The sequence below is a fragment of the Emydura macquarii genome, unplaced genomic scaffold (genome assembly GCF_026122565.2).
Source record: "Emydura macquarii macquarii isolate MOO-44397 ecotype Brisbane River unplaced genomic scaffold, CSIRO-AGI_Emac_v2 contig_3401, whole genome shotgun sequence".
NCBI classification, from domain to species: domain Eukaryota; kingdom Metazoa; phylum Chordata; order Testudines; family Chelidae; genus Emydura; species Emydura macquarii.
Window position 1 is genome coordinate 1 of NW_027133538.1, and position 65758 is coordinate 65758.

Sequence of the window (65758 nt, forward strand, 5' to 3'; positions counted from 1 at the left end):
ACCTCAGAGACTGAAAAGAGGGATGGAGACAATCCCCTGGGTGCTCTGTCTATGGGTTTAGAAAGGTCTCCCTCCAATCACCACTCACTACTCTCAAGGCACAAAGAATTCACTTACCAAGTACATGAAGACACACTTCAGGAACTGGGAGGAGCCATCCCAGACCATGCTGCGGAAGAGCTTCTTCAAATGAGCCCCAGGTGACATCTTCCTGTGGACTAGCTAGTTTCCTAAGTGCTAGAAATTAATTTTGGGCCCAGCTGCTTCTGTGTTAAGCTCTAGCACAGAGCCTCCTCTGTGTGAGGCATGGGTCTGTAACTTTCCAAATTCTAGGCTTGTAAGATGAGTACAGTATCAGATCTTGGCATGCCCCACATTTCATTGTCTCTCAAAACATGCACAGTTCAATGGGGAGGTGGGTATCTGGGACCCAAGACCACTTCTGAAGCAAAGAGGGCAGTACTGCAAGTGAAAAGGAAATGCAGCAGAAACCAGCCCACTTGATCCAAAAGCACCAGTTCATTACAACTGGGCTACAGGAGACTCTCTTGTGAATATTATAGGGCCCATGACACAGAGAGGAGCAGTTCTGACTTCACACAGCCAGCTCTTACAGTTTTTTCTTTCTCTGGCCATCTCCAAAACAGTACCCATAGTTTTGCGATAACTCAGAGTAGGCAGTTTACACAATCAAACTGGGTCTGAATAGAGATTTGGAATAGTTATCGCATTACAAGATCTAATTGTCACTGTTCACACATTCTCACCTCCTAATCAATGGTTGTGAATAGGCCTCATCTACTCTAACTGAATGGACTTTGCTAACACCTACCCTCCACACTGTTGTTCATTACCCTTGGATACACACACACACCCTATCTGATTTTTGTTTCTTGCATCTAATGAAGTGGGCTGCAGCTTATGCCTGCAGAAATTAAGTTTGTTAGTCTTTAAAGTGCTACAGGACTCTCCTTGTTTTTTCAGAGTAGGCAGTATGGCCGCAGGGGCCAGGGCAGCATGTTAGTAACACTACAGGCATTTAGGGAACACTCAGGTTTAATTAATGTCCTGTGCAGGATTATCCACAGCACCCAAGCCTTGCGGAGACTGAGTAATTAGCACACAGATCTCGTTTAATGACTTTCGCTCTCCCCTCTCGCGGTACGCTCGGTTCGTCCTCGCTTGGGCTGGGTTCGGCCCAATTAAAGATAGCTTCAAACTAAAGCCAGTGACACCGCCTGAGTCCTGCTGTGGCGTATGGGGGACAACATGCTTTGGTGTCTGCAGCGAACCACCGTGAAACGGGGGAGATAAAACGATCCACCAGCAAACACGGCAACGCGGGACGGGGGCTACTTGGCCCTCCACGCCGAGAAGAGCCCCCGCGGGCCGGCCAGCCATCCCCGGGACGACAAAGGCCGCCTCGCCTCCCGCTACCAAGCGTGCCCCCGAGGCAAGGGGTAGGGGCGGCTCAGGGGGCACCCCACTCCTAGGTAAACCCGAGCTCGGCGAGAGCGGGCCCCGGGCCCGTCCGCGGGGTACCGAGCGCGCTGACAGGCAGCCACACAGGTGCCTACGGAGGTAGACGGCGGCAACGCTGCCCAGTGCGAGGGGTCGGGACGTGGGGGCGCATTGCATGCTGGGAGGTGTTGAGTGACCGCCCTCTCGGGCCGGGGGGGGGGGGGCGTGGCGGCGCGCTGCGTGCGGGTAGTCGCCCCTCTGAGCGCGCGGCAGGCGTGGGGGCGTGCTGCACGCTGGGAGTCGCCGCTCTAGTGTCCCGAGCCGTTGGGGGCGGCGCACCGCATGCTGGGAGACAGGCTCTCTCTGCCCTGCCCTGCCGGTGTAACGCCGCATGAAGGCGGCAAACGGACACTTCCCGGGCGCTGCCCAGTTTCCCTTAGCCCTGGGGGCGGAGCTAGGTGGGGGTGGGGGGCGTTTAGTTTTGGCAGCCCTTTTTACCGCCAGCATTCGAACGTGTTCCATTCCCGCCCCCTTTTGTTTGACAGGCAGTTTCCTTCTGCCACCAGTCAAAATACGCATCTTTTTCTTCTGACAGGCCGATCATCCAGTCACAAAGGGGAAGAGGCGGAGCTCTCCCGCCCTCTTAAGTCGATGGACAGACCTCCGGCCAATAAAAACGGAGTGCCTGCGTCGTTTCTTCACGCCGTTAGCTAAACTGGCAGCCAACGTGTCCAATAGAAGCCTGTAGCGTGACGCCGCGTCGCCCAATAGGAAAAGGGGTTTCCTGAGCGAGGGTCGCGCGGCTGCCCAATGGGCTGTCAGGTGCTGGCGCGCGGGGAGCTTGCTTGCTTGGTTGGTTGGTTGAGTCGCTGCTGTGCTGTGCGGGACGGATCAGTGTCAGTCCATGGTGCCTCTTTAGAGGGGCGGTTGGTGCTTCGCCCTTTGCCCCTCGCGGCCGAAGGTGAGTGCCGGCCTCGCGGGGGCTCCCCCGGGCTGTGGGCTAGCCCCTCCCCTTCGCAGCGCCCGTCGCCGTACCGTGCCGTGCCGTGCCGGGCACCTGCGGGCGGAGCGCCCCGGGAAGCAGTTGCTGCAGGCCCTGCGGCTGGCGCTTCGGCCACGGTTGGCCGGCGGGGTGAGCGGGAGCCTGGGTGTCCGTGTGGGCGGGATTGGGAGCGCCGGTGGCGGGTGCTGCTGCCGCCGCACAAATACCCACCGCCCGTAGTCCTGCTGCGGGTGGGGGCCTACGGGTAGCGCGCCTCGGTCCGGCACCGCCCGCCCTGCTTCGCTACCAGGCTGTCGGTCTGCCCCCGGCGCCAGCCTTTGCTGCCTGCTAGCCTCGTGGGCGCTCCAGCGCTTGGCGCTTCTCCCGTGCGGCCCCTGGGGAAGAACTAAGTGGGCGGGGGGAGGAAGTTCCCTCCCCTCCCCTCTCTTCCCCTCCTTGGGGAGCAAAGGCTGGGGTGGTTCGGCTGTAGGTTCCGATCCTGCCTTTTCTGCAGGCTCCCCTGCCCTGGGGCACGTCATGTGATCGTGCTGCCTCAGTGTCTTTCTGTAGAAAGGTTATAATTAATAATAAGAACATTTCTCCCACCATTTGGTTGTATTGCCTGTTTAGACTGCAGGCTCTTGGGGCAGAGACTGTCGTAACAACATGTTTTATATGGTGTTTTGCACAACGGAGCCGCAATCTCAGCTGCAGCCTCTAAGCACTACTGCAGTATAAATAACCATAACATTATATTCCTTCAAATCCCTTCTTAAAACTCACCTCTACTCTGATGCCTGCAAAACAGTTGACTATGGCTGGGCAGTGGTTAGGCAGATACTGCTGATTATTATACCTTGTCCCTTCCCACATCTGCCTGATTTTTCTCTACACGTTGTCCCTTGTAACATATAAACTCTTTGGGGGCAGGGACTGTCTTTTAATGATGTGAGTACAATGTTTAATGCAATGGGGCCCTGGTGACTAATTGGGCCTCCGGACAGTATCACAATATGAATTAAAAAAAAAATAAAAACCCAACTTGAAAGAGAGCACTCAGCTTATCCATTCCCCATTTGGACTGTTTAGAACCCAGGGGTTACTCATTTTAGTAGCAATTGTTAGCTAGGTGTCCACTTTGAGGGAACAGCCAAGACTTTGTGGCACAACTATTGGTGTGAATATATTATGTGAAATGTAGGGCTTGTCTACGCACAGTTTTGTACTACTTTAACTATATCATTTTAAAGAATTATACAGGTAAAATGATACAGAATTGTGTAGACAACACCTTAGTCGCTCAGAGCTGAAGATGAGTGTAGAAACTAGTTTTGCTGTTGTATCAAATCAGATTTTTAAGGAAATTGTTGAGGTACCAATCTAACTTTGTTGAAGTATTTCGGTGCTAGGTGGTAGTTCTGATGGACATGTGATAAACAACTGAGGAGTGGTGCTCCATTACCCCTTTCTAAAGGTAGCTAAAATTACATGTCATGATCAGTGGAAAATATAGGGAATTTTCCCTAATAGTTATATTCCACGTGCCTGTTCTTATAAGCAGTTACTTAGCTACAATAAGTTTCTGTAATAATAGTGACTTTTGAAATGACCTAGAGTTAGCTCTGTCATACCTTACGTGTTTTCATTATACAGGCTCTTCACAACAGGTCGGTAAACTCTTAACTTTAATATGAAATTCATTTCTAGGTTGTTGATCCAATCTAGTCCTGTTTTGCACGAGACAGGAAAAGCCATGGAATTTGTATTTTAACACAATAGCTCTTCTCCCTTGGTCCAGCTGACTTCCTGTAACTCAAGAGGACTTAAAAATATTTTCAACACTGAATGACTTTTGGTTTCAAAGTCCTATTAAGGCAGCACAGAATAATATTCCCTCACCCACCTTGTGTGAGCCCTCCACAGGAGCTATGCAAACAAATCAGATGTATACTCCTTGTTCTATTGTATAAGTGAAATCGAGGTAAAGAGAAATGTTTATGATAATGGTATAATACTGTTTAGTGTGGCATAAGTGAACTCCATCTTGTTAGTTTCTTGAAGTGAGCTCTTTCCTGAAACTTGTACTATTGAATCTAAAAATATCTGGATAAATTCTCGTTGTGTGAGTGAGGAATGTATGTGCAGGGCATAAAAAGACACCAACCTAAACTGCTCTAACAACAGAAAGGGGAGTAAAGACACTAACTGCCATTCTAACCCTGAAGGCTGACCCTAAAGTACAGAAGGATCCACCCTGGGAACAAAGAAAGTATAGCAATAAAAGAATAGTCATTGTTTCAATTAGCTGGTAGTTAACAACTATACTGAACACAGAGGCAGCATAACACAACAAGGCCCATATACTTACATGAGAGCCAGCAAGTATAAAAGATGGGTAAAAACATGAAAACTTTGGGTTTCATTCTGCAATCACTTGTGTGTAGTGATAGTCCAGTTTGGCCAATGTACATGGCAGAGGGGCATTGCCATCTCTCGCTCAGGCAGTGGGTGGCAGACCCATCCTGGCTTACAGACAGCTCCCCAACCTGAAGCAAATACTCACCTATCCCTGCAACAAAACCCGTTGTCAGCTCTGCCCACACATCGTCTTTAATGACATCATCACTGGTCCTAACCACATCAATCACACTATAAGGGGCTCATTCACCTGCATATCCACTAATGTTATATATGCCATCATGTGCCAGCAATGCCCCTCTGCCATTTACATTGACCAAACTGGACTATCACTACGCACAAGGATAAATGGACACAAATCAGACATAAAAAATAACATCATCCATAAACCAGTGGGAGAACACTTTAATTCCCCAGGGCATTCTGTCTCTGACCTGAAAGTTGCTGTACTTCTCCAAAAAACCTCCAAAAACAGACTTCAAAAGAGAAACTACTGAGTTAGAAATGATCTGCAAACTTGACACATTCAAACTGGGTTTAAACAGAGACTTGGAGTGGCTATCTCACTACGGAAGATAAATTACTTTGCTCACCCATTCTCACCTCCTACTCAGTGGTCAGGTCTTAAGTACCGGACTCCACCTCGCCCATTGTTCTCAATGCACCTGGATATCTATAAGTTGCCTCTGTTACCTATTTTCTGTATTACTGCATCTGAAGAAGAGAGCTGAAGTCTCTCAAAAGCTTATGTCTACAAATATTAAATTTGTTAGTCTTTAAAGTTGTCACAGAACTCTCGTTGTTTTTAATATGACTGTAGGTAGTGCTAAATATGCTGCTTAGGTTTATACAACACTAGTGAACGTAAGGCAGTGTATGCACAATAGATGCTACAGCCAGGTAAGGTTCATAGTGAACTTGTTACCTTAAATGAATCTCATTCGTTACTAGAAAACTGTATTTAAAAAAAAACAAAAAAACTAGCCCAAAATGAACCTTCTGAGTCCTCTGCCTAGCGTGTGTGTGGTGCTCTATTAATATTTATTTATAGGCATTTCTGTGATGATTTTCACATTGAGATGCTCAGATACAAGATCCTTTGAGATCATAGGTTAAAGGTACTAAGTGCCATATATTATTTGTTAGTTAGTTAAGCACTGTAGACTGAAGTAGTTTTGGGGTTTTTTTGTGCGGGGTAATTTAAATACATAGCATATGCCAAAATCTCTACCCCAAGATACAAAAATAACCCCTAAATACATACTAGCTAGCAAAGATACCAGGAAGAACTCTCCAAATCACCCGCTCCCATCAAAAGGCTAATTTGAAGACACAGATCTTGCAATGTGTCCTTGAGGCTGAAAACTCAGGCTCTGTTGGGCCAGAGACTTCCAGACTGGAGGACTCTGAAAATGCTTTGTCTGGCTCTCAGCCAACTTGTATATAAATCCAAGGACTGATAAACTGCAATTCTTAAGTCATCTCTGCTGCCAGACTAAAGCACAGGGAGCAATGGTCCCCAATCTTAAAGGATCTTGCAATCAGCACGTGCCTTTATGCTGGCATGAGTCAAATGTGTCTGCACCAAGTGCAGGCTTTTGTGCAGGTGTTTGCACTAATCACACATCTTTTTCTCCATCCCATGCCTTTATCAGAAATGGCACAGGAAGAAATGGAAGTGGATCTCCAGGCAGCAGTTGATTATTCTGTGGAACACCAGGAGGCATTTCCCTCAGAGGCCTCTGGTTATGCTCTACTGTCACTGCCATCTAACTCTGCAGTGCCCAGTGAAGAGCCAGAAGGCATAGTGGTTCCTCCTGCTGATGAAGTCACTGTGGTCTCCAGTGCTGATGAAGAACTGACAGTTGTTGAACCTGACCCCCAGTTGCACACTAACCCTACCCTAGATGGGCTGCAAAGGCTGCATGGGGTATTGGAACTGTTTCGACTACAGGCTGCACAACAGATCACACGACAGCCACCAACTAGGAGAACTCGCCGGCGACAAAGAGCCAGTGGGTCCCAGAGGACAATCCGTACCAGGTAAAACTGAAATGGAGTCAGGTCTGAGTGCTTTCCCTCAACCTCATTATTTCAACCTATAAACTGTCTTGCTTCCTCTGTTACACCGCACTCTAGAAAGCCCAGTCCAGCCCACCAGCATGAGCCAGGCCAAATTCTGTGCATCCCAATTTTTAATAACCCTAGTAGATAGTACTGTGATCCTTCTCATCTGTTCTGTAATCTCTCTTCAGGGAATTGTGCTTTTTGGCAAAACTCTTCACTCGTTGCTTAGATACTATGGTTCTAAGTGTTCCAGGGATGTTTATGGACATAGCTTTGTATTTGTAAATCACAGTTTTCCACAGTATTCAGCAAACAAGAAGATTTTTGAGCCCGCACAAAAAAATTTGAAAAAGTTTAAAGCTTAATTTTATGCTGAGTGCTACCTGTACCCTAGCTTGAAGAGGGGACCCATCAGCAGAGACTTTCATGTTTAACTCTCTTTATGTTTTGGCTTTGCAGCTCCACTTTAAATATCCTGGGTTAAATCCTGGCCCTATTCAAGTCAATGGAAGTTTTGCCATTTATTTCAGATCTCACACCAAGTGACTAAACACAACTGTGCAGTTTGTCCATGGCTCTCCTGTAGATGTAATTGGGCTTCAGTATACATAGGTCATTGTATTACCTGCAAAAATATAGGGCACCGTGCCTACATCTACTGAGGGCTCACGGTGTCACCTGGTTAAGTTAGGTACCCACACTCTTTCCCTACTGAGGTCTCGGGGTGTAAGACACCTACCTTTATTCTTGGAGCTCACGGAGAAACCTGGTCAATTTAAGTACCTGCCCATACCCACTGGGCTCAGGGCTTTGGGGTCTGCAGGAGCTTTTCCTAGTGAAAGAGCCTTACACAGCTGTGCTCTAGGCATCTATTTATTAGCAACATACACAGGGTATATATGCCAAGTAAATCTGTTATGCTCACCACTCCTAATATACAGACAAACTTCACACGATGGCTAGTCAGGATGTGCTTGTCTGGGAGTGCTGGGGATGCCTCTGCATGTCACAGTAGTGCAAAGGAGCAAGAGTTCTGGCAGCTTGATGTTGAACTGCAGTCCAGAGATGGTTCCCAAAGAGCATTTTTTCATTTACATTATATAAGTAAAGCTAGCTACTTCCTTTAACTCTACTAAACCTATCACATTATTCAGTACCCCTAGGTAACAAAATTTAACCAATCACATATTGGCACCTGCATTTTCTCCTCCCTGCTCAAGTCCTTTTTTTAAAAAAAAAAAATATATTTATGCTCAAATTGTAACTTATTCATGAGCTTTGTTTGTGCTGGTGGTCAGCATAAATTCACTGGTCAAAACTTACCTAATTTACCATTTGCTGGGTCTTTCCTAAGTATCCTCCCTAAACGTTCCATCACCTGGGTGTGTCTATTTATCAACCCTTGGTGTTATAACTCTTGTTAGGGGCATTCCTGAGGTGGGGGTGCATTAGCAGCAGTGAAGCATTTTTTTATTTTTTTTTAAATTTTAGTCAAGACATCCCTGAGTTTCACCCAAGGCTAATCAAGGCTAGTTTAATATGAGAGTGAGTTAAGTTCCAGGCCTACAATTGAGCCCATTAAGCAGTCTTGCAAAATTCTACTTGCAGCTGAAGAACAATTGGCAAATAAAATAGCATAAGCTTTTTTCAATCAAATCTTTATTGTAAAGGTAGTTTGGTAGATATTTTTGCCATGGCATAATCTTGCAAAGCTGATTAAAGAAAATGTTTGGTTTTTTTTGTCATAGGCGTAAATTAGTTTTAGGTATGGAACTCTGATATAACCAAACAGTTTGAATCTAAATATTGTAACTGCATCTGGGGACCAGGTGATGAGTGCATTTGATAAATCAAAAAAAGCAAAGTCTAGTGGTAAGAAATCAGAAGATTGTTCTGCTGGTTAATAACTCATACACCGTAATTCCTGCCTTTAGAGTCACTTCATCCCTCAGTGTCTTGTTTTCCCCATGTGTAAAATGGGGAATCATATTGACCTCATCTGTAAATCCCTCTGAGATCTACTAATAAGAACCTCTAATAATATCATCCAGCTAAATACATGAACAGGGTCAAGTGAACCACATCTTGTTTTTCTCCTTTCCGTCCCTGCAAAATGTATTCTTTCTAAGTAGAGGCAGATCAGGTATCTGCAATTTCTAGACCTAAGCAGTGAAGAGTTGTTAATTCACTGCATTGCCTGGGGATTGGTCCTGTGCTGAGTGAGACATTTCTTGATCATTTTGGTTGTATCCCTTATGTCCACAAACAGAGGGTAGGGCTAATGGAATACAAATGAGGATTTAATTTTCTCCTGCATGTTTTTCCTGCAATAATTAATATGAAGAAACATTGTGTAGCTTTTACTCCTTGCTTTTCAGGCCCGGGGCACCACTGGATAGTTATTTCACGGTCAGCAGGACCCAAGGGGCAGTGGCAGCAGCAGTTCCACCACTGGAGACTTTGCATCTTCCAGTTGGCAACAGTGGTCACAGCTCAGATGAGACCTTGGAGTTAAGTGACTCTGACAGCAGCAATTCCACTGAGGAGGAGAATGTGGCAGTGGCAGCAGCCCCAGAAGCTGTCAGTTTGGGAGGTTTGTGCTGGTTTCACATCATGGGGAACTCTGAAATGCCAGAAATTCCTCTCTGCGTTTCCATTGTCAGTCAAGCTTTGCAACAGAGCTATCCAATGGTCTAAGATCAGTATGCTCACAGCTGATATGGATGGGGTGTTTCCATGACGTGCTCTAGCAAGCGTTTTCAGGAGCACCAGCAGTGGATGAATATTAACATAATTCCTGAACAAGATTTTTAAAAAACGTTTAGATACCCACTGATGCCTCCTGGAAATCTTCAAAATAACTAATTTAGAGATTATTCGATTTCCTACTTTCTGCAGTTCTCCTTCCTCTGCCAATCTTTATTATCCAGGACAGTCTCCAAAACAGAAGGACCTCATTGTAAATCAACTTAACCAATTTACAGTGGAGGATCTGGCCAGGGTTTTTTTTATTGCTGAGGAATTCATCTGTTCCAAGTGGTCATTCCTTGTTTCATGTAACTTCCCATCATGCTTAGCTGCTTAGGGGATAGTGGATCACTCAGATAACGGATCACTCAGTGTGTCTCAACCTTTTCAGGTTGGTGTTTCTTATTCAAAGTAAAAAATGTTCAGATCCCCTTAAGTTAATTTTAAAAGTAAGAGGAGAAAAAAGTATCAATGATAACAATGCTCAATCTATATAATTTGTGTGTGTTTCAAGAGATTGATGGAAAATACTTGATCTTGAAAGGTACAAGGATGTGGGCAGTGAGGGAAAGAGATGTTCTTAAATTTCATTACATTATAAAGCAAACACCATGTGGTTCCCCTGCTTAACACCAGTTGAGAAATACTGACTTAATGATTGGTAAACAGATCTATGGATCCTTTTGCATCTAAGTTATTTGTTTGAATACAGCCCAAAATAACAGTGACTGAAAATTGTTACTGACTTGCAGGATGTGAAATTAGCTAGTGATCTCAGTCCAGTTTGCTAGTGGTCAGGTATCCACCCCACATACTGGTTGTAGTTAAAATAAGTTATCTTATGTGTTGTGGAATGGAAGGGATCATACTCATTTTAGTGTGGTAGTCTTAGTCCAGATACAGTGGTTGTGCACGAGTATGCGTCAACCGACGGATTTTTTAGGCCAGCTGCATAAAAACATGGCCCAACACAGTTAAAAATTCAAATGTCAGCGTGCCTTTCTGGCTAGTACTAGCTAGTATGAGCAAATAGATCAGTATGTGATAAGATTCTATGGCATCTCAAATACACACACCTTTTGATCCTGTGACAAAATTGCCTTCCGTCAACCTTCTCCTGGGCACAATGGTTCAAGCTCTAAACTTCCCCTCACACTACCTGCGACTGTCTGATAGGCCTATGTGAAGACACTCTTATTCCCAGTATCTCAAAAAATAAATCTTAACAGCAATGGCTGCCTTTAAAAGCTCTGCTATACCATTGGGTACTGATGCCCTGCATTTTTATGGGAATGGAAGCAAGAGAGCTCCTCAACACTTACCGTGGAGAAGGTAAAGACCCTTGCAAGAAACTGTGGTGCAATTAGTTGTCTTCTAGGAGATTTTACAGGGTATCAGTCTTAACCCACCCATCTCATCATCAAGGGATAGCCACATAATTTCCCCCTTCTCCTCTCTTTTACTTTCTATTATTCTCCCTTACCAAGCCCTTCTATTTTTGCTGCCCTCTTATTTAATCTCCAGGTACCCACATAACATCCCTACCCTACCTCCAAATTCCAGAATGAACACTTAGGGTCAATAAGAGTAAGATCAATGGTTTGCTGTCAAATTGGGGAGTATATCTTGTGGGGTTCTGCAAGGGTCAGTCCCGAGTCTGGTACTAGTCAATATTTTCATTAATGACTTGGATAATGGAGTGGAGAGTATGTTTATAAAACTTTTGGGTGACATTACAAGCCCTTTGGAGGACAGGATTAGAATTCAAAATGACCTGGATAAATTAGAGGAAATAGTCTGAAATCAACAAGATTAAATTCAGTAAATACAAATGCAAAGTATTACACTTAGAAGTAAAAATTAAAATCCACAACTACAAAATGGGGAATAAATGACTGGGCGGTAATACTGCTGAAAAGGATATAGGGGCTATAGTGGATCACAGATTGAATGAGTCAACAATGTGTTGCAATAGTGAAAAAGGTTAATATCATTCTGGAGGGTAGGTAAGAGGCAGGAAGGTAATTATTCCACTCTACACAGGTGTGATGAGGCCTCAGCTGGAGTACTGTTTCCAGTTTTGGGTGTGTCACTTCAGGAAAGATATTGATAAATTGGAGAGAGTTCAGAAGAGAGCAACAAAAATGATGAAAGGTGTAGAAAACCTGGCCAGAAGGAAAAAGTTTAAAAACCTTAGCATGTTTAGACTTGAGAGAAGTCCATTGAAGGTAGGACAAGAAATAATGGGCTTATTCTGTAGCAAGGGGGAGATGTAGGTGTTAGGGATTAAGAAAAACTTTTTAACTCTAAGGATATTAAATTCTGGAATAGGCTTCCAGGGTTGGTTGTGGAATCACCATCATTGGAGGTTTAGAAACAGGTTGGACAAACACCTGTCATGGATGGTCTTGGTTTACTTGGTCCTGCATCAGCACAGAGGGCTGGTCAAGATGACCTCTCAATGTCCTTTCTAGTCTTACATTTCTATGATTCTATGAGGGTACTACAAAATCACTTTTCTGATTGTGCTAATGAGTTATCTTTTTGCTTCAGTACATGATATAATTTATACTTCTAGTATTTTGAGTAAAGTTTTTGTTTCCAGTCACATTAGTTACTGCACCAATGCTTGTTCTAGAATACTAAAAATGCAAAAGAAAATTCAGACCAGAAGCCAAGGAAGAGAGTTCTTGTACCAGTTCAAATCAATTATTCCTCTTTTTTTTTTTTTTTTTTCCTCCTCTCTGCTCTGAAGTTTCTGATCAGGTCCAACAAGAGCCCCCTCAAGCTTTGCTTTCCTCTGCAGAGCATGAAGATCATGACACTGAAGAAACTGAAGTCAAGCACAAACAGGTAAAGTGACCAACTGTCCTTGGACAGAGAATAAAGATGGCAAATGTTGCATTTGTCCAATCTTTGTTGTTTCAGAGAACTCCACTAAAGGAAGCGGGTGTGACAGTTTCCACTGCACCCTTGGATGAGGAAGAAGGGGACACTTGTGCCATCTGCTTTGAGCAATGGACTAATGCTGGGGCGCACCGGCTCTCCGCGCTGCGGTGTGGACACCTGTTTGGATACACTTGCATCGTAAGGTGGCTCAAGGGACAGGCCGGAAAGTGCCCTCAGGTAAAGTGCACCTTTGTGTATTGGGAGAGACTTGCTTTCAGGCAGCCTCTGGCCCAAACGTGGCTACAGTTAAGAGGGTTGTTATTCAAAAGGGTATGACTTCAGGGTTTTAAATACTTACCGCTTCAGCCTATCAAAAGTAAAAAAATCTCCACTGTTTTGGAGTGACTTTCACCAGGATCAGCTTGCACAGTTGATCTGAAGGAGAACTTAAATTCTTCACCTAATTCAGCATGATTTTGCTGAAATAGTAGAGTATTAGTGTTGCTCAGTGGGGGTAGCAACCTCATGTGGGGCAAAAGGCAGAGTTCAAATCCTGTTCCACAACTTGGTGTCATGACACTGCAGCACAGTACTGGAGGGGACTGCACAGTTAGAGGTGCCATTTGTCAGATAAGATGTTTAATGGCCATTAATGGAAGTCTCTGGCAGTATTTTAAATTAGTGGCTGCAAGCTCTGGTGTCCTGGCCAGGCATTTAAAAGAGGTTCTAATGTTCAAGACTGTGTGGAAGCCATGGCTAAATTCAGGATTGCTGCCGCATTTGTTGCTGTTGCTGCACTCTAATATCTGTCACTGCTTCAAAGGGAGAAAAGCGCTTTAGTCAACTGAATTGTAAGTAAAAACCACACCACCCTAGCTGTTGTTCCCTTTAGAAATGGGTCTGTCAAATAGGTCAAACATTATCAAATATTTGAGGCTATCAAATACCATAGATACATACGTAGCCATCAGCTTCTAAACCATGAATGTCTTGTTATTAGATGCTTGTAAATTAACAATTAAGGGATTCAGTTTGTTTCCTATTATTCACATATTCACTTTCACATATTATTCACTTTCAATCGCTCATTCTTTATACTGTCTCCCCGCCCACCTTATACGTCCCACTCAAACTTAATGTTCCCTCTTAAAATATGCACAAAGCTCAAAATAAAATACTAAGATTATAAATCGAGATAAATTATTTTGACCGTAGGCCATATTTTTCCAGTTTTTAAGATAGCAATATTAAATTTGGGCAGGATTAAGTGACTGGGATTTAGCCCTGGTCTACACTAGAAATTTACAACAGTATAACTACATCTCAGGGGTGTGTAAAACCCTCACCCCTGTGAGACATAGCTATACTGACCTAACCCTTGGGGTAGACATTGGTAGACAGATTCTTGCATCAATCTAGCTGCCACTTTTTGGCAAGGTGGATTACCTACACCACCTTTCCCGTCAGCATAGGTAGTATCTACACTGAAGCGCTAAGTGTTTTAAGTGTAGACGTAACATAAAGGTATGTCTGTGCTGCAGTTTAAAAAAAAAAAAAAGAAAAGAAAGCCATGATTGGCCCATGCCAGCTGTCTCGGGCTCGTGGGACTCAGGCTAAGGGGCTGTCTAATTGTCGTGCAGATATTCAGGTGTGGGCTGCAGCCTGAACTCTGGGACCCTTCCACCTGGCAAGGTCCTAAAATCCAGGCTCCACCCCAACCCTGAACATCTGTACTTCAGTTAAACAGCCTCTTAGCCTGAATCAGTTAGCATGGGTCAGCCATGGGTTTTTATTGCACTGTAGACATATCCTAAGTGAGTGAAGTTTATATGGCATTGGGAAACAGGCTGGATCATTTAACTGTTGATTTCTGGTCCTGCTAATGTTCTGGAGTTTTTAAAAGCTGTAACGTTTTTTGCAGGGGTAATGTTGTCTGAGTGTTAACTGCACTCCTCTAAAACAGTTTCACTCTTAACTCTGTGTTAAAACGACTTTTTAGATAAAGAAGAGCGTTCAATTTACAAGGCAAATTCAGCTGTCACTTCCTAGCCTTCTTACCTGAAGCTCCAAGGTTTCAGAAGCTCTCAAATGACAAAACCATCATATGGTTTTGCCTGACTTGCTTGCTTCTGAGTGGGATTCCTGCTGAAACAGTCTGGTGTTGTACACTGTCAAACAAAAGGATTAATTGTTCAAATTGGAAAGACCCAAAATCTGATCTGCCTTTTGCTTCTCATCCTTGTCAAATCTGCATAACTTCTTTCAGAACAAAATCCTCAGGGGGCATTCCTCATATCTGCACTTCTGTTCATGAATGTCTGTGATTTCTTATTCTTGCTATCACCTACTTCTCTTTCAAAGAAGGGGAGGGGAGATGTTCCAGGGACGGACCACAATAGTTGATATCCTGAGAGACAGGAAAAGTCTGATCAGTTACATCTTCCTGTTAAACATCCTAGTAATGCATTTTGTATATTTCTGTTATGATCTGTAAAGACTCCTGAGGTTGATTGGTGAGTGTCTTCTAGTGACATAGCTGCCTGAGAAGTGTCTGGGATGGGCTTGTCAGTCTAAAGAGGAGATGATCTAGCTCCAGGGTTTTTCTGTTTATTCCTGGTTGCTGGATTTTCAATTCTGTACTCTTTTAACAAATTTGCACAAAATTGCTGTATATGTGGCTTTGTATAAAAGGTGGTTTGAGTGCAAGTTATTGTTATAATTTCACATTCTAGATCTGCTAGTGGCAGCTGTGGGTGCTAGAGAAACAATCATAGGCATTTAATACTTTACACACACAATCTTTTGCCAGACATGGAAACAATGACCATGATGTGTCTATTTATACTACTAAACAATAGCTATGCCTGTATTTAAACGGCATGAAGTAGTGTAGGGTTCCCCAAAGGTAGCTTGATAGTGTCTGTCGGTGGTGCCTTTTATCTGATGCCTACAGTGAGCCTTGCAGTCCCGCGAACAGGGAGGTTATTAACCCTGTTTTACGATGAGAAAACTGAAGCGCAGAGGTGTTAAGTGACTTGCCCAATGCCACATAGCATGTACCGGATAGAATTGTGAATAGACTCAAGGAGTACCTGACTCCTGCTGCTCTAAAAGTAGAAGTGGGGACTGTGTGTTTGCATAAGCATTTGAATTGCTCACAGGATTTATCTTGGCAGTCCTGGGTGGTTGGTGGTTTTGAAACACAAGACTAAGGGCAGCAGAGGGATGTTTGCCTGAAAGGTGAACGCTACACTAGGAAATCCAATCTAAAATTTCAAAATAGCAATCCTGATTAAGGTTGTAATGACCACATGGATAGCCACGTTTGAAGGGGAATTACAAAATATTTAACATCTGGGTTTAAGAGAGTGGGAATATTTAATTTGGGCTTGAATTGAATGTTAATTTCCTAGGGATTAAGTGATCCTATTTTTTTATTTTAGTGCAATAAGAAGGCAAAGCGCTCGGATGTCGTGGTCCTGTATGCCCGTACATTGAAAGCCCTGGACACCAGTGAACAGGAGCGCATGAAAAGGTATGGAGCACACACCTCAGATGTGCCACCTTTGTCCCACATGCACGTGCTTAAGAAAGAAAACTGATTTCATGCAGCCTGATTCTTTCTTAGGCCTTTTTTCAGCTATGCTCTCTGAAACTGGCTACGCAGTGTCTTAATTCTGAGTGCCAGTATTATGGATGGCCTCAAATATGGAGATCATGCTGAATTCAGCACGTTATCTGGAATGAAGGATCACTATAAGAATTGAATTCTTGGGTTTTGTGCCCTTGCACGTGGCACTGAGAGCTGACTACAACAAGCTTATGTGGTATATGTTAAAACTCCACAGCTGAAGAATGTGCCAAGTCCTTGCAAACACAAAACAAAACCTAAAACAAGCTAACTGCTAATTCATCTTTACGTGAGAAATGAAGCATGTAGTCTGGAAATGCAGTGACTGTGAACACAAGACCTTAACTTTGCCATCTCTTCACATATGCATTAAAATGATCTCATCTCATTGCGTTTTTGACAATGTGATATAGAAACTGATATTTTATAGACAGTCTGACTACATCTAAGCTGAACATTTAGAATTCATTATAAGAAACCAAAAAAAGGACAAAATTAGCCAATGTAATTACTATGGCATAAGTTCATGTACAGTGTTAAATTTCTGTGGTATGCAACTACAAATACTGTAATAAAATCCAATAAAGATTAACAAAGGTTGCAGAATCCAAAGTCCTCCCTGAATCTCAGAACTGCTCAGCAAAACTTTTCAGCTTCTTTAGGTCGTTTCCCCCAATACATTGCGGCTGTTTCAACTCAGTGATTATTTAAAATACCACTACCATGGTAAAACTTCCAAGAGACCTCATTATTTACTAATATCTGTCCTGTGTTACCCTAATTATTAACCAAAAATCAGCGAGGAAGGAATTTTCAGCAGGGAAACAGATATTTAACAGGCATGCCATTGTCTGATGTTGTGTTTTGATCTCTGTGACGTTACAATTCATTGCTAACGCTGGATGTGATGCTGCAAAACAAGGTATTGGGGAGATTTTAAATAACACAAATGACAGACAGTCTTTCAGTGTGAGTTAGAATCCTAACTGCTATTTGTGTTTTTGAAAATCTCCCCCACAGGCTGTCCCTTTCTTGCTGCTGCCTTACCCCACTGACCATTCATGCCTCCTCTTCCCCCCCTATTTATACTGGAAGGAAGGCAGCAGTAAATAGCAATCCATCCAAGATATCTGAATTCTTCTCTGTTTCATTACACTCGGAAGTCAAGGGTAGAAAGACAGAAGTTAAGTAGAATACACGTCCTGAACTGTGCCCCTTGCATGTGTGCTGTCTTACGCTTGTGTTCATATCGGATTTCTCAAATTCAGTAAAGCTGTTCTTCAACCTTTAGATACTGTGTAACTCATAATATGATCATGAATTTAGATATTTGCTACAGATGTGTTTGTAATGGAAACATCCTTAATATCAGCCCTGATACTAAAATTAAACACAGTTGTATTTTGCTTTTTACACAACAAAAATGATGCGACAAAACTACAGGGATGCAGTTAAGTCCCACATAATTGTGTTTTAGTAAATGACACAAACATGCTAGGCCTATGTATGCTTGTACTGCGGCTCGGACTGGTTTCTAGCAGCTTCTGAAATAGAATACAGCACTACTGAGGGCTCCCAAACTATTTAAAGATTTAGTACTCTATTTCTACATACTGCTCCTCCTTTAACGTAAAGGACACTTAAAAGAAAAGTTCCAAATGTGTTACTGTTCAAACTACTCTCACTAAATATACAACATGTTACAGTTTAGTCTGAGAGATGGTTTATGATTTCTCTGGAGAATGTCTTAGGCATCACAACAGCTACTTTCTGCTGTGTAGTACTAGGGTCACTTGTAATAGAAAAAAAGACCTGAGGCTCATGGGTATTACTATAAGTCAATGTCTGGCTGTATTGAAGGCTTGGTATTTTCAATACCAGCTGAATTCTTACATAGAAAATGTACAGATTCTTTTTTTCCCTCCATATTTACTTTTTTATTTTGGGATTGGTGGAAAAGGCTCGTCTGTCTTTAGAAAAGCAATAGAACAGTCCTTATGAGCACTAGATAAAAGGTCACAGTTACAATTATGCATAATTGAGAGCATAACTAAGGCTTCGCTGCCATTCACCTCCAATAAATCATTAGGATGGCGTAGCAGATTAGAAGATGTTTACGCATGAACATCCTGGCTACCTGCTAACGGCCGGGAGGCAGGGCAAGGAAATAGTGTGTGTAAGACCGCTAAATGGGATTTACTGAAACTGTTAAGTTTACCTGATCGTGGCTGTGTTTTGACCTACACTGTTGTTAGAGCTGCAGCCCAAAGGAACATCCTAAATTGTCTCCAGTCATGATTATTTCCCCCCCCCCCCCCTTCAGCTCTTTAGAAAAGGAGCAGATGTTGCGGAGACAGGCGGAGTTGGAATCGGCACAGAGCCGTCTCCAGCTGCAGGTCTTAACAGATGAATGCAATAAACTTCGCAAGCAAGTTCAGGTAAGTTCGGCTGCTGCCTGTTGCTGATGGGCTCCATTACCCTCCTTTCCAGCCCTGGTCTTGTGGTGTGCCTTCCCTCCCCCAAGGGAATCTGCAGTGTTGAGAAATGGCATCTTATAGTATTAGAATGAACTGTTGAGTCCTCATAAAGTAAAACCTGAGCATCAGGGCTGCCATTGATATCACAGACACACATCCAGCACAGACACCTAGCTTCTAGTGCTCCTGAGATATTTGGTGGCCACTCCGGTGAGCTGCACAGCTCCAGGCTTTCCGGCTGCTGCTGTTACAGCTTTCCCGGGTCAGCTTTATTAGTGCTGTGTTATCACGCTGCCCCTGAGAGTTGATTAGATAGAGCTTTTACAGTTCAGAGACATTTTAAAAACAGACTTCATACAATCACAGTTAAACTGTTAATAGGGATCCATTAACTCCAGATGGTAAAAAACCTTGGAGAAATTGTGAGCTTGATAGTAAGCCTATATGTCCCTTTCTAACATCCTTCCTTACCTTTTTTTAATGTTTAGTCTGAGAGAGCTTGTATGTATTCCAAGAAGATAGATACAAGATAAAATATCTCATTAACACAAACACACAGCTTCCAGTTTCATCACTGTTCATAATTCATTAATGTTTAAGGTTTGCTGCAAGCATAATTCATCACTAATTATAATCAAGCATTTCATTCTAAATTTGCATGCTATTACTCAGTATAACACCAAAGTGAATGCTTAAGTTGAACATTTGACTTTTCTGACATAACTTCCTAGTATGCCTTTGGCAATGGTTTCTCATAAATCAAATTTATTTTGGACTGTATCCCATAGGTTCTTCCATCTTTGCTGAAACCAGGTCAGGAGTCAGTACTGTTTCTTCTGGTATCATCACAGATATGACCAGTTTATTACTTCAGGCTGCTTGCAGGTGGAAGAGCTGTTTAGAGACCTCACTGTCTCCTGGTACTTACAAATTGCAGAATTAGTGAGAACAAACTCTTGGCTGCAGAGCTGCCTGGTGATCTGTTCCTTTCCAGATTTAGTCTGAAGCTATATAACGTGATGATATCTTATCACTTGCAGCAACTGCTGTTGGTGAAAAAGATGTTCAGGTTTCCTGGAGAGAATGGGAAGGTTCGTTGATAATTCCAGTTGTTGTACTATCTGGTACCTTTCACCAGTGCTATATCCTTATTATTAGGCGTGACAGAATTTCATTTTTATTTTTATCATTTCAACTGATATCAATGTTCATTTTTAAGCATTGCTTTCAATTTGTATCTATTTAAATTTTCACATTTGTGGGAAATTGAGGGTCAAACAATACTTAATCTTTGAGAATTTTAAGACTTTAAGAATCAAAAAGTTGTTTTATAACCTTTGAAACACAAATTGTCAACAGCACATGTCAAAATATACAAAGTAAATATTCTTAAATCAAAATAAAGTTATCAAGCAGCGTTTTTCTTAGTTGGCTTATCCGTATATTTTGACTATCAATGGAAATATGGTTTATCGGTTTGTGTGTACAGTGAAATCAATGTTTACTAACACATTGGTTCTCAACCAGGGGTACACATACCCCTGGGGCTATGCAGAGGTCTTCCTGGGGGGACACCAACTCATCTAGATATTTGCTGAGTTTTACAACAGTTTACATAAAACGCACAAGCAAAGTCAGTACAAACTAAAATTTCATACGTACAATGACTTGTATATACTACTGTATATATTATCCACTGAAATGTTAAGTACAATATTTTTATTCCAATTGATTTATTTGATAAATTATATGGTAAAAATGAGAAGGTAAGCAATTTTTCAATAATAGCGTGCTGTGACACTTTTTTGCATTTTTATGTCTGATTTTGTAAGCAAGTAGTTTTTAAGGTGAAACTTGGGGGTATGCAAGACAAATCAGACTCCTGAAAGGGGTACAGTAGTCTGGAAAGGTTGAGAACCACTGTACTAACACTATTTTAAAAAAAATCTAATCCCGTCAAACTTGTTCCATTGTCAACCCATTTCTTGTTGTATCAAGGGATACAAATATTTTATTCAGTCTCCGACTTAGTTTCACTTTTCTTTGCTCTTTGAATTTCTCCTTTTTTATACTCTAGTTGTCTGTAGGGCTAGGTGGCACCTGCTTTGCTGCCGTCTGCCAATATGACCATGACACAAGGCTTTGCAAATTAATTGGATGAATTCCCATGTCAGATTGCATGTCACACATGAAGTAATGAGGGGATCTGGTTCACCCTGGACATGGATCAAGGAAAATCATAGATGCAGTCAATCTGTAGATTCCAAAGTGCAATGTCTTTCTGCAATTCTGTTGAGTTTTTACATTGATGAAGTATTCAGACTTACAGAGCCAATAGTATAAATGTCAGAAATATGATACAGATTAGTTACCACACACACTTAAAAGTATAGTATTTATACTTTATTCATTGTGGTATCAAAGTGCCTAAAATTACACACCAACATTAAAGTGCAGTATATTTATCCTTCACTTCATTTCGAATGTGAACATTGCTAACAAATTAACATTTGGTGGAAAATTCAGAATGGGAGTCCTGTGTGATTTACGTAGCCTTATACAATAAGTATATGGAATAAGAGTGCTACATGCTTCATTTGAAATGTTGTAGTGAAATATGCTACTTATTAAAATATTAAGAATAGTGTTACTGAACACTTAAACATGTCTCATTGGCATAAAAAGCTATGAAGTAATTAAGCTTATAAAATAGAGTATAGTGTAAACACAAAAGCTCTTATTATGGATCTATTTTAAATTATGAAGAATATATTCAGTAATAGAAATTTCTTTAACTGCATGGAAGTTTCTTGGGGGAAATGTAGTTGGTAAAAATACCAGTGGATATAATACAATGTCCTATACTTATAGGAATCTTAGTGGAAACTAACATAAATTTCCCTTTACTAAAGTTAGTGTAAGCTACTTTTTTGTTGCTGATATTCATAATTTTAAACTGCATTATCAAAATCCATGTTGAAACCCTGTACGTAATAGATGTACATTTGGTATTAGAATTTTCTAAGATTAAAGGGAGAGTACTATTTAAATAGAAATTCTTAAGCATTTCCGTTTTTATATAGTCATACATCTGGTGTTAAACTCGAGTTCCTGAGCACATACGTAATGTATCTTGGGTGGTGTTGTAGTTTATACACTAAATATAATAAAATTGTGTGACGTTCCCATAAAAGCATATTAATTAGCTGCTTGCGCATTTACAGTAAAAAAGGCTACTTAAGTGCATGGCCCCTTGTTCTCTGTGGCAAACTGAAGCTTAATTCTTCAGCAAGGTCCCTGGATTCTATGGCGTTTTGAGACAGACCGAAAATTGTGCAGCGGTTTCATTTATAAGTCAGAAAGTGTATATTTGAGAGTGTAGAATTAAGCATATTATCTGGATATTTGTGCTGAAATTATCAGCACTTAAATATTTAGTATTAACACTTTAAATTGCCATCACAAGATTTCAGAGCTCCCACACCTTTGAGGTGAATGGGGCAGCTCATGCTTCTCAGGCTATTGTTTCATGCTCACAAAGATGACCTTGCTTCATTTATATTTTCAGAATTACTGTCAAAACTGTAAGGGCTTGAAAAGTGGAGGTTTTTTAATGAAAATTTAAATTGTTGAGTACGATTCTATAGCAAGGGGTAGATCCCATACCCACAATGCACAAGACACAGCATATATAGCACCTTGCCTATGTACATCAAAAACAGTGGTGTCAAATGCCAACTGTCTGTGTATATTTGTTGTGCCCCAGATGAGAGATTGGGATTTGAGTTTTTAGAATTATTCTGCTGAAAGTTTCTAGACATCCTGGTTGTGAAGAAAATCTTCCATCTGTGAACCAAATATGAACTGATGCAGGACTGTCTTCCTGAGCCTGCCAACAGAAACTGCAACAATAGCTCTGAGTGGTGTGAATTCCTTGCCCCCATTTATTACATTGGGGTTTAATGCTAAAGCCCAATGATGACACTTTAACATTCTGACTATATGATGGAACATTTCAGCAAAGGGGGTGGGAGTGGTGCTGGATGCTACAAGGAGGCACTTACTAAATAAGTTGGGGATTACTAAAGATGGAATTTTGAGGGTCAGATGTGGGAATAGATGGCCAAATTCCAATGAAAATAATGAGATTTGGACACCTATTTGCATCCCTTTGAAAAACCTAGTCTCATAGTTCCCACATAAAGGCTATATTTTACCTTTCATCACTGATGTCAATAGGTTTGCACAGTGGAAGATCCACGGTGACTGAATTGAGTGGTATTTAGTCTTAAAATTATACCCCAAAAGGCATTTTGGCCCTCTACAGACTGTCTGATGCCCTGATCTATGGGCATGGCTAGGTGGATTGTTAGTCATATTATTATTCAGCTTCAGAGTATGTGGCCTAATGCAGATCTTGCTACATAATGGGTATCTACATTTTCCTGTAATGTAAGTATGTGACACTGAATAATGTTAAATAATGGGCATCTGATTTGTAGCAGGTCAATGAGAGCCCAGTTAAAAGTACACTGTCACTTGATGATCATATTTCTTTCTGAGCTTTGTGCCTGCTATTAAGATAACTTAATTGTTTTCAGCTTGTGTATTTGACAGCACTTTTTCTATCATCCGTTTCACTTGTTGATGGTGGTTTTCATTTCCTGCCTCATGCACTGTCATGGTGCCACCACTGCTGACCAGGAATCTCCTATGCATTCTGTTCTTCATGCTAGTGAGGGTGTTCGCTAAGAATAGCAGCAGCTAAGCTGAAGCTAGAAGAGGCATCGGGCAGGTGTGTGTGCAAAGAGGAGGGCTGAACCTGGGCATGTTTTGTGCTTGTGTGCTTGCACAGAGAGTCTTTAAACAGCAGCAGGGAGCAGAAAAACCTTTTGAAAATATTTTTGAAGGAATTTTTAAAAGTCTGGTCATATGGGCTCTTTCAGCCAAACTGTCTATTTTTTAGGTTGTCAGTGTCTTTGCTGTGGAAATACTAACTCTGAATTTCTGGGCTCTTGTATGATTCCCCTTTGCACTTACATTTAACATTTGTATTGATAATCCTTGTATTTAGTTTCCTGTCATCTGTCCTATTAAAGAAAAGGAGCAATTTGTGGATGAGACTAGAGGATGGTGAAATAAATAGTAGTGCTGAACTCAGGTGGTAGGAAGGATTTAGTAGCCTGTTACAGTGGAAAATCTATTTAATCCCCTACATTCCCCAGTGGCCTTCTCTTTGTGGTTTTAAAAATAATTAACTGGTGAGGTTTTGTGTCAAGTTTTTAATGTGGTGAAAACTTGTCACTTCTTTTTTTGTTTGTTTTTAAATTACCTGCATCTTTTTACGAGAGACACCACTCTCTCTGTAGTGTAGGATGAAGCCAAGCTTTCCATTATTAGGATCATTATGACCCCCTTCCCCTCTCCAAATCCTTCTGTCTTTGCCTATTGCTACTCCAATCCCCCTGAAGCATCATGTTTGATTTGATGCAGGGGTAGAATCTGAAACGTTTTTGAGGCAAATCAGAGAAGGTCTCTGAAAGATGGATGAGAGCTTAAAAATAGATTTCACTTCGAGTGCTTTCCTAAAATCTTCTTGGCTTAAGATAATTATAAATTAGTTTGATCAAGAAATTCCTGTTTTCTTTTAATGTTTGTCTTTTGAGAACTGTTGTCGTTGACTAGTTCTGGGTTGAGCGAGATTAGTTGGTGCAATTATTAAAGCTAGTTTACGCATACATTAGGAGCTTGGAGATCTTAAATCTATAATCTAATTTCTATGGTGCTTAATTGTTTTGCAGATTGTATATTGTATCTTAAATTATCATAGAAAGCAGGCCCCAACTCTCTCTGTCAGTCTGCTTGAGGTACTTGTCAATATCTATATGTAATAGTATAGCATCATGGGATCAGTGCTGGTGGTCATGCCTTGGGTTGGGTTTTAATCAGTTGGGCAGAATGCTTGTCAGAGCTATAATGTTCAAAATTGCCATACCCTCACACCTCCTGGGGATGATCTTTGTGGGGAGGGAAATGGTCAAGAGAACATTTATTGTATTAACATACTGTCTGAGGCTTTGCCTTTCAGTAGACAGTGTGAAAATGGCGCTTCCCTTGTTAGATTAAAGGTCACTTTTGAGTGCCACTATACTGAACATTTTGAAGCATAGTTCTTTGGTTTTGGAGAAAGTTAACAGGTCTTGGATTCTTACAGAATTCAGTCATTCCTGGAATCTCTGCTGCCTAGAATTATAAAGAACACAGTGAAGTGCAGAGTAAATGAACTGACCTATCTTATCGGTGATGAATTCCTGGGACATTGAAACCAAGGATTTTCATTCCTTGTGGGATTTTCTAGAAACTTGAAAATGGTTCGAATTGGTTGTCTTTTGGATTAATTGTAATCCAGATCTGAGTTTAGTACTTGGCGACTCCTTCTTTTCTAGACATTGTTGACCTGGTGGTGGTTGACTTTTATGTGTTTGCCCATGGGTCTTTTCTTCTTACTGGTTCTAATACACATCATAATAACAGATTTTGGCTAAAGATTTCAGCAAAACTTGCTGGAATAGTTTGCAGGTTTCTATTGTTCTTAGAGTCAGAGTAAACTAGAAATCTAGCAGTCCAGGAACAGCATGGAGATGAAGTACAATGGTTTTCATTGTTATGGAACAGCCCGTGCTTCCACATCCCTGCTTATGAGGAGTATCGGACTCCTGTATCTGCAAGCAGAAACGAAGGCCAGGTCTGCGCTACCACTTACTTTGGTATAACTTATGTTACCCAGAGGTATGAATAAGCCACCCCTCTGCGTGACGTAAGTTTACACTGACCTAAGCACCAGTGTGGACGAGCACTATGTTGGCAGGAGCTCTCCTGCCGACATAGCTACCGCCTCTCACTGAGGTGGTTTTATTATGCCGACGGGACTCTACTGTCGGCATAGGGCATCTTCACCAGATGCGCTACAGTGGCGCAGCTGCAGCACTTTTAGTGCAGACTAGCCCTCATATACAGCACAGTAAAGCTGTCCTCTTTCTTTTCAGGAGCTGAAAGCACTGATGGCCCAGCACAACACGAGCTCCTCTCAGCAACCTGGCAGCTCCCGTTCCTGTTTCCCCAGCTGTCTCTCCTCCAGTCAGAGCCAGCACAAATACCACTTTGAGAAGGCCTTCCTGGTTTCTCAGTCAGGGAGCTGCCGGGTTATGGCTTACTGTGACTCGCAGAGCTGTCTTGTGGTGTCACAGCCCTCTCCACAGGCTACGCTTATTCCTGGTAAGTCAGCAACTAACTAAAGACTCTGCTATTATAGATAGAATCAAAGAATTTTCAACTGCAGGCTTACAAAGTTGAGCATGTTCTCTGTTCTTTTTTCCTCTTCCTTAACCCCACCCATATAGCCACCTTATGATTTGGGGACATTCCCTCACTAATAAGACTGCTTTCTATTCCACCTGACCCCAACTCAGCTTTTTCCCAGTAGTTAATTTACCTCCCCAATTGGCAACTATGGTACTGTACTTTTCCCAGTAAGGGGTCTTCACAACTTTGCCTCTTCATTCTGAAACCTCACCTCCTTGGGGATGCAGAAAGGTCTGTGTGATGCCTCTCACAGAGAGGATTCTCCTGCAAGAGCTGGAGACAAGCACCTAAGGGAATCAGGAAAATGCTTTAAATGCAGTCTCTCATCCAGGAAACATCAGATCCTGCAGTATAGATTGGCCAGTAAATGTGGGAACAGATGTTCAAATATTGTTTTTGAATGCATTTGTAACTAAATGCATATAGGTACAGAGGCATTATTACCCTGTGGGTGAAGAGGACTGGGAACCGAGACTCTGCATTGTAGTTACAGCTCTGCCTCTGACTTGCTGTGTGACCCTGGGCAAGTTGCTTTTCTTCTCCATGCAAACTCCTGTCTGTAAAATAGGTACACAGCCATATTGGCTTTCATTACAAAGTGCTTTGACCTACTCGAATGACACTTTACATACAAATTATTTTATGTGGTTAATGATTTGGGATCTTAGACTGCTTTCTGAACAGCTTCTCAGTTCACCTTGGTTATCTGAGCTTCTGTATACAGCTGTCTGGCTCAGTAATATCTGAATACAGCTCTGTATAGTGACATTTCTAAAGTACAAGTGAATAGTTTACCTGTAACTATTCTTTGAAAGTACATTATCATCCTGGAGAGAGCGCCAGCCATGCTGTGCCCTGGGATTTGTTTAGCCCAGCTAGAATGTCTAGAATTGGGAGAAGACCAACTGACAGATGATGATACGAATGCTGAAATTCTCATGAGTTCTGTGACATTGATCAGAATGCCAGCGCAGGGGGCAGAGACATTAGAACCCAAGAATGAGTTCTGTAGTGATTTATCTGCAGAACAAGATACCTACCCTTCCCGTGCACACTTCTCCCTATAAGTTCAGCATAGGTGCCTATGTAGCTCTGAAGGGAGACCATGAGTTAGTCAGACACTAACTCAGTGCAGTCACCAGCATACCTTATGTTGACCCAGTATCTCAATGATCGGCTTTGTCCTTTCTCTACGACAGGCTGTGGCGTTAAGATGATGAGTGCTGCCAACCTGAAGAGCAGTCAGTACATTCCTATCCATACTAAGCAGATCCGAGGACTGGCCTTCAGTAATCGGACAGATGGCTTGCTGCTCTCTGCCTCTTTGGACCATATGCTCAAACTTACCAGGTGTGTGCTTCTGAGCAGAGGCAGCCCACCCCATCTGCCTTTCACATTGTCTAGGGTTTGGCTTTCTCTCTAGCTCAGCTTTGTGTGCACTTTGGGGCATCCGTTCTTTCTTTCTCCCTAGGGAGGTGTTTGTGAGAACAGATCTCAGTTGGAACTTCATCCCTCCTCAGGAGTGTGAGCATTAACCCGATGAATTGTTCTCACTTCCTGTTCTCTTGAATATAAAGGAGGGACAGTGTCCCTGTCTGTTCATGGTGCCTCCTCCCAGTGGAATCTCTGCTGGGTAAAGCTTTGAAAGTAAGCCAGCCCAGATCAGCTGTGTCTTGTGGCACAAATTAGCGTTACCTACTAGTGTGACCTTTGCTACCTGCTTGGTTCTCTTTGATCTCGGATCAGGATCTTTACTGTTTTCCGCTGTGTTTGTTCCCTACTCCTCAGACAGTTGCTTTGATTTGAAACTTCTGATCAAGGTTGAGCTGCACACACCTGAAGCACATGGACTGGGCATCCAGCAGCAGCTCCGAGAACTGCTGTCCCAATATGTCTCTGCAACTGGGCTGGGAGACTTAAAGGAACATATTGGAGTAGAGATATCCCACAGACTAGATGGGATGCATTCTTCAGTCCTGGTGTTCCATATCAAATGCCCATGGTGTTGTGTGGTGTTGGGTTTTTTTTGGTCACTCCTTATCTCCTTACTCAGACTACCTATATCAGTGTTTCTCAATGGCTGACCAAATGTCTTGAGATCCACTGCTGCTCGATTTACATTTCTCTTTCCATATAGAGTCTGTCGATCCAGTTAGGACAGGCCACAGTTTTGCCCTCTAGGTTGTGAAATAGTTGTCTCTTCCAGTTCTTCATGCTCCTTGCATACATGTATACGTATGTAAGAAAGAAAAGTTGTTTTGCAATAAGAGATGGATTCTCATTTTCCCATTCCTATTGTTTATATTGTGGAATGTGTGTTAGATCGTTCTAAATTAAACAGAAGTTACCCCTTCCTGCCTACTTTAAAGCCAATGTGTCAATTCTGAGCCTCTGAGGTTGGTACTCTTGCATAAATGGAGACAGTCTGATGCAAGTAGTTGCCACTCATCACAGAATTTATACAAATGCTTGATTCCCAAACCTTCCTCTTAACCGATACGTCAGTCAGTTGGTATCTAACAAGTCGTCTCCATTCTTCACTTTTGCTTGGTACCAGAATGTTCTCTCAAAATGTTCTGCTTCAACCTAGTCTTCACTTTCCCTGCGTTGATCCTTGAAGTTGTGCTTGATTCAATCAACCTCCCTTCTCTAGTTCCCATTTTTGGGTGACCATATGTCCCATAGCCCTGTCCCGACTGTCCTGACCTTTTTGACAAAACTGGGCATTTGTCCCGTTTGCTCTTGCCAACTGATGATCAGTTGTCAAGAACAAATGGGACAAATACCCACTTTTGCACAAAAAAAAAATTCCTAGCAGGGCGTGGAGGAATGTGCAGGGGGGCAAGCAGTGATGCCAGCTGCAGGAGGAAGGACTCAGGCAAGTGGACCAGTCCCGGGCGGGCAGGCTGGTTTGGACAGCGTCCTGTTTTCCCTTTTGGGAAAACATGGTCACACGGTCACATTTGCATATATCTAATTGGAATTTCCCGGATGTGCTGTATTCTTTTTGTTACCTCTCCTGTTCTGGCACTTGGGAGAAAACATAACATCTTGTTCCCTATGTGAGTCACTGAGATCTGATTCCACACCACTAGAATCTTCATCACGGTCACCAGACTTTTCCTCCCCCTGGTGGTTCCCTCTGTGATTGTCTGTTTGTCCCAAGTTGATCTACTGACCTGCCTTAGGGCTTGTTCACACTTACCCGGAAATTCGGCGGCAGTCGACGGGAGTTACGCAAATCACACAGAGTAGTTTGCGTAACTCCCGTTGACTGCTTCTGCGCGCTGTTCACATACGCTAGTTGAGGGGGTGGACTTATTCAGTTGACTCCCTCATCGATTGAGCGTGTCTCAGTGACCACTCAATCAATCATGAAAAATCGATCTGGCGGCGGCGAATTTGCTGCCGCCAGTGTAAAGATAGCCTTAGTCTTCTCGTTCTGATCATCTCCTGTTTCTCAAGGGCAGAATACCTGTTGTGGGTGTCTTGGGTGAATGACTGCACATTCCTTCTTTGATATCATCTTTATCCTCCTTCCTTACTAGATCTCAACTTGCCACATGTCTCTGATACATCCCTCCATGCAAAATCCACTTTAATTTCCAATTTCTTCAGTAACGCCTACCTCAGCTGCTGTTTTAGCTCCTCCTCCTTCTCCCAAACACAGATCAGGTTACACAGCATGTACTCCCCCACTGGCGTTCTTCTGCAAACTATTAAGAATTTTTTGACATTCAGATTTGTGTGTGTGATAAAAATTGTGTGTGTGTAATAGCAATAGAAAGATGTATGTATGCTATTTCATTTACCCTACTCATTATCTAATGCTTGCTTAAATCCAATTCCTCTGGGTGTTAAATGCTGTTTCTCAGAACTTGAGCCCTCTCAAATAAACAGACAGAGGAGAATAACTAAGGACTGGGAGGAATCCTAATCAATGAGGCTCTCAATTTCCGGGATATAGAGTATTCTGGGACCATACTGCAGTACCTTCTCCTCTGAACCATTTCCAGACAAGTAATTTAACCACAACAAAGCAGTTAGGACCCAAGTCTGAAACTGCTATCCCTGCAGCCACTACAAAGTGATTTTTATTCCCTGGGATCAGACCAAAAAGTCAGAGAGAAGGAGATATTTTACCTGCTTCATCATCTGTATGTGCTTTGGTGGAATGCTAAATCTTTATACTTTCTGACAGTTTCACAGTGATATATGATCTAAATTCTTCAGATTCATTTCTGGGGTCTGGGCAATAAAATCTATAGTATGGAGCACCCTGCCATTCAGTTCTTTAGGCACAGTTTAATTCTAGGTTTATTGGCTCGGTGTGTTACACCGAGTGTTCTCATCCCACGTTATAAGTTTGCATTGTCAGCATATTTTTCCCCTCCAGTTTGACAACCAATACTGTGGTCCAGACGTACAATGCCGGCCGCCCTGTCTGGAGCTGCTGCTGGTGCCTTGACGATAACAACTACATCTATGCTGGGCTGGTCAATGGCTCTATCCTGATTTATGATCTAAGGGACACAAGCACTCATGTCCAGGAACTAGCCCCTCAGAAGTCCAGGTATGGTTTCACGCTCTCTCTCCCCAAATTTCACAAGTGCACAGCAAGTTAAATATTACGTCTTACACAGGGGAGTATCATCACCTGATTAAACAGCATCTTTTGTGCATGTTAATGGTAAGCTATAAAAATATTGGCTCATGGCTTAGCAAGGGCAGATTCAGAACCAACAGCAGGTATGGAACAGTCTGAGAGACTGTCACCTCTGCAGGTCTGCGCCTGAGAATTAAACATTAGTAAAGATGTCTGGTCTGGATTCCGTGAGAGTTGTGTGGTGCCGTTTGGATGCTAAAACATACTATGTTTGCCAGTGTCAGGAGAATTCTGAGAAATCTTATACCAGGTGACTTGAGTTTGAGCCTCTAGATGCTATTAGATGATCTTTGGGGAACCTTGCTTTTAACGGTTTAAACCTTTAAAACCTCTTCAAGAAATAGCTGCACCTTCTGTCCAGTTAGATGAGGAGGGGAGGGTGGCATCACCTGCAGACAAACCGACAGCAGCAGCTGGCTGCCAGTCTGTCTGTCTCAACACTTATCTGAGGGTACCATCTGTAGGAAGGAGGTTCACTTCCTCTGCCTGTACCAACACCAGTTTCTGCAACATGGGGACTCCATAGGTTTGCCCTCTTCCCTCTGAGTAATACTGAGCCCGCATGCTGCCGCTATACATGGCGCTGTGCTGCATGACGTAGCATCTTCACAACATGGCACTTTCATTGGTGTAAGGTGTTAGACTCTGGGATGGGCATAGGGTTAATGTGGCTAATGACACTCTGCCTACCTATTTTCCTCTTTATTAGGTAGCAGGGACAAGCTGGTTGATGGTTTGTTCCTAAACACATTAAGAAACGTGTTCTGAGTATATGTGTGGTTTTCTCAGGGAGAGCCCATGCTCAGCACACAGGAATAGTGCCAAGCTACAAATTGTTTTCTTCAGAGTTCCCTTAGTGTTCTGGCTCTCATGCGCCCCTAAGTGGCATGGTGGAGCGGGTCTTGCAAAGTGTTTGCAAGTGCTTCTTTTGGCGTTGCAGCAAGACTCTTGACCTTGTCCTCTCCTCTATCCCATTAACTCATGGCCACCTCTTAGAGGATTAGTAAATTGTTACCCACGGTCCTGGAACGTGGCATATCCACGTGTCTAAGTCCTCATGGGACTACTTTTTGTTGTTTTTTGGTAGAGGAAAGGCGGGGCTTAAGCCCCTGTAACACTAAAATGATTACCTCTCTGGTTTTTATTTCACCCTTGCTAGTTTGGATATGTGGAAGTACAGAAGTTGTAGCCAATATTAGCATTGGGTAATGGCGAGAGATTATGGTAGTATTGTGTAATGACTTCCAGAAGCTGCTTTTCTTGTGCTTAGGCCTTGGGGATTACCGCCATGATCAGTGCCAAGCATCTCACTTCATCAGGATGTCCCAAAATTACTGGGATGAGGTTCGATGTTCATGTTTAATTTTATGCTGTCATCCTCACACGCTTGCTAAATCCAATTGGGGGTGTCTTTCGGGGGGGGGGAGGGATTTTATAGCAATCGTTGCTGCTTAATTGTTGTCAAAAAGCCTCTGATCACTTATGTAAACTGCTCAAGAATGAAGAGGGCTAATTATCAGAAACCTGGCTCTGAAACCTTCTTGAAAAGTGCAGCTGGGAGAAATCAAGACTCTGGGAAGGGGCTCAGAAGTGTTAAAGTTGAATGCTGGCATTACTGCATTCTGATACCACAAGCTGTCACATATTCTCCTTTCAGGTGTCCTATGGTGTCCTTGTCCTACCTGCCCCGAATGGCCTCAGCCGCACTGCCATATGGTGGAGTAGTAGCTGGGACTTTAGAAGGAGGCTGCTTTTGGGAACAGAAAGCCAGCAACACCTACCGGCCTCACCACCTCCCTCTAGAGCCCGGAGGCTGCATCGATATTCAGACTGAAATCAGCACGCGGCACTGCCTTGCAACATATAGGCCTAGTAAGTAGTTGTGTGCAAGTACAGTGCCCTCTATGTAGTGCTATGATCAGTTCGCCATAATTCTGCCCTGCCATATAAGCCCTAGCAAGATGCCAGGATTCAGTGGCAGCCTTGGAATGCTGGCACCTCAGCCTTGGGGAGAGCATAGCAGAAATGATGCTTTCTTTTAAGAGGTGAAGGCCTGGAAAGCACTCTAGTACAATGCTTCCCTTGGACACATTAAAGGCCTTTGTGTGGCACAGGTACAGACGAAAGATTGCTGAGAGTGGGGTTGGGAGGAGAGAACCTGGTATGGCTGGCTGTAAATGGACTGTTCCTTGTGGCCCACTGTGCCTCTTGCCTAGGGGTTCCATCCTCTGCGGTGACCCCATCTGGGTTTGTATTAGGATTCTCATCTCTCTGCAGCTTAGATCTTAACAGTGGAAACGTATTTGGCAAGTGACTCAGATTCTCAGCGGAGCTACCCTTTGTCTACACCCCACAGATAAGAGCAACAATTGCCTGCATTGTGTGGTGATGGAATTGTCCTGTAGCCGACTGACGGATGCATCAGATGTCGTGGTCTGCTCCTGTCACCCAATTCAGACATTCAGTGCTGGGCCCACCTGCAAACAGCTGACCAAAAATGCCATCTTTCAGAGTCCAGAGGAGGATGGCAGCATCTTGGTGTGCGCTGGTGATGAGGCCTCAAACTCTGCCATGGTATCTCCTTTTCCCTTTAATTTTCACAGGGCAGTGTTTTATTGCAGTGCTTAGGAGGGAAACCTTATCTGTCCCAATCCAGTGTGATGGAATTTGCATGGTGGGTAACAGGAGGATGGGCGGGGTGTGTGTACACATTAACTTTTCATACTTTGCTTGTGTGACTGGTCAACTCCCTGGCAATTTGGAGCTCCAGCGTTTGGCTGTAAACCAGCAATGCACAAAACTAGATGCTATATCCTTAAGTTAATTTGAATATAGGCTGGTTGCTCCTATAGTGAACTTGTTCCTGCTTCCTATCGGAGGAATGTAGGTGGGCAGAATGTAATTAGCCATGTTAGCTAGGGCCTGGGAATTAACACCTTCCTCCAAAGAAAGTCCGGTTGTACAGATGGTTCCCCTGCCGGTACATGCTAGCACACTAGCTCAATACGAACTCAGAGAGGAGTGCAAGCCTGCTTATGCTGGCTGACATGCACATCCAACCTAAGGCTGGAGAAGAACACATGCAAGCTTCAGATCGGCCCAGATGGCTAGTCTGTTTCTTTCTCCAGCCTCTTTAAGCCTAGATAGTACGTCAGGGAGAGTGCATGTGGCTATGTATGCATGTGCTTTCCCCAGAGAACAGCAGGGGAAGACGGAAGTGGGGTGCTTAGAAAGACAGTGGGAGGGCACTTCAATCAGACGTGCTGCTTAGCCATTGCACCCTGATCAGACAAGCCCTCCCCTGGGATGTGCCACATACATGCTGTTACTGAGGCATCATAAATTCCCCACTTGGGCACTTGGTTGTGCCTTTGGCTTGAAGAGCAACCTTCTCTGGTGCAGTCAGCCTTCAGCTGTCCTGCGAACAATTCTAATTTGTCTCCAACACAGATTAATTCCCCTTCCGAAAAATACACTGGATTGTTGCCTGGCAGTTTCCGAAGCAGCTATAGGATTCCAGAGACTAGCTTTAGCCCACAAGCAGCACAGCCTATCCTCACTTGGATCACTGATTTAGTTCAACCCATCCCCAGTTTCTTGTGGGGTACCCAAACAGGACGAACATGTTGCTTCCAGCAAGTTGTGTTAATTTTTCCACTAGCCTGCCCTTCCTCGAACTATTCAGTCCTTGCCTTACAGATTAACTGTCTAATTCCTTAGGGTTGTCTTCACATTTTCACAGTGAAGGAACTTCAATTTCATTTTTATTTCTCATCTTTGATCCCCCTTGGCATTAGTTGGCCTGCTGCTTCTGCACCAGCCCATTTTGATGATGAAGTATTTCTTGTATCATGGATTCCCAAACCCTATACTTACTGTTCACGGCACCTTGAAACCACTGGACAGATTGGTTTTATTAGAGTTGTGGATGGCAGCACCTTGCTCAGCCAAGTTCAGGTGGTGCCTCTCTCACGTCCCTGGTTAGCACACTTCCCAAAGGGGAGGATAATGACAAGCTTGGTGGTTCAGAAGCTAGGCTCTGCAGGCTGGGAAAGGTGTTGGAAAATGGCTAAACTATCTGGGATGTTTCTCTGAGTAGGGAGCTGCTTCCCACCAGCAAAATTAGAAATAAGTTGCTGCTTGCTGAGTGGGAGGTGAGAACCATGGTGACTGTTGACCCTTTGTTCTTCACAGATATGGGATGCTGGCAGTGGCTCCTTACTGCAGAAGCTACAAACTGATCTACCTGTGCTGGACATCTGCCCCTTCATGGTGAACCACAATAACTTCCTGGCCACTCTGACGGAGAAGATGGTGAAGCTCTACAAGTGGGAGTGAAAAAGGCTTGGTGAGCCTTCCACAGAGAGGAGCTTCCAAAATGTGCTGCTAACAAAATTACCTGTACAACAAATTCCCTGCTGTTCCACCACAACAGCCTGGCCCCAGGCTTGACCTTCCTGCATGTGCTGCTCACGGGACAGGAACTGCCATGACACCCCTCATGTTGGTGCATTCAAGAACTGGGACACAGTGGTGCCCGGAGCACAGGGATTTTGTCTTTTCTCCCACATGCTGATTTTTGTCTGTCCTTATTTCTTCAGTTGATCCCAAGGTCAGTTTTCTCTATTCCCAGGCAAATTGGCAGCCTGCCTCAATGCAGTGCTCACTCTTGGCCTATCCCCAGCTGCACAGTGTTAAAAGTTTTTTTCCAGTGCTGGGACTTGCAAACCCTTTCAGTGAATGACCCAAAGGAAAGGAGCTTCTGAGACTCCCCCCTGTACTTTGCAGTCCTACTGCCCGGGCTGGGTGACAAAACGGGCTTTAAATAGTGGTTTGGCTGCCATCTTGTACTTGTATGGGAATTTTCCCAGGGATGTTGTGAACGTGTCCCGTAAAGGATTTACTCAGCTGTTCATTTGCACTTTTTGAGGCTGCTGGGCAAAGCAAACTGGGTGGGGCTTTTCCATCAATCATGTAACCCCAACTGTCTGCTATTAGTCTTTGCAATGGACACATGCGTGTAGTATGGACCTTGCCTCCTCCTTAGGTGCATCCTGGTCCAAACAGACAGCTGGGCAATGGAAGGGGGAGCTTTCAAATACTAGATTCTTTAAATAGTAGAAGTGTCTTATATCTGGAGAAAGTTGGCAAGGGGGTGGGGCGGGGAGACTCTTGCGCCTTTTGGTGGTAGTTGCAATCCATGTGAACCTTGCCTAAGGCTCAGGTGGCTAGACATCATTTGAATTCTGAACCAAGAAAGAAAATGTTGTCTGCTTTGTACCAAGTTTAACAAAAACTATCAGGGATTTCCCAAAGTTTGATTCATCAGAAGGTCACAGAATGGTCCCAGTCACCCTTGTCTGAGGCACAATTCTGCACATCCTAGATGTGAGTCTGAATCATAATTTCCCATAAAGAGTTGGTGGGACGGGGGGTGATCCAAGGGATTTGAGTGCCAACTATACAGATTGATTCTCAGCCCACGTGTGTTCCTGTGGATAAGGATGTTCCATTTTCTGACTTTGGGGATGAATGGGATTTACATGTCATATTTGTACTTGCCAAAGGCAAACTGACAAGAACCTTAGACAAGTTACAAGACAATTTCCCTGTATGGGGAACCTATCCCCAGGCATTATTCTTGGACTACAGCCGGCGTAAATGGCATCTTTCATGCTATCAGATCGAGTGCGTTGCTATTTAAATCCACAGAACAGCTTTCCTTTCTAAAACTTTCAGGGATATGAATCTCCTTGGCGTGTCTGCTCTTTAAAAATAGGATTATGTAAAATATGAACATCTCCATTTCATTGTATGTATTTTTATGTGATATTTTGTTCCTCTGTTTTTACGTGAAGAATAAAGCATTTATGGTTATAGAACCCTGCTTCTGCTGATATAACTGTCGACCCTGTGAAATGTGTGCTCCAGAGATGTGCTTCCATCTAGATGAATATAAAAAAGGCTCCATGTACTCTGACAAGGATTCATACATTTGATAGCGCTTCCAGGTTGGATTTGGGTGTTTCTGGTATATTTACTAATAGAGGTTTCTGTTGAATGTAATGAGAAAATTGAATCTGCACAGGATCCCGTGTGGTGGGTTTCCATATCAAATTCAATTTGTCTTATGTTGACCTCCATCTTTCACTTTTGCTGCAGTTTTTTATATTGATAAAGCAAAACAATATTGTAGAAATGGTTGGAGATTGTAAGGGAAAATCTGGAGGCATGGACAGCTGCCTAGAGGGGCAACTGATGGTCTTCCCAGGCGCTAACATTTTCAAAAATCATGAGACAGATTCCAAAAACTCAGGAGACTGGCTCCCAAATCATGAGATTTTTGTTTAAACAATGTAATCTGGTTTTGGCTTGTCCTTTGATCTGTGAACTGTCCTCTCCGCCCCTGATTGTGTTGCCAACTCCCCAGTGCATAGAACACAAGATGATTTTTTGGCTCTTCTCCACTGCCTGATGGTGTGGAACTTTCAGCTCCCCAAACCCAAAATTCAAATTATGCCCCCATCTGTCCTTACCCCCCCCCCCCCACTCCCTGGCCCAGCAACTAATTATGCACCTCCACATCTACCTCTTGCTTCTCAGCACTGCTCTGCTTCTGCAGCTCCAGGAGCTTTTCAGCTGTTCTGCTGGGAGGACCAGAGCAGATTGACCCATTTTTTCACAGGAGGGGAGGAGGAAGCCAGAGCTTTCTGCTTCCTCATGTGAGCATCGTGTTGGCTGCTCTTTTTACTCCTTCCCCTGCCCAAAAACTCCTCTGGCTTCTGAGGGGGATGGGTGAGAGCACAGCCTATTTCTGCAACAATCCTGATTGGCTGATCTTTCCCCAGAAGTGGGGAAAGCAGCAAATTCGGAGGTTTTCTCTTGGTCTGGACTGAAATTAGCAAGAAGGCTGGAGCTAGCATCATTTCCAGACTGGCTCAAGCCCCAGCTCAAATCACATTACTCACAATGAATATGCCACTCAGAAGTCTCAGACTCCCACAAAGCCTTGGTTAGGCAATTTGGATATTTGGCAGTGAAGAGGGAGCTCATCTCTTTGGCCTTGTTGTAGTGCTTTAACTGTACTGTTATAAAGCAATACAACCCCTGAGTGTGGAAGGAAATAAGCAATATTTGTTTACGGCATCTTTATAGCAGTATAATTTCCTCCATGGTAGGGGTTGTGTTCAGATAAGTATATCAGGATAAAATCACATCCCGAACTGGCAACTCTAGCTACAACACTGGGCAGGTGGGTCCTTTCTCTTCCCCCACAAAAGATTAATCATCTCCCATTGCGCGAAGGGAAGAGATCCCTATCCTAGCAAAGAGACCTGACTCCCACCCACTCTCACCAATACATCCAGCTCCTTTGCAGATGCACATCAGCCCATGGCTTTGGCAGAGGTTTCTAAAATGATCAGACAGGAGTGAAATAATTAATGTTGACAACTGAATGGCTGTCAGGAGTTTTGAGTTAACACCACACTCAGATGAATAGAACGGGCTTTTCCCTCAGAGCCATTGCAACATTGCCAACCTCTGCTGTTCAAAATTCATGAGTCAGGCCCCAAAAAACATAAGATTAAAAAAAAAAAAAAGAAAAATAAAGTTATTTTTATTCACCTCATTTCTCAGTCTTTAGGCTGTACTTGCATCATGTTTCAAACCTTTTTCTGCAACCATGGGGGCTAGATTTTTTTTTTTTTTTTTCAAATGAAAGCTGAGATTCTACTTTGAGTGATTGCTCATATCCATTCCAATATAGGTGAGTGCACGCTAGCGTGCACAGATCCCCGAACTTCTTCCCCTTAGCGAACCCCATAGGGCCAGCTCTGGTGCCCCCTGGAGTACCGCACGCATGCCGCGGCACATGAGGCACTGCCAGCCCCACTCCCCCTCAGTCTCTTCTTTCCGCCCGTGAAGGTCGCATGGAACTAGCACTTGCTCTTTGCAAGTGCCATTCCCCTTCTTTGAACTCTTTGTTAGTCGAAGTACCCTAGTTAGTTTTAAGTAGTTGTTAAGTAGTGTAGTTAAATAAGAAGTCCCTGAGGGACTTAAGGTGGCTGGACTATGTCCTGGCCCACCTGGTTCTAAGCCCCCTGCCCCTGCCCTCCCCCCCCTTAAGTGCCTGGGGGGAGAGCAAACAGGAAAGACGAGTAAGATATGCAGGGCTTTTAAACAGTGAGCTCAGAAGGACAGAGAGATCAGGTTAAAGCCTTGCTCTTATCACAGCGCTCCGCTTGGTGTCCAAGCCATCCCGCTCCCCTTCGGCACCGAGCGTCACCTCGGTGCAGAGCGCACTGCCAGCACCGGATTCAACTCGGCACAGAGCAGCATCCCCGGTGCCAAAGATGAGGAGAGCGGACACTCCCCTGCGCAGTCGGTACGGGCAGGGTCGAGTGCAGAGATGCACCGGCCACGGCCCGTCAAGTCCTCTCCAGTGCTTGCATCTCTGAACAGGGAGCCACCCCCGACTCCTGGGAGTGGGAGAGTGCCGATGCCGTCAACACTGGAGGTTTTCAGGTGGCAAGAGCCTTGTTGGCCTGCCTACACCACCTCGGGCCCCCCCCCCTCCACCGAGGGAGAAGGGGCTGGTGTCCCGGGGCAAGCCCACGTGGGGTCCCCCCGAAGGGCGGTGGAGATCCCCGGTACGGGGAGGAAGATCTCCCGCCAGCTGGCCACCGGGGGTAGAGCGGTCCCCGGCACCGGAGGCAGCGCAGGCCGAGGGGCGGCGCCGGTTGAGGTCCACCAGGCAGCACCCGGACGGCTACTGCTCCAGATCCCCGGCATCGAGGAGTTTGCCCGCACTGAGGCAGCACAGAACCTGGTCGACATTCGCGGACCCCTCACTGCGCAAGCCCCAACACAGAACCCAGTCACTGGAGTTAGGCTCAGCACCACAGAGTTCGGAGTGGCACCAGTCTCGATCACAATGGGTAAGCGGCGCCGCAAACGTCCTCAGTACTGCGGCCCCAGTACAGAGAGTTCTTTCGAGTGCACCTCCGTCCCTGGGCGCACCGCCTGTGGTAACAGAGGCAGTCCTTGTCATCCTCCGCGGCGAGAAGTCGGTCCCTGGTGCGGCACGGCATGGCACCCGGGACCAAGGGGTCCCACAGGGGGAACAGTCGTCGGGACAGCTGACGCTCCCCCACAAGGCGTCAAAGCAGGTGGCACAGTCAGCGCCGGTTTGGCCCCTGGGTCAATGGCCTTATTGGGGCCTATGGGGCACCCAGATGAGACCAGGGCCCCCTATCCACCCTGTCATCAGGGGTGCAGTCCATGTCCCCGGCACAGCAGAAAGTCCACAGTTACTGCTCCTTGGATGAGGAGTCGGACCCCATGGCCCGGACAAGGTGGTCTCCAGGGACCTTATGGTGTCTCTGGAGGGTTTCGGGGCACACCAGGAGCTGCTCAAGAGGGTGGCCTCTAACTTGGGGCCAGAGGCCAAAGAGTTATTGGAGGCCATTGTTACCCTCTCCAATGCGCTGGTGGCAACTGCTCCAGCGAGAGTGGCGCTACCAGTCCACGATAAGGTCCTCAAATTGTTAAGGCCCTGTGGCAAACCCCTTCCTCGGTCACGCCTACGTCGAAGGTGCCCGGGAAAGAGTATCATGTCCGGCTAAAGGGTTCGAGTGTCTATTCACTCACTTGGCTGCAGGAATCCCAGTGGTGGGCACAGCCAACCAGTGGAATGGGCATGGCCAGCCTAGTGCCATTCCCAAGAACAAACACAACATAACTTTGTGGAATATTGTTTAAAAAAATAATAATTTTTTTTAAACTACTCCACAGTCAGGACTGCCACCCACCAGGCCCTCCTGGGGAGAGAGAATCTTAACTTGTGGGATTCCCTAAGGCAGTTTGCTGAGGCCCTGCCCCAGGACCATGCCGCCGACTTCACCCGACTGGGCATCCCCAAGGGGACCTAGTGTGTGACCTAGTGAATAGAGCATTGGACTCTGACCTAGGAGACCTGAGTTATAGTCTGCTGTCACCCAGCAGGAAATCAGGACAAGTCATTTAAAAAAGCAGGGGGGGTCTGCGACCCATACTCCCTGGATCCAGGAGACTGGTATGCCGCCCTCGACCTCAAGGATGCATACTTTTATGTGTCTATCCTCCCCAGCCACAGGCGCTTCTTCCTCTTCACGGTGGCTGGCTCTCAGTACCAATTTACAGCCCTGCCCTTTGACCATCTTCCAAGGGTGTTCACCAAATGCATGGCGGTAGCGGCGGCCCACCTGAGGTGAAAGGTTGTGCAAATCTTCCCTTACCTGGAAGATCGGCTGATCAGGGGCAGGTCCGGGTTCCAAGTGCAGGAGAGCGTGACCCTTACTTGCCCCCCGTGCAGCAGGCTGGGACTTCTCATAAACAAGCAGAAGTCCATTCTAACCCCGGTGCAACGCATAAAATTCATTGGGGCCACCCTGGACGCTTCCTAGGCCACAGCATTCCTGCCTTAGCCACATTTCGAGGTATGGTCTCTATCATCTCCTGGCTACACCGATGCCTCACGACAACAGCCAGGCATTGCCTTCAGCTGTTAGATCACATGGCAGCCTGCACATACGTAGTGAGACTAGCTCGCCTGAGTCCCAGGCCGCTTCAGGCGTGGTTGGCCTCGGGTATGTGCCGAGCAGACACAAACGGAATTGGGTAGTCACAGTTCCCTGCCCGCCCTAGCCCCCCTAGACTGGTGGAGATCCCCCAGGGCAGTGTGGAAGAGTGTTCCGTTCGGGGAACTGGTCCCGTCAGTCACCTTAATCTCCGACGCCTCGGATGTGGGATGGGGAGCCCACATCGGGGCCAACCTGAGCATTCAGGGGCTCTGGTCGGGGGAGGAGAGGCGCCTGCACATCAACATGAAGGAGCTGAGGGCTATTCGCCTAGTGTGCAGGCTGTTCCTCCGATTCCTGGCAGGCAGAGAGGTGCAGGTGCTGACAGGCAATACCGCAGCTATGTTTATATAAACAGGTAGGGAGGGATGTGCTCCTCGACTCTCTGCGAGGGAGCTACCCGTCTGTGGGGCTTTGCCGTGAGACACGACTTCCACTTGATTGCCTCTCACCCCCTGGGGGTGAGGAATGACGAGGCGGATCGCCTCAGCAGGACATTTCTACCCCACCATGACTGGTCGCTGCACCCGGAGGTAGTGACTACGATCTTCCAAAAGTGGGGTGTTTCCCCAACTGGACCTATTCGCGTCAGCTTGGAAGGCTCAGTGTCAAGGTTCGGCTTGCGCCGGGATCGTGAGACTGGGTCGATTTCAGACGTGTTCCTCAGTGACTGGACGGGGACCCTCAGGTACGCGTTCCCGCCCATTCCACTCCTGCCCAAGGTCCTACTGAAAATAAACAGGGACAGGGCAGATGTCATATTCACTCCTCCGGCCCGAGGTGGCACGACCATCTCTCCCAGGACCACGGTCGCCTGTTGCACCCAGACCTGGACTCCCTGCAGGTCATGGCCTGGAGGCTTTCGGGCTGACTGAGGGAGAGAGAACCTGTGTGGTGCAGGTGCAGCAAGTCCTGCTGGGCAGCAGGAAACCACCTACACAGGTCATGTATCGAGCTAAGTGGAGGCAGTACACATTTTGGGCGGAGTCCCAGAGCATTCCACCCAGCCTCTCTCCTCTGCAGGCGATCCTGGAGTATCTGCTCCAACTAAAGCTCCAGGGTCTGGTGCTGGCCTCGCTGAAGGTTCACCTGGTGGCCATTTTGGACTTCCATCAGCCGCCAGAGGGGAGATCTCTGTTCTTCCATCCCATCTCGGTCAGGTTCCTCAAGGGGGTGGAGAGGCTTTATCTGCAGGTCCATGACCCGGTGCCTCCCTGGGATCTCAATCTGGTCCTCTCTAGACTCACGGAGCCCCCTTTTGAACCCATGGCTTCTTGCCCTCTGCTCATGCTTTCATGGAAGGTAGCCCTCCTGGTGGACATTACCTCAGCCAGGAGGGTCTCTGATATTAGGGCCTTGACCTCGGAGCCCCCTTATACAGTATTCTATAATGATAAGGTCCAGCTGAGGCTGTGCCCAGCCTTCCCGCCCACGGTGGTTTCCCTATTTCATTGTAACCAAGATAAATCTCTCCCTCTGTTTTTTTCAAACTGCATGGTTTGGAAGAGGAATGGAGATGGCATTTGCTGGACGTCAGATGAGCCCTGGCCTACTACATCAAGGACAAAGCCACTCCGAAAATCGATGCAGCTCTTCGTTGCAGTGGCGGACCAGATGAAAGGATCACCTGTCTCCGCCCAGCACATCTCCGGGTGGATCACATCTGGCATCAAGTGCTACTATGAGCAGGCAAATGTGCTGCTTCCAGGTATCATCACAGCGCACTCAACCAGAACTCAGGCCTCCTCTGTGGCCTTCCTGGAGAGAGTGCCCCTGCAGAACATCTGCAGAGCCGCCACCTGGATGTCGGTGCATACCTTCACGCCCCACTACGCCATTGTTCAGCAGGCGAGAGGGGAGACGCGGGATTCGGCAGAGTTGTGCTGAGGGCAGCTCACCGGTAACTCCTACCCACCTCCAGGGTATTGCTATTAATCACCTATATTGGAATGGATATGAGCAATCACTCGACGTAGAAAACAAGGTTACTTACCAGTAACTGTTGTTCTTCGAGATGTGTTGCTCATATGCATTCCAATATAGGTGTGTGCGTGCCCTGTGCACAGATTCCCGGAACTTTTTTCCCTAGCAAGCCCCGCAGGGCCAGCTCAGGCGCGCCCTGGAGTGCCGCGCTCATGTCGCGGTATAAAGGGCGCTGCTGGCCCCGCGTTCCTTCTTTCCGCCTGTGACGGTTGCTGGAACTACTGCCTCTTGCTGTCTGCAAGTAGCATTCGTACCCTAGCTTGTTGTTTGACTCTTCTTTGAAGTTCTAGTGTTAAGTAGTTGCTAATAGTTAGTTAAGTAGTTTAGAGTAAGTACCCCTGAAGGGGTGTCTGCTGAGCCATGCCTTGCTCCACAGGCTTTAAAAGCTGTGACCTCTGCGCTAAAGCCTTTCCCATGAGTGATCCTCACGACCGCTGCCTCCAATGCCTCGGAGAGCAGCGCAGAAGAGACAAGTGCCGGATCTGCAAGGCCTTCAAGCCCCGGATGCAGAAAGAGAGAGACGCCAGGCTGAAGGCCATCTTGATGGAGTCTGCGCTCCGACCAGCGTCTGAACCATCATGGTCCCCGATGGCACTGAGTGTGTCATCGGTGCGGAGTGCTCCTCTGGCACCGGCACCGAGGCTGAAGGTGCCTAAGAAGAAAACGTGGCCCGAGGCCGCACCTATGGACTCCTCCTTGCTACCAGGACAGCAGGGAGAAATCAAGGAGACGCCCCAGCCTGGGGGTGGGGGAGCGCCCCTGCAAGGGCCGTCGATGCCGGAGGCGTTCACTGCGGCACGCGCCCTTATAGCCATGCCCAGGCCTCCGTCCCCCCACTCCTCAGCTGAGGGGTCAGGGACCGGTGTGGGTGGAGATGTCCACAACCTAAGTCTCCTCCCAGATGGTCACGGAGGGTGGAGAGCGTCGGCTCCCCTCCAAGCTCTGACTGTAGGTCGTCGAGCGCATTGGCACCGCGGCACTGTGGGCAGTCGCGAGGCTGGCACTGGGGTCGTCAGAGATCCAGCTCCAACCCTGGCAGGGACCGCAGTTCGGGCTCGCAAACTCCGGTGCGGAGCCCGCTGCAGCACTGCTCCAGATCCCTGTCCTACAGCCGATCCAGGGACAGCAGTCCACCCTCGCCGGTCCGGGCATCACCGACGGCACGAGGATCCGGGTTCCAGCCTCCGCACCGGTCCCAGACTTTTCGGCACCGCCATCCTTCATGGTCCCGCCACCTGTGTCGGCACCGACGGCCTCGGCACCGACGGTGGTGCGGTCTAGATCTGCTCCACACAGCCATTACCGACACCGGTCCTGCTCTCAAGGGGGAAAGTGGTGTCACAAGACATCTCGGCGCTGGGGCAGGTCCTCAACCTCTTCTTCTTCGGCCTCATCCTCCCGCCGGCACCGAAGGCATCGGCGCCGGTCGACATCCTCGTCGCGGAGCTGATCTCCGTACCGGGGGGGCAAGCGACGCTCTGGTGGCTCAGGTGGCCGGCATGCTACAGCGCACCAGCCACAACCCATACCGGTACCGGGATGGGGCCAAGGGCCGTGGCAATGGTCTTATTGGGGCCCATGGAACGCACAAGTGGCTCAGGGCACTGCGTCGCTGCATTCCTCGGCAGCCCCGCCAGCACTCCTGTTAGCCAAGCCAACCCAGGGGCATGATACGGAGGGAGACTCAGACCCTGAGGAGGGACCCTCTACAGGGCCCATTCCTCAATCCTCCTCCTCGTCTCCGGACGATGTTGCGGCCAGGGATCACAGGGCTCCCCTGTTTGACTTCCGGGCCCATCAGGACCTTCTAAAAAGGGCCGCTGAGAACTTGAACATGGAGTTTAACATCATGTCCGAGGAAGAGGACCTCCTCTTTGGGCCATCAGGGTCGGCGGGCCCTTCAAGAGTGAACCTCCCTGTACACGACAGGGTTATGAAAATCGCCAAAAACCTCTGGCAAACCCTGTCCTCAGTACCTCCTACATCTAAGGGGGTAGAAAGGAAGTACTATGTCCTAAGGAGTCCTTTGAGTTCCTCTATAATCACCCAACACCTGGCTCTCTAGTGCTTGATGCAGCCAATCAGAGAGACCGCCGGGGAACCAAGGGAATGCTCCCAAGGATAAGGATGGGAGGAAACTAGACCTCTTTGGGAGGAAAATCTACTCTACTGCAGCCTTGCAGTTCAGAGTAGCAAATCACCAGGCTCTGTTGGGGAAGTATAATCTCAACCTCTAGTCATTGCTACAGAGATTTGCATCGGCGTTACCACCTGACCAAGCGGCAGATTTTGCCACGGTGACCCAAGAGGGAGAGACTGTGGCAAATGCAGCCCTGCAGTCCGCCAGTGATGCGGCAGACACAGCTAGCAGGGCCATGACTTCGGCTGTCGTCATGCATCGTTGCTCCTGGCTCCAAGCATCAGGACTGTCACAAGAGGTCCAGCAGGCCCTACAGGACCTCCCTTTTGGCGGCACCGGGCTATTCTCTGAAAAAACAGATGAAAAACTACATGCCCTAAAAGACTCTTGGGCTACCCTGAAGTCCCTAGGGCTGTATACTCCCCAGGCCTCGAGACGTCAGTCCTGGCCTCAAGTCCAGAGGCAACACCCCCCCCTCCCTCCCCCCCCCCCCGCCGAGACCGGCTCCCCGACCCGCCCAGCCAAGGAGAGGTCGAGATTGCTACTGGGGGCCAAACAGAGGAGGCCAGCAGGGGTCCTCTGCTGGGGCCCAGCAAGGGCTTCCAAAGGGGGTAATCCCAATAAAAGCTTTTGATAGTGTGCACGAGGGTGGCACTCTTCCTTTTCCCCTGGATCTTACCCGACCGTTTGTGGAAAGGCTTCTCCCTTTCTATGCAGAGTGGGAATCCATTACTACGGACCGTTGGGTCCTGGAGGTGGTTCTCAAGGGCTATGCCCTTCAACTAACGGCCTTTCCCCCCCTCCAACTCCCCCCCAGGATATTCTCCCTCAGGGACCCTGCCCACGAGCAACTCCTCGTACAGGAGGTTGATTCCCTCCTAGCGCTCGGGGCGGTGGAAGAAGTCCCAGTGACTGAGAGGGGATTCTATTGCAGATATTTCCTGATTCCCAAAGCCAAGGGGGGGCTTAGACCCATCTTAGACCTACGCCGTCTGAACAAGTATATCAGATGCATCAGGTTCCGCATGGTCTCCCTTGCCTCCATCATTCCTGTCCTAGATCCAGGGGACTGGTACGCTGCCTTCGATCTAAAAGATGCGTACTTTCATATCTCTATATTACCTGCCCATAGGAGGTTCCTAAGGTTCGTGGTAGCGGGGCGCCACTACCAGTTTGGAGCCCTGCCCTTTGGTCTTTCCTCAGCATCCAGGGTCTTTACAAAATGCATGGCGGTGGTGGCAGCCCACCTGCGCCGCTGAGGGGTACAAATTTTCCCCTACCTGGACGACTGGCTGATCCGGGGCAAGTCCAGGGCCCATGTGAGGAACAGCCTGGGGCTTACTTGCGCATCATGCACCAAACTGGGGCTGCTTATCAACGAGCAGAAGTCCACGCTTACCCCGGTGCAGCGTATAGATTTTATTGGGGCCACACTGGACGCTATACAGGCCAGAGCCTTCCTCCCACAGCCTTGGTTCGGGGCAATGGTGACCATAATAGCTGATCTCCACAGGTCCCCCTCGACTACAGCCAGACACTGTCTGCAGCTGTTGGGACACATGGCAGCCTCTACGTATGTGGTGAGGCTGGCTCGCCTCAAGCTTAGGCCTCTTCAGGCGTGGTTGGCCTCAGTGTATGTGCCAAACAGACATTCACTGACTAGAGTGGTCATGGTTCCCCCACAGGTGCTGTCGTCCTTCAATTGGTGGAGGGACCCAAGGGAAGTGATGAAGGGAGTCCTGTTCAGAGACTTGGACCCATCAGTGACTCTCATCACAGATGCATCCGATGTGGGATGGGGAGCCCACATCAGCCACGACCTGGGCACCCAAGGACTATGGTCACCTGAGGAGAGAGCTCTGCACATCAATGTATGCGAGCTCAGAGCAGTCCGGTTGGTCTGCAAGGCCTTCCTCAGATTCCTGAGGGGCAGGGTGGTTCATGTCCTCACGGACAATATGGTGGCCATGTTTTATGTGAACAGGCAGGGGGGGAGCGCGCTCCTCAGCTCTTTGCCAGGAGGCTATCCAACTCTGGGACTTTGTAGTGAGGCATGATTTTAATTTATCGGCCTCTCACCTCCCCGGGGTCAGGAACGACAAGGCGGACCGCCTCAGCAGGTTGTTCTCACCCCGCCACAACTGGTCACTGCACCAAGCGATAATGACTTCAATTTTCCAAGAGTGGGGTGTTCCCCCAATCAGACTTGTTCGCGTCGGCCTGGAACAGGAAATGCCCGAGGTTTTGCTCGCTCCGCGGTCGCAAGCCTGGCTCCCTGTCTGACGCGTTCCTTATAGACTGGACAGGGGGCCTGATGTATGCATTTCCCCCCATCCCGCTCCTACCCAAGGTCCTCTTGAAAAATCAAGAAGGACAGAGCAGACATGATACTGATTGTGCCAGCTTGGCTGCGACAGCACTGGTACAGCATGCTGCTCGACCTGTCCATCAATCCGCCGCTCCCGAGGCGTCATGACCTGCTCTCCCAGGACCAGGGTCACCTGCTGCACCCGGACCTGGACTCCCTCCACCTGACGGCATGGAGACTCTGTGGCTGACAGAGGGAGAGAGAGCCTGCTCCTTACAGGTCCAACAGGTTTTGCTGGGTAGCAGGAAATCATCCTCACAGGTTACATACAGGGCCAAATGGAGGCGGTTTTCCTGTTGGGCAGAGTCCAGGGGTATACCGCCAAGTTTCTCGCCTATACAGGCGATCTTGGAATACCTGCTGCACCTTAAGCTTCAGGGCCTAGCTCTGGCTTCCCTGAAGGTGCACTTGGCAGCCATCTCGGCCTTCCACCAGCTGATGGAAGGGTGGTCCCTGTTTTCCCACCCCATGTCAGTTAGGTTCCTTAAGGGGGTGGAGAGGACCTTCCCTCAGGTCCGGGACCTGGTGCCACCCTGGGATCTCAACCTGGTCCTTACCATGTTGATGAGACACCCCTTCGAGCCCATGGCCCCATGCTCCCTACTCCTCCTGTCTTGGAAGGTAGCCTTCCTGGTGGCCATTACATTGGCTAGGAGGGTCTCCGAGATAAGGGCTTTGACCTCGGAGCCCCCCTACATGGTTTTCTATAAGGATAAGGTTTGGCTGAGACCCCACCCGGCCTTCCTGCCTGAGGTGGTATCTCAGTTCCATTGTAATCAAGATATCTTCCTCCCCGTGTTTTTCCCTAAACCACACGGTTCAGAGGAGGAACAGAGGTAGCATTCGCTGGATGTCAGACAAGCCTTGGCCTACTACATCGAGCGGACCAAACCCTTCCAGAAGTCATCGCAGCTGTTTGTAGCAGTGGCTGACCACATGAAAGGCTCATCGGTCTCCACCCAGCGAATCTCCAACTGGATTACCACCTGCATCAGAGCCTGCTATGAGCAGGCGGGGGTGCCCCTTCCGGGTGCTGTGAAGGCGCACTCAACCAGAGCACAGGCCTCATCCGTGGCCTTCCTGGAGCGAGTGCCCCTGCAGGACATCTGCAGAGCAGCGACCTGGTCGTCAGTCCACACCTTCACGTCGCACTATGCCATCGTGGAGCAGGTGAGAGAAGACGCGGGTTTCGGCAGAGCCGTGCTGACTAGAGCAGGTCACCGATAACTCCTACCCACCTCCAAGGTATGGCTAATTAATCACCTATATTGGAATGCATATGAGCAATCACTCGAAGATAGAAAACAAGGTTACTTACCAAGGAGAAAGAAGCAGCACGTGGAGCATGGACACTCCCCTGCGTCGTCGGTATGGGCAGGGTAGAGTGCGGTGATGCACCAGACCTGGCCTGTCGAGACTTCTCCGGTGCCTGCATCTCCAAGCAGGGAGCCTCCCCTGACTCCTGGGCGTGGGAGAGTGCCCCTACTGACACCATCGACACTGGAGGCTTCAGGTGGCAAGAGCATTGTTGGCCTTGCCCATGCCACCTCTGCGCCCCCCTGCCAAGGGAGAAGGGGCTGGTGTCCCAGAGCAAACCCGTGTTGGGTCCTCCCAAAGGGCAGTGGAGATCCCCAGTATGGGGAGGAAGATCTCCTTCTGGATGGCCACTGGGGGTAGAGCGAGGATGCTCCCCCAGCAGTCGCTCCAGGTCAGCGTCATCAAGCCAGCCTGCTTCGACTCAGGACGATGAGTCTCCCTCTCGGCGCCAATGTCGGTTCTCAGCACCAGAGACAGCACATGCCAGGAGGCGGCACCGGTCAAGGTCTGCCAGACGGCGCTCAGATAGCTCCCACTCCAGATCCCCAGCACTAAGGAGTTCACCCGCACTGAGGCGGTGCAGAACCCGGTCGCTATCAGAGGACCCGGCACCATGCAGTGGTGCAATGGGAGCGGTGGAAATGGTCCCTCAAGGCAGAAGGGGATCTATTCGAGGTACTTTCTCATTCCGAAGGCAAAGGAGCGTCTGAGACCCATATTAGACGTGCGTCATCTAAACAAATATGTCAAACGACTCAGGTTTCGCATGGTCTCCCAAGCCTCCATAATCCCTTCCCTGGATCCAGGAGACTGGTATGCCGTCCTTGACCTCAAAGATGCATACTTTCATGTGTCCACCCTCCCCAACCACAGGCTCACACTACCAGTTCGCAGCCCTGCCCTTTGGCGTCTCTTCAGCTCCAAGGGTGTTGGGCCACATGGCGGTCTGCATGTACATAGTGAGGCCACATGGCGGTCTGCACGTATGCAGTGAGGCTAGCTCACCTGAGACTCAGACGGCTTCAGGCATGGTTGGCCTCAGTATATGTGCCGAGCAGACACCCATTGGACTGGGTGGTCACAGTTCCTCTGCCAGTCCTATCCTCCCTAAACCGGTAGCAGACCCCCATGTTAGTGATGAAGGGCGTTCCGTTCAGGGAACTGGTCCTGTTGGTCACCCTAATTTCCGTCGCATCGGACGTAGGATGAGGAGCCCACATCAACGCCAACCTAAGCACTCAGGGACTCTGGTCGGGGGAGGAGAGGTGCCTGCACACTAACGTGAAGGAGCTGAGGGCCATTCGCCTAATGTGCAAGGTGTTTCTCCGATTCCTGATAGGCAGAGTGGTGTAGGGTAACACTGCAGCCATGTTCTACATAAACAGACGGGGGAGCGTGCTCCTCAGCCCTCTGCAAGGAAGCTATACATCTGTGGGACCTTGCTGTGAGGCACGATTTCCACTTGACAGCCTCTCACCTCCTGGGAGTGAGGAACAATGAGGCGGATGGCTTCAGCAGGTCGTTTCTACCCTGCCACGACTGATCGCTGCACCAAGATCTGGCGGTTATGATCTTCTAGAAGTGGGGTGTTCCCTAACTGGACCTATTTGCCTTGGCCGGGAACACCAAGTGTCTGAGGTTCTACTCACTCCGGGGTCGCGAGACCGGGTCAATCTCCAACGCGTTCCTCATAGACTGGACGGGGACCCTCATGTACGCATTCCTGCCCATTCCGCTCCTGCAAAGATCCTGCTGAAAATAAAGAGGGACAGGGCGGATGTTATACTCATCGCTCCGGCCTGGCCGAGACAGCATTGGTTCAGGGTGCTGCTGGACCTTTCAATTGCCCTGCCCCTGGAGCTCCCGAGGCGGCACGACCTTCTATCCCAGGATCATGGTCGCCTGTTGCACCTGGACCTGGCCTCCCTGAACCTCAAGGCCTGGAGGCTCTGTGGCTGACAGAGAGAGAGAGAACCTGTGCAGTGCAGGTCCAGGAAGTCCTGCTTGGCAGCAGGAAGCCTTCTACACAGGCCGTGTATTGGGCTAAGTGGAGACAGTTTACCTGTTGGGTGGAGTCCCAGGGTATTCCGCCCAGCCTCTCACCTATACAGGCGATCCTGGAGTACCTGCTCCAGCTAAAGCTCCAGGGTCTGGTACTGGCCTCGCTGAGGGTTCACCTGGCAGCCATTTCGGCCTTCCATCAGTCGCTGGAGGGGAAATTGCTGTTCTCCCATCCCATGTCAGTCAGGTTCCTCAAGGGGGTGGAGAGGCTTTATCCGCAGGTCCGTGACCCAGTGCCTCCTTGGGATCTCAACCTGGTCCTCTCGAGACTCAGAGGGGCCCCCCTTTGAACCCATGGCTTCATGCCCTCTGCTCATGCTTTCATGGAAGGTAACCTTCCTGGTGGCCATTACCTTAGCCGGGAGGGTCTCCGAGATTAGGGCATTGACCTCAGAGCCCTGTTATACAGTACTCTATAATGATAAGGTGCAATTGAGGCTGCATCCAGCTTTCCTGCCCAAGGTGGTCTCCCAATTTTATTGTAATCAAGATATTTTTCTCCCCATGATTTTCCTAAACCACATGATTTGGACGAGGAGAGAAGATGGCATTCACTGGACATGAGATGAGCTCTGGCCTTCTACATCGAGCGCACAAAGTTGTTCCATAAATCGACACAGCTCTTGGTCGCAGTTGCTGACCGGATGAAAGGCTCACCTGTCTCCATCCAGTGCATCTCATGGATTACATCATGCATCAAGTTCTGCTATGAGCAGGTGAGGGTGCCACTTCCGGGAACCATCACAGTGCACTCAACCAGAGCTCAAGCCTCATCTACAGCCTTCCTGGAGAGAGTGCCTCTGCAGGACATCTGCAAAGCTGCCACCTGGTTGTCAGTGCATACCTTCACATCCCACTATGCCATCGTCCAGCAGGCGAGTGAGGATGCGGGATTCAGCAGAGCGGTGCTGAGGGCAGCTCACCGGTAACTCTGACCGACCTCCAAAGGTATTGCTTGTTAGTCACTTATAGTGTAATGGACATGAGCAATCACTCAAAGAAAACAAGGTTACTTACCAGTAACTGATGTTCTTCGAGATGTGTTGCTCATGTCCATTCCACAACTCCCCCTCCGTCCCTGCTGCCGGAGTTGGCAGAAAGAAGGGACTGAGGGGGCGTAGGGCCAGCAGTGCCTCATATACCGTGGCATGTGTGCAGGACTCCAAGGGGCACCAGAGCCAGCCCTACGGGGTCTGCTAAGGGGAAAAAAGTTACGGGAACCGTGCACTGGGCCATACACTCACCTATAGGGGAATGGACATGAGCAACACATCTCGAAGGAGATCAGTTACTGGTAAGTAACCTTTTTTTGTGTGTGCCCTGCATTGGGGCATGGGGGTAGAATGATTAGAATCACTGTTGTGGAAAGGTGGGCCTGTTTTGCCCTGTGGGTCTGCGCTCCTTACGGCTATGCCAGTGGTGTGGCTGGGTGGGAGCAGGGGGGAGGGAGGAGTAGCCTGCGAGGAGTAGCCTCAAACAACTTAGTCCAAGGGCTACTACCTTCCCTGGGTCGCTTGTCTGTAGTCCCCCCTGGCTTGTGGCTCTCCTTCAGGCTCTTTGGGGCTGGCGTCCTCTGGTCTTGGTTGCACAGGCTCCTTCTTACCTCCTGTGGCTGGGTGCTCTCGCCACACCCACACTAGCTCCTCCACCAGCTCCACACCTTGCAGCTGCTCTGCTCCGCTCCTCCACTGACTCCACACCTTGTAGCAGCTCTGCTCAACTCCCTCTCAGCTGCCCCCATCTGCCTGACTGGGAGGCTTTTAACTGCTGGGGCAAGCTCCTTGATTGGCCCCAGCTGGCCTGATTGGCCTAATTGTCCTGGAGTGGCCGCAGCTGGATCACCCAGGGAACAAGGATTTGCTAAGCCTGGGGCTGATATATATGCCTTCCAGCACCCTCCTATAGCCGTCAGGGCTGGCCCCGTCACACTATGCAGCAACAGATATTCTGAAAGAGAGCGCTTACAGTCAGAATCTCATTCCAGTTGTGGCAGCCAGGGCAGGGATGTCATTCAACTTGTAATATTTGCTAGGAGAGAAGATGGACATCCTCCTGTAAGGGCAGTAAGGTTGCACTTAAAGATAATGTCTCTTTAAAAAATGGGCTTGGTTTTGCTGTTTTATGATGGCTATAGGAGGCTGGAAAACGTAGCTTGGACACGGTGGACTCTGCAGCCTGGTCCATGGCATCGACTCATGGCTTCAGTCTTTGGGGCTGCCTATGAGGTTCAGCAGACAATGCTCCTGTTTGAAGGCAAGCTGCTCTTTTCGGAGCAAACAGATGCCAGGCTGCATAGCCTGAAAGATTCTGAGCCACTCTGAAAACTTGGGTTGCGTACACTGGTTCCCGCTAGGAAACATTATAAGCCCCAACCAATGGCCTGCTTCTATCCACCATGGTCGAGGCAGGATTACAGTAGGAGGAGGAGTAGAGGCTATAAGAGGAGGCTTCCATCCCAGTCCTTCCCTGCCACTAGGCCTGCCCGAGACAATCAGCGGGGTCGAAGTTGGCCTGTTGATGGGACGCTCGTCTCTGATTTCCCCTATTTTTGTGGACCAGCAATCTCACTTCTATGGGGCATGGGCCTGCATTACCTCAGATCACTGGGTGCTACACATGATAGCGCTGGGTTACACCCTTCAATTCAGTTGTTCCCCTCCCTCCCCATCCCTCTTCAGGGACCCTTCTCATGAACAACTTCTAGCCCAGGAGGTACAGTCACTCCTAAGGGCAGGAGCAGTGGAGGAGGTTCCACTGAGGTTAAGGGCCTGGGGGTTTCTACTCCCATTATTTCCTAATCCCGAAGGCCAACAGCGATCTCAGACCGATCTTGGACCTACAAAACCTCAACAGATTCATGAAGAAGCTGAAGTTTCTCATGGTCTCGTATGCCTCCATTATCCCTTCTCTGGATCCAGGGGACTGGTACGCCACCCTCAACTTGAAGGATGCTTATTTCATGTTGCAATCTTTCAAGGACACTGAAAGTTCCTACAATTCATCGTGAACCACCTGCACTACCGTGCTCCCATTCGACCTGTCAGCGGCCCCTTGGGTGTTCATGAAGTGCATGGCAGTCATCACAGCGTTCCTGAGGAAACGGGGTTCAGGTCTACCCTTATTGTGATGACAGGCTGATCAGAGGTCGGCCCAGGTGGAGGCAAATATAGAGTTAATACAATCAACTTTTCAGGACCTGGGCCTGTAGATAAATATGCAGAAACCTACCCTTTCCCTGGTTCAAAGGAGAGAATTCATCAGGGTGGTCCAGTTTTCGAAAGGCTAATGAATGCTGGGATGACATTTGCATGGATATTGGAAGGGGCCAACCTACCTTAGGGTCATGGGATTCTGGTTCCCACATGGCTTTTGTGATTCAGCTTGCTGCTGCCTCGTACATCCAGGGCACTGCAGAGTAGCTGGCAATTCACCCCTTGCTTCTGTCCTAGTGTCATGCTGAAGATGGGGTCTGACACAGGCTTGTCCTGTCAGTGCTAACAGAATGTCTCACCCGGAGATACTTTCAAAAATCTCTGCTCGGCAAATCACATTGTTAGTTGTTCAGATGACTTCACGTCTACATGCTGGAAAAGTTGGCTTCAGCTCCCCAGTCTGTTCTGGCATGAAGAGAAGCAGTTAGGGGTAAATATGCAAGCCTGGCCCTTCCACAGTGACACTTTCTTTAAGGTCTCCTCCTCTGGACGCAGGGGTTTCTACCGCTACAAAGCACTAGAGCGTCTCTTGCCTGCTGTGTCTAGAATCCCCGTTCTCGCAGCTCTGGATCTGTTCGTATAGGGCTAGCCTTTGCAGACTGTGCTGTAGCGACAGGACAGATGCCAGGAGAGCTGGCAGCCAGGCTGTGAATGCTATTGTGAATGAGATCCCCTGCCCCTCTGCTGGGTATCCTACCCCGTAGGCTCTTTGCCTGACTGCCAGCCAGCGTGGAGCTGCTGTGGGCTCCTTTCAGCCACTGGCCACTCCTCCCTGTTCAACCTGCCTTGTCTCTGCTTGTCCCCAGCCTGAGCATGTTGCCAGGGCCCTGTGTATACCAGAGTGGCCCAATTCCACAGCAAGTTTCCATGACCAAATCCGGCTGTGCCCCGTCAGTCGGAGCCTGGAATTAGCTCACAAAGGAACAAGAGGCTTTTTACTAGGGGCATCTGGCCAGGCTTGAGCATAGAAGGATTGGACATTCACAAGTCCATGGGGCCGGATGCAATGCACCCGAGTGTGCTGAGGGAGTTGGCTGAGGTGATTTCAGAGCCATTGGCTATTATCTTTGAAAGCTCGTGGCAACAGGGGAGGTCCCTGAGGACTGGAAAAAAGCAAATATAGTGCCCATCTTCAAAAAGGGAGGAAAGAGGATCCGGGGAACTACAGACCGGTCAGCCTCACCTCAATCCCTGGAAAGATCATGGAGCAGGTCCTTAAGGAATCCATTTTAAGGCACTTGGAAGAGAGGAAGGTGATCAGGAACAGTCAACACGGATTCACCAAGGGAAAGTCATGCCTGACCAACCTGATTGCTTTCTATGATGAGGTGACTGGCTCTGTGGATGTGGGGAAGGCGGTGGATGTGATATACCTTGACTTTAGCAAAGCTTTTGATACGGTTTCTCACAGTATTCTTATCAGCAAGTTAAAGAAGTATGGGTTGGATGAATGGACTATAAAATGGATAGTGAACTGGCTAGAGCATAGGGCTCAACGAGTAGTGATCAATGGCTCCATGTCTAGCTGGCAACCGGTCACAAGCGGAGTTCCCCAGGGGTCGGTCCTGGGGCCGGTTTTGTTCAACATCTTTATTAATGATCTGGAGGATGGGGTAGATTGCACCCTCAGCAAGTTTGCGGACGACACTAAGCTGGGGGGAGTGGTAGATACCCTGCAAGGTAGGGATAGGATACAGAGTGACCTAAACAAACTGGAGGATTGGGCCAAAAGAAATCTAATGAGGTTCAACAAAGAAAAGTGCAGAGTCCTCCACTTAGGAAGAAAGAATCCCATGCACAGCTATAGACTGGGGACCGACGAGCTGGGCAGCAGCTCTGCAGAAAAGGACCTGGGGGTAACAGTGGATAAAAAGCTGGATATGAGTCAGCAGTGTGCCCTGGTTGGCAAGAAGGCCAATGGCATATTGGGCTGCATTAGGAGGGGCATTGCTAGCAGGTCACGGGAAGTGATTATTCCCCTCTATTCGGCATTGGTGAGGCCGCATTTAGAATATTGTGTCCAGTTTTGGGCCCCCCAATACAAAAAGGATGTGGACAAGTTGGAGAGAGTCCAGCGGAGGGCAACCAGAATGATTAGGGGGCTGGAGCACAGGACTTATGAGGAGAGGCTGAGGGAACTGGGCTTGTTTAGTCTGCAAAAGAGAAGAGTGAGGGGGGATTTGATAGCGGCCTTTAACTACCTGAAAGGGGGTTCTAGGGAGGATGGGGCTAGGCTGTTCTCGGTGGTGGCAGATGACAGAACAAGGAGCAACGGTCTCAAGTTGCAGGGAGGGAGGTCTAGGTTGGACATTAGGAAAAAGTTTTTTACTAGGAGGGTGGTGAAGCACTGGAATGGGTTACCTAGGGAGGTGGTGGAATCTCCATCCTTAGAGGTTTTTAAGCTGCGGCTTGACAAAGCCCTGGTTGGGATGATATAGCAGAGGTTAGTCCTGCTTTGAGCAGGGGGTTGGACTAGATGACCTCCTGAGGTCCCTTCCAACTCTAATATTCTATGATTCTATGATTCTATGATTAGATCATACTGAGTAAGCAGAACATCCTCCTCTGTCTCCATGCGCTGGGTCTAGTGTGAAACCAGGGATGGATTCTTCAGGGCAGCCTCCCACTTTTGTCAAAGTCCCAGCTACAGTCAGAGAAGGGGGCCTTGCTCTCCTGGGCATATTAAAGTCCTAGAGCCAGGATTCCTGAGCCCTCTGGCAAAGGTCCTGCAGGCTGCTATAGGAACATACTCCACCCACCCTGCATCTCTAAAGGGGGCCTTTCCTGAGCAGAAGCCCATGTAGCAGCAGTAAGACGTTGTCTTTTGTCATTTCAGTTTTGGCGGTAAGGAACGTGCCTGGGAGAGGAGCAGTACGTAGCAGTCAGCACGCGTGGTCTGGGGCCTGGGTGGCAGGGAGAGCACATCTCTCAGGAGCCATTCTGGTCAGCGAATTGAGACTAGTCAGCATGATGGTGTCTAAGCAAGGAGTCACAGAACAGTGAAACTCAGACAGACTCCTTGACTGGTGAATAAATTCCCCCATAGAAGGGCCTGTTCTTGTAAACTACCTCCTTGTGTAAACCCTTGCATAAATGGCTGGATGTAAATTAGCTCCTGCCAGCCCCTGGGGCTCCATTACTTTACACTGCCAGCTGGGGAAGCATTTGAGTCTAGCTGTATCTATTCATCCATCACTGTTGTGTCTGAGCAACTCACAAATGTTACTGGATCCATGCTTGCAATGTGAACCCTAGGGCCAGACCCTGCAAAGGGGAAAAAGCTCTCTACTCCCTCTGCTGACGGAAAGGAGAAAGTGCTGCCCTGGAGAGCATCATTTGCATAGGCCACCTACCCAGAGTTCCTCTAGTGACACTTAGGGAGTCGTCATAACTGCATGTACTCTTGGATTTGGGGGAGTAGGCTACCACCAACACAAAATAAAAATTTTGCTGAGGGAAATGTTGAAGAGGCTGGTTGCAGAGCTGAGGCCCTGCCTATCGAACGTGTTCCTCTCTCCAGTCATTGTGTAGATGGTAGTGCCCTGAGGCAACGCCTTTGGGACTGGATTCTGGAGACAGACTTGCAAAGACACACCTGGGCCACTAGTACTTGCTGGTCCAAACTGTGACTGGGCATTGTCAGGACTATCTCTGAGCACATTGTCACCAGCAGGTGGAAGGGAGTTAGACTCACTGATGCCAAAGTTACTAGATGGGGGGCTATTTTACAGCATATCTATTCTTCTGTGTTTCCCCAAGTTTATGCCTTTGTTCCCTTCCACTCAGCTAGGATTTCCTTGTTAGTAACCAGTCTCGGAGTGCTTGTGTGGGAATTCTGCCTGCTCCATGCACCTGGGGAGGGCGTGCTGAGTTTCCTGGGTTTCTCGCGGGGGGGGGCTGGAGACAGTTTAGTTGTTCGTCAAGAAGGACCTGGAACCAAGCCCTTCTTGCAGCTGTTAGCTGCCTGGCAGCAGGGTTGCACTGTACCCTTGGGAAGGAGGTAAATTGTCCTGTCCTCATTTTAAAGATGCAGCCTGAGGGACAAAAAGAAGGGGTTTGCCTAAGGCCACTCCATTAAACGTTCATGTTCGCAAGCGGGACTGCCTGGAATAGCACCCCCACTACTCCGCCTTGACCAGCCCGCTCAGCCAGCGCATCCCAATCCTAACCTGCTAGAGTCTCAGCCTCTAAATGTTGGGGTGAAAGCCTGTGGAGTGAAGAAGAATTGGCAGTTCTACGCAGCGTAAAGTGCCTAAAGCAGAGAATCCCAAGCGTTCCCATGGTGGGACATTTACCCTGCTGTGGCTTGGTTCCACACAGGGATAGTCAGGACAGCGTTAAGGAGACATGAGTCAAATAAGCCGTGTTAATGGGGTGGGTGCAGCAGCTTGGCTGTCGGCTCTTCTGTCATGTGTCTGCTATTTAAATGCCATGGTAGCAGCGTTTTGTTTGTTAGGATCACACGTCCCTAGGTGGCCAGCAGCACCCTCAACTGCAGCCTGGCTCTGCCCTCCCGTGTGTTGGATTTTTTGCCTAGAGTTGAGAGGGAGAGACCCTGCAGGTTTCAGCAATCCAAAGATGCAGAGGGATACAAGGCTGCTACGAAGGAGCTCTGCTTGGAACAGGACGGATGGGGCAGGGCTGCCACCCTTAACTGCACATGCCTCACTACTGTGACACAAGCCCCTCCACAGACCACGCTTGGAGAGCTGTCCTGCGTGATACCGTCTGTTGAAGCTTTGTCTCGGGGATGAGTCAGGATCGGCAGGGATCGTGCTGCAGCAGATGGGCAGTGGACACAGGCAAAGCACAATGTGTTTCTCGTTCCTCTTCCTTATCTGTGATCCAGGCAACTCTTATCATCACCACACAGGGATTTCCTCGGGATTCTGGTATTTCCCAGCCCCTGACAGTGTAACTGAGTCCAGCTCACAGCAGGAAGTCACCCTTCCTTGGGAAAGCATGGCTCTAGGTGTTAGTCTGTCAGCAAGCACTTAAAAAAGCAACCCAGCTCCAGGTTTTCTGTTACATTCCATGCGCCAAGCTCTGCCCACACCTGAATGTTGAGTCTGCCCAATGCTGATCAGTGAGTGGGCAGAGTGCTACAGGCCAGGCATGCCATTTCCTTCTGTCTTGTGTCCCTCTCTTCCCCTCCCCCCCCACCAGAACACCCTAACAGGTAGTTACACTAGGACACTCCTGACCCTCTCTGTGCTTTAATCAGTGAACCCTGCTGGGGAGTGCCCCTGAACCAATTAAAAACTCTCTGCAAAATGCAACCCTCTCACAGCATTCAGTTTTGTCATGCCTGCCCTCTTCCAGCTCTTCAAGGGCTTTGATTTCCACTCCACAGGAGCCTGATCTCTCACTCTGATACACATGCAAGCTCCTGCTATTAAACTTTCCACATCACTGATTTTTTTTTTTTTGTTCCTGCCCGCCCATCCTGGCTTCAAGAAGCTAGAGTTGGAAATGGCCCTGTTTGCCCCTCTGATACCTGTATCTCTCCCCTGTGCTTGGTGTATCTGAGCACAAAGCTCCAGTCTTGGCAGAGTGATCTTCTTCACTCAGAGCCAGGATGGCTGGAAACTGGAAAGGCCACTAGCTTTATATAAGGAAAAGCTGATGCCATGCCCTAAACTAACGCAAAGAAGGAGACTGGACAAATGATCCAGTGCCCGTTCTATGCTGTAGTTTCAGACCAAAAGCAATTAGCAAAAAGCAGATTCTGCACTTAGAGCAAACGTTGCATAATGAGGATAAATTAGGCATCTCACTCTCTAATGAACAAAAGAAGAATTAAACCTCTCAGCCAGTAGCAGTGTCTGTTCTTCAGAGCTGAGGGTAATTGCAACGAAGCAGCTTCAAAACGTTCACGCTTGGATCAGTCCCCAAAGGTTTGAGGGTAGCTTTCCTAAACCAGCTGAACCACCAGCATCAGTGAAACCTGTCTGGAAACCGTAGAAGAGGCTTTCTATTCTCTCTTCGAGTGATTGCTCATATCCATTCCTTTATAGGTGTGTGCGCGCCCCGTGCACAGATTCCCGGAACTTTTTTCCCCTTAGCCGGCCCCGTAGGGTCGGCTCAGGCACCCCCTGGAGTACCGTGCTCATGCTGTGGTACATAGGGTGCTGCCAACCCCGCGGGCCCTCAGTTCCTTCTTTCCACCCGTAACGGTTGCTGGAACATTGCGTCTTGCTTTGCAAGTCGCAGCCCTTTAGTACTTAGTTGTTTAAGAACAAAGCCTTCAGTAGTAGATAGTTAGGAAACCCTCAGGGGTTTTTTTCTTCGTGTTGGGCCATGCCTGGCTCAACGGGTTTCAAGTCTTGCACTGAGTGTGCTAAGCCTGTCCCTGTGAGTGATCCTCACTCTCGCTGCCTCCGATGCCTCGGGGAGCAGCACCGCAGGGATAAATGTAAAATATGTAAAGCCTTCAAGCCACGCACCCAAAAGGAGAGAGAAGCGCAGCTGAAGGCTATTCTGATGGAGTCCGCCCTCCGTCCGGACTCTGAACCGACGCGTTCACCTGTGGCACCGAGCGTCTCCTCGGTGCGGAACACTCCACCGGCACCGGTGTCGTTGACCAAGGGCCCAGCACCAAAGCGCCACAAGGACTTCGCGCACCGAGACTCCCCTGCACCGCCGACCCAACCCAGGGGGAGTCAGGAGATGCCCCAGCTACGTGCCGTCGAGATTACTCCGGCACTGGCATCTCCATGCAGGGAACCTTCCCCGACTCAGCGGAGTGGGGTAGTGCCCTTGCAAGGACCGTCGATGCCGGAGGCATGCGCCGTGGCACGCGCCCTTATGGGCCTGCCCACACCTCCGTCCTCCCCTCGGCTGAGGGCTAAGGGACCTGCGTCTTGTGGTAAACCCACGCTGGGTGGCCCCGGTGGGTGGCAGAGACAGGAGTCCAGGTCTCCCCCCAGACGGTCAAGGAGGGTAGACAGTGCAGGCTCTCCTCCCAGCTCCGGCACCGAGTCAAGCTCCTCGATACCGCAGCACCGAGGAAGGTCGAGGAGTTCACAAAGGACTACCTCTCAGTCCTCCGTGAAAAGTCCGGCTTGGCATCGCAGCACACGGCACCGGTCCTGATCCCCGGCACCCAGCCCAGCTCGGATCCCGGTGCCCTACATGGCGGCACCGGCTCCGGCACCGCTGCCTCCGGCACCGCAGCCTCCAGCGCTACTCCCGCTGCCTCCGGCACCGACGCGTGCATCATCCCATGGTCGGTCCCACTCCCCGCGGTCCCGCTCCTCTGGTTGGCACCGTTCCTCACGGTCCCGATCCTCACGCCGGCACCGACGGTACCGCTCTCCGTCTCCGGGGGGCAAATGTCAACGCAAGCCCTCGAGAGGGAGGAGACGCTCGCGCTCCAGCAGCTCCTCTCCGCGCCGGCACCGCACCCGATGGCACCGACGTTCGCCGTCATCCTCGTCCTCCAGGAGCCGCTCTCCCAGAAAAGGGAGTAAGCGGAGATCCAGCAGCTCCAGCTCCAGATCCCAGCACCAGGTGTCCCAGTCGGCACCGATGCCAGCTCCAGCGTGGCCTCAGGGGCCTTGGCAGTGGCCATATTGGGGTCCCTGGGGTACACAGGTGGGCCAGGCTACCGCCTTACTCCACTGTTCTGCGGCCCCGCCATCACCTCCTCCTGTGACCCAGCAGGATAAGGACCATCCCTCCGACGGGGGGTCAGACCCAGAGGAAGGCCCCTCCACAGGGCCATTTCCTCAGTTCTCCTCCTCATTCCCGGATGATGTCACCTCCCAGGATCGCAGGGCTCCATTACCTGACTTTAGAGCTCACCAGGACATGCTGAAGAGGGTTGCCAGCAACCTGGGGTTAGATCTGAAAGAGCTCTCAGAGGAGGAGGATCCCCTATTTGGGGTTTCTGGGATGGTAGGCCCATCAAGAGTAGCCCTCCCCATCCACAAGAGGGTTCTCAAGGTGGCGAAGTCCTTCTGGCAGACCCCAGCCTCGGTTCTCCCTACTGCCAAGGGAGCCGAGAAAAAGTACTTTGTACCTACCGAAGGGGTGGGGTACTTATACAATCACCCTGCACCATGCTCACTGGTAGTGGACGCAGTGGACCAGAGGGATAGACAGGAGGGTCAGGGTAACACCCCCAAGAACAAAGAGGCCAAAAAACTAGACCTGTTTGGCCGCAAGGTCTACACGACGGCATCTCTGCAGCTGAGGATCGCAAACCACCAGGCGCTCCTCGGGAGGTACAACCTCAACCTCTGGTCCTCACTGCAGAGACTCGCCGAGATCGTCCCACAGGTCCTACCCCAGGACAAGGCTGCGGACTTTACGACCATGATCGAGGAGGGCACTGCAGTGGCAGGAGCGGCCCTGCATTCCTCCAGTGACGCGGCAGACGCCGCTAGCAGGGCCATGGCCTCGGCCATAATGATGAGAAGGTCCTCGTGGCTTCAGTCATCGGGGTTGTCCCAAGAGGTCCAGCACACCATTCAAGATCTCCCTTTCGACGGTGCTGGCTTCTTTTCGGACAAGACTGATGACAAGCTGCATGCCCTGAAAGATTCCAGGGCCACGCTGCGGTCCCTAGGGCTCTACACCCCACAGGCCTTGAGGCGTCAGTCTCGGCCACAGGCCCAGCGGCAGCCTCAGCCACCTCCTAGACAACCTCCCAGACCCGCTCAACCTAGGAGGGGTCGGGAGCGGTTCAGAGGCCCAAACCGCCGCGACCGTTCAGGGTCTTCGGCGGGGGCCCAGCAAGGCCCTAATAAGGGCCAAAATAATAAAAAATCCTTTTGACGGTGCGCACGAGGGTGGCACTCTTCCTTTCCTCCTGGATCTCAACCGGCCCTTTGCCCACAGATTCAGGCCGTATTATGCTCACTGGCAAACCATCACTTTGGACCGATGGGTCCTTGGTATTGTCCGCAGGGGCTCTGCCCTACAGCTGACGGCCTTCCCTCCAGACTCCCCTCCTACCCAATCCCCCTTTGGGGACCCCTCTCACGAGCAACTCCTCACTCAGGAAGTCTGCTCCCTCCTCCAGCTAGGAGCGGTGGAGGAAGTTTCCCCGCGGGAAAGGGGAAAAGGGTTTTACTCCCGATACTTCCTAATCCCCAAGGCCAAGGGGGGCCTGAGGCCCATTCTAGATCTCCGCCATCTGAACAGGTTCATCAGACGCCTCAAGTTCCGGATGGTGTCCCTAGCCTCTATCATTCCTACCCTAGATCCAGGGGACTGGTATGCTGCCCTCAACTTAAAGGACACATATTTTCACATTTCTATCATCCCAGGACACAGAAGGTTCCTACGCTTTATGGTAGCTGGTGCCCACTACCAGTTCACAGCCCTGCCCTTTGTCCTTTCTTCCGCCCCAAGGGTATTTACAAAGTGTATGGCGGTAGTAGCGGGAGTTCAGATATTCCCATACCTGGACGACTGGCTGATCCGGGGCAGGTCCAGGGCCCACATCAGGAACAGCCTGGAGCTCACATGCGCAGCGTGCACCAACCTGGGGCTGCTCATCAACGAGCAGAAGTCCATTCTCACCCCGGTGCAGCGCATAGAGTTCATTGGGGCCACACTAGATGCCACCCAGGCCAGAGTCTTCCTCCCAAGGCCTCGCTTCGAGACGATGGCTGCCATAATAGACGACCTCCACAGGTCTCCCACGACGACAGCCAGGCGATGCCTCCAGATGTTGGGACACATGGCAGCCTGCACGTATGTGGTGAGGCTGGCTCGCCTCAAACTCAGGCCTCTCCAGATGTGGCTAGCCTCAGTGTACGCCCCAGTCAGACACCCTCTGAACAGGATGGTCACATTGCCCACCCCAATATTAGCTTCCCTACTGTGGTGGAAGGACCCAAGGGAGGTGTTCAAGGGAGTTCCCTTCAGGGAGGTAATACCGTCGGTGACTCTGATCACGGACACCTCAGATGTGGGGTGGGGAGCACACATCACTGGCAACCTGAGCACCCAAGGGCACTGGTCACCAAGCGAGATGTCCCTACACATCAATGTCAGGGAACTCAGGGCAGTCCGCCTGGCATGCAAGGTCTTCCTCCGGTTCCTCAAGGGCAGAGTGGTACAGATCCTAACGGACAGTACAGCAGCCATGTTCTATATGAACAGGCATGGGGGTGCGCACTCCTCGGCCCTATGCCAGGAGGCCATACGACTTTGGGACTTGGCGGTGAGATACGAATTTCACATATCTACCTCTCACCTCCCGGGGATCAGGAACGATGAGGCGGACTGCCTCAGCAGGTCGTTCCTTCCCCGGCACGATTGGTCACTGCACCCGGAGGTGGTAGCTTCCATCTTCCACAGGTGGGGTGTTCTCCAACTGGACCTGTTCACGTCGTCCTGGAACAGGAAATGCCCGAGGTTCTGCTCACTCCGAGATCGCGAGCCGGGCTCCATCTCCAACGCGTTCCTTTTAGACTGGACGGGGGCCCTCATATGCATTTCCCCTGATTCCCTTGATACCCAGAGTCCTCTTGAAGATCAAGAGAGACAAGGCGGATATTATATTGATCGCCCCAGCTTGGCCAAGACAGTACTGGTTCAGCATGTTGCTGGACCTGTCCATAACCACATCCCTGCCACTCCCGAGGCGTTACAACCTGCTCTCCAAGGACCAGGGTCGCCTGCTCCACCCGGACCTGGACTCCCTCCACCTGACAGCTTGGAGACTCTGTGGCTAATGGAGGGAGAGAGAGCCTGCTCCATGCAAGTACAGCAGGTCCTGCTTAGCAGCAGGAAACCTTTCACCCAGGTGGTGTACCGAGCCAAGTGGAAGCGTTTTACCTGTTGGGCCCAGTCCCGGGGCATCCTACTGTGCTCCTCACCAATACAGGCGATTTTGGAGTACCTCCTTCACTTGAAGCTGCAGGTCTTAGCCCTGGCCTCCCTTCGGGTGCACCTGGTGGCCATCTCGGCCTTCCACCAGCCGATGGAGGGCAGATCCCTATTTTCACACCCCATGTCATCTAGGTTCCTTAAAGGGGTGGAGAGGCTATATCCCCAGGTCCGTGACCCGGTGCCTCCCTGGGACTTAAATCTGGTCCTCACCATGCTGACAGGACCCCCCTTCGAGCCCATGGCGATATACCCGTTGCTCTTCCTCTCCTGGAAGGTGTCCTTCCTAGTGGCCGTTACATCAGCCAGGAGGGTCTCTGAGATAAGGGCTTTAACCTCAGAGCCCCCCTACACGGTTTTTTATAGGGATAAGGTGCGACTGAGACCCCACCCGGCCTTCCTGCTGAAGGTGGTGTCCCAGTTTCATTATAACCAGGATATCTTCCTCCCCGTGTTTTTTCCCAAGCCACACGGTTCGGAGGAGGAGCGGAGATGGCACTCCCTGGATGTCA

At 48.4% G+C, this 65758-nt stretch overlaps 1 protein-coding gene across 2 annotated transcripts; it reads left to right on the forward strand.

Moving 5' to 3' along the window:
* The first annotated feature begins 1045 nt into the window (after positions 1–1045).
* Positions 1046–36583, forward strand: RFWD3 (ring finger and WD repeat domain 3). 2 transcript variants are annotated; one of them, XM_067534414.1, is made up of 14 exons: positions 1046–1569; positions 2057–2422; positions 6517–6904; positions 9307–9521; positions 12432–12529; positions 12605–12802; positions 16009–16100; positions 18520–18634; positions 25720–25948; positions 27235–27385; positions 30432–30608; positions 32359–32573; positions 33058–33275; positions 34896–36583. In XM_067534414.1, the coding sequence occupies exons 2-14, from the start codon at positions 2272–2274 to the stop codon at positions 35037–35039; spliced, it is 2391 nt and encodes a 796-aa protein (XP_067390515.1). In that variant the 5' UTR covers positions 1046–1569; positions 2057–2271; the 3' UTR covers positions 35040–36583. The 2 variants fall into 2 exon arrangements, with proteins under 2 accessions (XP_067390515.1, XP_067390516.1); XM_067534415.1 differs by having other exon boundaries at positions 1046–1493.
* The last annotated feature ends 29175 nt before the right edge of the window (positions 36584–65758 follow it).

Bases quoted from the DNA above. Each gene is read 5' to 3' on its own strand.
- RFWD3 (XM_067534414.1), top strand. From the start codon at position 2,272: ATGGGCTGTCAGGTGCTGGCGCGCGGGGAGCTTGCTTGCTTGGTTGGT. The intron at 6,905-9,306 runs GTAAAACTGAAA...CTTGCTTTTCAG, and splicing joins CAGAGGACAATCCGTACCAG to GCCCGGGGCACCACTGGATA. The intron at 16,101-18,519 runs GTATGGAGCACA...CCCCCCCTTCAG, and splicing joins GAACAGGAGCGCATGAAAAG to CTCTTTAGAAAAGGAGCAGA.